Source organism: Opisthorchis viverrini (assembly GCF_000715545.1).
Source record: "Opisthorchis viverrini unplaced genomic scaffold opera_v5_288, whole genome shotgun sequence".
NCBI classification, from domain to species: domain Eukaryota; kingdom Metazoa; phylum Platyhelminthes; class Trematoda; order Opisthorchiida; family Opisthorchiidae; genus Opisthorchis; species Opisthorchis viverrini.
In genome coordinates, this window is record NW_008751946.1 from 1 (window position 1) to 66,674 (window position 66,674).

Consider the following 66,674-nt stretch of genomic DNA (forward strand, 5'->3'; position numbering starts at 1 on the left):
AACAAGAGCGATCACGTCATCCACCTCTGGGATCTGTGCTACCGGCACTTCCCTCCTGTACCCATTACCCGGCGCTTGGCATACCACCGTCAGGAAGAGACTGGTAGCATTGTGTTACGCTTCTGTTACATGGGACAGTACTAGTATACCCTCAGACTTTTCCATAATACAAACACTCGTGATACAGTGGCTCGTTGTTCCAGCATCGACTACTGGTTTATTGTTGTCCACGACAATGACGGTGATGATGTAGTACGTTACTTGCTGTGCGTATCTGATTCGGAGGATTTTTCACATGTATGCAATTGTACTCGGTCATATATATGCGATCATGACGTCTGTAGTGTCGTGACTGTTGTGCAGTAACGAAGGCCATACCAACTTGGTACACGGATGTTTGCACCTAAACGTATGTGCATTTCTCAAGGAAGCTAAATGCCTCGGTGGTTTTCACATCTCGTGTTTTCTTTCACTATTCCGTGTCATTTCTGAGGCAGTGTGCTGCGATGGTAGCGGAAATCCATACAACACGCCATCTCACAACCGCTCATTTGAGTGTTCAGTGTTACTCGACCCTCGATTCAGGTTGACAAAAGGTAGACCCCTTAACAATCAAAGCGCGGTTTGGCCTTATGTTCTACTTGAACCCATTCAGTTGAAGAACGTCATAAATGAGAGATTCACTTGAGTCTTCCGTGAAAACCAAATTGATTCGCAAATGAGTGTATCTGTCGAGAATGGCAACGTTTTTGAAAAGAATTCTACGTTCTAGAACGAGCGACTCAGAGCAAGATGCCTAGACCCCTTAGGAACATTGGAACATATAGATCGGTTGACCGTGTTAGGGCGAGTTTCCGACGTCGCGACGGGTCAGGCATTTACGGACCACAACCCAATGCCAACACAACAAACAAGGGGTGGTTAGGCGGTCTGGTTTGGAAGTAACATCAAGCTCGTCACTTGGCTCGATTGTCTGCCATGTCCTGTGGGGCTTCCGACCGCTTGCAAAACGTATCATATTTACCCCATCTAGGAGGACACGAAGGTCCCAAACCACTTAACTTGGTGGCAACAGCTTTTATTTCGTCCTGCGACATGGCTCATTCGCCGCAAACCTTGCGCCAACAATAAACGGTGTATTCAGATTTTATCAACTTCCTATGAAATGCCCTTCAGTTTCCGATGGAAACCCCAGCTGAAGCACATTGAATGACTGTATAACTCGTAAAACAATACTTGAAGATCTTTCACCCATCACATTCAGGTACGTTGAATCGTGTCCTGAAGTGGCCTCTGATCAAAATTTGGGAGCACTTATACGCAAGAACATCTGTAAATGAAAGATCTGTGGACTCGCTTGCTAGCCTCAGTCATCTCCCAGAACCGAACTTGTAGAATGTACATGACTAGAACGTACATGACCTGTTCTCCATCGTGAAGCATCGCTGTCCCTTCAATTCACTACTGTTTTGTCATGTTTTCTTTATGTTTTCAGTCTTCGGATACATATCGTTTACACGTATGTACGACTCTGTATCCTGATAGCACGGTCTTTTCTGATGACTCATCAGGAGTACATTTTTTTCCTTGTCTACAAAGGTTTAGGGTGGAAAGCACGGCCCTGATATATGGCTAATAACCGCAGATATATTTTGAGATTTTGCGGTAACTGACACTCTCCCTGCTGGCACAGGATCGGCGTCAGAAATGAGGTCGAAAAGCGGACGAGAGAGGTGTAGCGACATCGGCTGAGAACAGGTCATGAGGCAATAGAAAGAAAACTTTCGTAGGCGAATAAATTGATGGAGCTCGAGATTTTCGGTGCTGAAGCTGCCAGCGTACCGACAAGAGGGTCCGTTGTTCGAACGCAACGTGAGAATGACGATTGCTCCCTCTAGGTTTGGACAACCTGATAGTATCCCAAGCTTGGCGCCTCCATCCGTTGGCGTGGCAGCTGGGCACCGATTGAATGCTACAACTGAACCGTTATTTTGATTAAATGAAGAGGTTAAATGTGGGAACGGTGTGCTGCATGGAAATAATCCAGGATTTGTGAAATGCCACTATCACAGACGGAAGTGCTTCTGAGGAAGAACATTTTGATATAAGCTGTTGATTGTAGAAAAGGGCGTTTGTTTATGATCCACCACTCTGTTTCGGAGAAAAAGCTGAGCTATTTGAAATTGCGGGTATTAAAATCGGGTAGAAATTGGATCTAGTTCTCTTGCGACGGTTGGCGTTCCCCAGCAACCTACTGAGCTAGGCCGAGGGATGCTCAGCAGCTTCCTCGAGCGGCAACATTCTTTCATTGAACAGGTGCCATGTCGCCTGAAGAAACCACGATGACTGAGACCATGCCAGGTTGCCCCAGCCTTGACGGAGGCAACCGAGATATCTACGCTGGGTTTGACCCACACACCTTTCGGCTGAGTTTTGGCATTAATCAACGAGCTTGAGGATGCTCATGCAACATCCGAAGAGTCACGTAAAGCTGGTTAATAGATAGAGATCTGTTAAACAGTTTCCTGGCCCATGTAATCAGGACACGTGATAGCCCACTCTGAGGTAGAATTTCGTGGCACCCTTATTGCTAGTCTTGTTGGCATTCTTTTTAAAGTAATATGTATGTGCGTATAATGTGCCTGGGTGTAGAATGTCGTCTTTCTACATGTATGACGTTTACTGTGTATCGTCATCCTGTTCAATTAATTTTCACTTTCAGGAATATGCCTGGCATTGTTAACGCCTCCGTTGATCTGCGGAATTTGAATCCACAAGAATGGATGTCGCCATCAGTCACACCGTCTGATGAACTCGTTGTAATTTTATATGACAGTGCAACTTAATGTCTCCCACAGAACAGACTAGACTCTTCTTTTCGGGCGAAAATAGAAACATTGTGTATGCAACTTCAGGTGGGTTACACTGCATGTTTTGGTACATTTTCACTGGGGGCGAGATGGTCCAGTTGGTTAGGGCGCGATTTCACTGACCCGAAGGTCCGTGGTTCGAACCCGATCTCCGCCTCTCGACTTCCCCTGTCTTGGCTTGGGCAACCTGGCAGTATCCCAGATCTCGTGCTTCCTTCGGGTTGCATGGAAGTTAGGCACCGAAAGGATGCTACAGCTGAACGTTTTTCCTACATTTTCACTGGCTTTCATCTTTGACCTGTCTTAGAAACGCAGCTGCTGACAGCTTATTGCATTCGTGATGGGCTGTGATATTGCGCAGTCGCACTGGCCTGGTTAGTCTAGTGTGTATCAGATGGCTTCTTTTGACCATGCCCTAATCCTTGGGAGTTCTAAGTTGCGCTTTTGTGTCCATGCTCAGTACCTCGTTTGGAATGTTCATGGGACGCCCATGTGAGCCGTTTCTTCAATGTCGACCTCTCATTGATGGATTATTAGTTACTGTTATTGGATTGCATGTAGGATAATGTAAGGTTCGTATAAAACCTGGAAGGGAGAGTGGTTACCCTTAAGGTTAGCAGAAAGGTTGATGCTGCTCCATGTTTCGCGCCTTCATCCATCTTCAAACGGACAGGTCCTGTGTTAGGGATGTGCTTCGCTCGAGGTGCCTCTGAATTCAAATTAAGATTGGAAGTTGAGCGAAAGCCACTTAACCTCATGGTTATACCGGTGTATCGGGCACTTATTTCAGCCCCAGTGCCCTTCCGGTGCAATGTTGCTTGGAAACCCGAAGGATTTGTCATGGCTGATATACAGCCACGTTTTTCAGGCCTAAATAGGGGAGACGAAAAAGCACGGGTAGCTTGGAATCATGACCGTTCTGGCCGGTATGTCGCATATTATTTCGTGAATCATGAATCTTTTGATCACCTTACCTACTTGGTGAACATTGTGGAGGGTGAAGTGGTATCGAACATACGAGTTTTCAGCAACTTTATGTGCTGTGTGTTCCATCAAGAAAAGATCATTATTATTACTTCGATATTCACCCGAACTTGGGAACGCAGCTCACCCGGGTATTGCTACTGAGGTGGAGTTATCTCATGTACCTATTTGTAGGCAAGATGTATGTAATTGAAGAAATGCTGGGGAACAGCGTGACTCAAAAGCCCAACAGTCCCTCCCCTGGATGATCTAGTGAAGAGCGAAGAGTTCTCGTGGAATATGGAACCACGACAAACATTTACGGGGCTATATTAAGCCTTGTTTGCGGAAGTACTCTTGAACGTTCTTGAGAATTTCACAACGACCTGTCTGTTTATTCTTGGGTCTGATGCAAAAATAACACGGTCCGCTGCATTCTCGACCTGACGTGACACGTACAATGTTGAACACGGCACAGCGTAGGAAATAACGGCCACTGTCACGTGCTAGCTGTTGTCCCTAATGTCCATAAACAATGTTATGTTTTATTATGTTATGGTTGTTATTTGAACTGTAAACATCTCGTCACTAATCTAGGAAGCACCGTCCGTACGCATTTGGGCTAACTAGCAATCACTAAGCGCACCAAAGCTACCGATATCTCGGGATATTTCCAATAATGTTGTTGTCTTAGAGAAGTGTCAAATAGGCCTATACATGCGTGAGAAGGCCGTAGTGTTGTGAGTCTGTTTGTATTTGGGCAAGTTCTACAGACCAATCTAACCGAACGTTTTCACATCAGTATGAAGATGCTTTTCTTTGATGAAAAAATTATGCTTGCCAATGAGGTGTTCTTTATGGGGTAGCTAAGAAATAAAGGTGAAACCATCATTTTCCCTTTCCATTGTCTGCTAAACAATCTGGGCTGTCCCCTCTGAGTGGTTTCGTTCTGCGAAAATGGTGCACGTATTAAACCAGCCGCAGGTGAGGATGCATTGACACCCTCTATCTTATCCACGGCCAGACATTCGATGCCGCCTTGACCCACTGCATCCTTTCACAGCGGCTCTTCACGGGAGGTATCGCGGCTTCCCCAGATAGTAGCACGTTAGCTTAGTTCGTTTGTGAATTCAGGGTGAAGTTTACCGTCTGCGGTATCGACGTAACCTTTGTCGTTCACTGCTTTTACATCTCACTATCCCCGTATTTTTGTTCAGGGTAAACTTTGTCGCGAAATGGAGAAAATTGATGGTCAGGCGAGATTTCGCGTAGATAAATGGGATAGGAAAGCGGTAAGTTACGACACAAATATCTGCTATTCGCTTTCCTTTTGCTACGTTAGCTGAGCGGTAAATTCTAACCTTACTTGCCTTTTTATCCTGGCTCCAGTAGATAGAAGTTTATCTTGGCCTGTCATGCCAGCAAGCAACGACCAACGCGGTGCATGCTGATATCTTAAACGATGTTTGATGAGCAACATGAGAGTGCTGGTGAACGGCGAATGTTAAGGAGACAGAAGGGCGTCGCCGAACAACAGATTATCTTCATGCCTTCCGTCTGATGACCTGGAGAAGCACGGCTTGAGTGAAACGACTAGTGGCTCGAGACAGATGTGTTGAAAGCTATTTGCTCACACAAATACTCTCCAGAGTGATGGCCTGAACGTGAATTTGAACGGAATGTGGGTACCAGTTCCCCATCTGCAACAGATATGTAACGAGATTTTCTGAACGCATGATACTGTAAGCTTGTTTCCACTTTAAGGGTGCTGTGACACTAGTAACCACCTTGACACCTTGGGCACATGGGACGAGGAGAGGATGTCACCGTATCGGTTTTTGATCTTCTTGTTCATCCCCTCTTGAATGCACTTCGTCCTTTTGAAGACCTAACTAGAAAGGAACAGGCTTTGCTGGGCACGATCCCGAATGCTAGTGAGGATGGAAATACAGTCTCAACGGGTAAGCTAGTGAGTTAGTACGCTTAACTGGGTAATGGTCTTTTCGTTGGGGTGTGTACCAATTCACCGGAGCGGTGTAGAGTGTATGACCAATGCCCAAGGACTCTTGATAAGATGTGCAGAATTGGTGACTCATTACATCAACAACGAATGCCCGTCCAACTGCATCACCCACCAGTGCTATTCGGTGTCAGTGTTCCTCTCCTCCAAATTATCACGTGGTTTTGAGCATCTATGCATCCAGTGTTAAAATATGAGGTATGAGGCGATCAATATGACGGAATACGATCGGCGAGCGAACGTGCAGAGATCTGTTGTAAGCCATCAGCCAACCTAAACACAATGGCGTAACAATGGGCACCGGTTTCACTTATCATCGAGATACCAGAATGACCTGTCGATTCCTTTAAGTCTCAGCGTAATGCCATAGCTCATACGGTACAATCCCATGCGAATGTTACCGTGAGCCATTATTTGACACACAGTCAAGGTGTTAATGAATAAGCTGGTGGTATTCTGTTATCTCTGGAGTCAAGAATGTTGCCATCTTCAGGCTGACAGTCAACAGAAACAAGCCTACCTCGGTTCCATATGATTGCGTTTAGCAGCTGGATCAGTGATTATCCTGGTGGCCCACTAGGACGATCCTACTAAGACTCATGTGTTGCGCAAGTCCATATGGCTGCAGCTGTATTTGGCAAATTCAGCTCCCCCCGAATGGCTTGCTTGCTTCCTATTATTGCAATACATCTTGTCCAAAAGCCTGTCACACCTGCTTGAATAGCCGTTATCCGTGTTGTTCTGTCGAGTGTTAGGTCATTTCATAACAAAGTGAAAGTTACTGTTTTTAGATTTATATACAAGCTGTCCCACTGGTGCTATTTCTGGCGTCTCCGATTTCAAACTCGATTGTGCAGCTGGGCGTAATTAGGTTGTCTTGGAATGCGAGTTTTCGCCGTAACCTAATCAGCAGAACTGTTTTTTAAATCAGGATGCATTTAATTCCAACAATGTCCTTCAAAGGGCCTCGATGTTTGGGATTCGGCCCTTTCGTCTGCTTGGAAGGATATTACGCAGATCGTGATAGTCGAGAACCCGGGGCGTATTGTTTGTCTATGGAGTCCAGGTCTTGGGTCTTTACACCAATGAAGACAACAAAATATCATGGTACGCTGCACTCCTAATGATTATTCGCAAGTGGTGGTTGCTCCAGATGTGTTTCTTAAGATGGCCTAATGCCACACCAGCTTTTGAATTCATGCGTTTTTCTTGTTATCAGGTGTTAGGTCCGTTGACAGTGTGCTGCCAAGATAACAAAAATCAGTGCAGCGCACTATCTCACAATCGTTTATAGGATACTCGGCGCTTTTTGTTGAATTCCCGGTGCAAGCGGGGTGCCGCCGAACCGAACGCCGTAGTTAGCTGCTGTAATTCCGTTTCAGGGTGCAAAAGTGAGACGCCTTTGTCTACAAACGGCATCAAGCAGGAATTGGACTAGTGTACCAGTGTTTTGATGAGGAGACGCCTCCACTTGAATAAATGACGTTGAATCGTTGTTTTTCCGTGACAATGCTGGAACGCGTCTGCACAGATAATTGTTAACCAGGGGCGGAATAGCCCATTGCTAAGAAAATGGCCTTGTTTCGAACGCCTTGGTGATAGCTGCGATGGCTGGCACTCAGGCATTCATTCCAGTGTGAAAGGCTTGATTTGGTTGACAAACTTGTTTGGGCAGCTGGGCTTTCGCGGGCAGTCCACAATGCTCCCCTGCTGGCTCAGTGGAGGACTTTTTTATGTCACAAACTCTTTATATGGCAGTTGATTCTATTCACCACATTCTTCTGGGATTTGTATTGCAGCAAGTGTTGCACGGACCACATTCTGACCCTTACAAAATGCACACTGCATTGATGTCTTCCTCCATAGATGAATGGAAAAGAAGTATATGATTGGTTGTTGTTCAGGTGGCTGTTGATCTGTTCGCTGAGCTTGGCAATTGATTTGCAAACGTTTCGTCACCATACGAGGGGACGTCATCAGTTCACAGTTGGGTGATGATGCTGGGCAGATGATATCTCCTCGTATGGTGACGAAACGTCTGCAAGTCAATTACCAAGCTCGGTGAGCAGATCAACAACCGATAAACTCACCCGAGCTACCAATATTTCGACACATTACTAACAAGTACATCATCCCTAATATCAAAAGTCCAGTCTAACTAATTGTGGTTTACCCTTTTACCGAAGCGCCATATAATTGCCAATGAAGTGGTCACTCTCGGATGACTCTGATAAACGTTTAAACCTGGGCTGAGTTGAAATCGTTGATACGTAGCTGTCGTATAAATTGTTCCCACTTGTTTCGACAGGGCGGCGGTGGTATTTCGTGTGTTATGGAGAACGGTGCTGTTTTTGAGAAGGCAGGAGTGAATATTAGTTCTATAACTGGTACGCTCAGTGAGAACGCAGTGAAGGAAATGCGTGTAAGGTAAGCATCAGGATGTATACTATCCACCACTTAATGCATGTTTATGTTTTTTTCACAGCAGACATATTCACTGAATAAACTTGTCACCTGACTCCCAATACGATGGGCACAATCATGCGTTAGTGGCTGTGACCGGTGATCATCGGTCGTAGAACGATGGCCTGAACACCAAAGGCCAGCTCAGATTACATGAAGATAGTTATGAGATCATGCTTGGTAGTTGAAAGGTTTGCTGAAGTTAGCTTAGCATAACCAGTCTGGACGATATCATCAATGCATAGCAAAGTAGCGGTGCGTCGGCGTCGGTGTTCCTCTCGTCTTTAAGTGGGTTTTTTCATCCCTGCTTCTTCCGGGGTTTTATCAGAACCTATGCTAGGTTTCTCCCCCCGAGTATTTTTTCACTTAATTGAAGTTGTCAGTGTGCGATAGATTTAGAGCAGTCCAATCTCTATTTCACACGCTGTCACTTAAGATAAAGTTACGGAATTTACATATCTACGAGTTCTCTCTGTCCAGCGGTCCTTCTTACTGCTCATTCCCGCTTTCTTTTTTACTGTTTTAGACATCAGGAACTGAATGTCGATAATGAATGCAACTTTTTTGCTTGCGGTATAAGTTCCGTTATCCACCCGGTACGTTTTGGCCTTGTGTTAACACCCGTTTTGAATGTCGGAATGCTATTCCATCGTTAACCCATAGCATTAGGCTGTGGGTTATCTGTTCCTGACCACCATTTTGTACACGCCTTTTTTTGAGTTGACTGAGTTTTCTCTCCTGAAACAATTGGTTCTATAGGTATTGGGCTGTCTTTCAGTTTTGCGCTTTTGTTTGATCGCGCTGCTCCAGTTTTTACTCTGCAAAGAGTGCTGGTAGCCGTCGCTGTCTCAGTGAGCGGAGGGAAACGTGTCGAATGACGTAAGAGTGTCATAGAAGCCTGACTGGATTAGTGGATAGTTAGGTGATTCTAAGAAACAGGAATTCAGAGGTGGGCATTTCTAGGAAAAAATAAATGCACTCATTTGTTAACTAAATTTTTCTTACGGGTGACCCATCTGAATCTGAGCTAAATCTCCTGTGTATGATATCCTTCAACTGATTGTGTTTGCACATGACCGTCTAGCGTTTCGGTTGATACTGTATTCGAGACATTGTAGTACATCTCACCGAATACTATTTATAAGGTTGGTGAGAACTTCTTGGCTGCACATGACCGGTTTCGCTCTTCGTGAAGCTCACCAGGTAAGCGCACAGAATTTGAATCCAAGTAGCACATAAGGTTGTCGGAAATCCGAGGATGGTGCCCATGATTAGCCTCAAAAAAAGCGAAACCGATCGTGGGCAAGCGTTTAGTAACCTTATGAGTAGTGTTCTGTCATGAAGACTGGATAGATTCTGGCAGCCGAAGGCTAATACTTAATAATCAGGGCCAAGGGTAAGCAAGCGGATCGGGATACTGAACGTTTGCTGGAGCCAGATGGAAGTGGTTAGTTCCCCTGAGTATTTAGTTTTGTAGTCATCATCATCATTATCATCGACAGCATGACATCAGTGTTCAACACCGATGCTTCGTTGCCGTATAGCACTGTAGTGGTAGCGACAAAATAGCTTGCGAGAGATTGGCGAAGCCCTGACAGCCATAGACTGAGTAATTGGAAGGCAGTCAGTAGAATGCGGAATTTTCCTTGGAATATCCTCAAAACGTGAGCGATGTGTAGAAAAACATCGTCATAAATAAGACCATATTACTCTACAGTAGGTCCAGTCTGGGATTTATACAAAAGCAGGTTCGGGGGAGGAAGAGAGGTGACAAAACTGGGGGTCGCGCGTTTTTCAAAGTGCGAATATAGCTAGAAGAGGTTGTTAGTAGATAGCAGACAATGTGAAGGACAGTACATAGCTTTGGGGGCACCTCCGTCCGTATTCGCGAAAGGAAGAACCACCACCGTCAAGGAGCCCTTAGTTCAATTCGCTCAATCAATTTGAGGTCCACAAATCTTCTGTTTGTCAATAAGGTCGTGTTGACAATCACTTACGATACCCCTCAAGACACTGAAGCACGCCGATTAGGTTACCCCAAGGACCGATTGCAAATATCTAGATATAAAATATACTTCAGCAAGTTACCGGTAGAGCAATGGTGGTCAAGCCCATATTGGTTGTCGGTTGGGAAGATGTGACTCTCCAGGTTACTTACAAGCCTGACTCCAGATCTTCGGATACACTTTGGACGAAAGGCACAGGACAATAGTTATTCTGATTGTGTAGAGAACTACGCATATGGCTAAGGGGTAGGTTAGGATTTTGCGGGGATAAGTTAACCGCACCGTAGGAGGCGACGTGTGGTTTGAACGAATTCTGGGACACAGATGTGAAACAAACCAGACCGGAATTTTCAGGAAGAAGTGAAATGGGCCACAAGGAAGCTGGACAATTGTCTGGCATTTCCTTCAGGCGGCAGGCTCAGGGTCATATTAGATTCGAGATCAGGGAGATAGGTGGAAGGAAAGAACTGATGACTTATCTCTTTTGTAAGATTCCGAATGAGGTTCCTTCCGTCAGGTGTACTGGTCGGGTGATCGGCTTCAGGACTGGTTTGCGTATCCTTAGCCTCGGTGATGAAGGCCTTGAAGGGTTGTGTGAGACGAACTACTCAGGACAGAATGCAAGGAAGGTTTGGGAACTACAACATCCATACGTCCGGCACGACTGGCATCCTGCTTCAGGATTTGAGTTAGTTACCCACTCATAGTTTCCATAGGATGGGTGGTGGTATGTTCCTGGAGGGAAGAGTGAGGCATCTGCCTGTGACATCTTGTAAGCAATGAGACCTAATAAGGGCATAGACACGCTAAACTGAACATAAGTCGGCCCGTTTAGGTATACATGCAGTCGACACCCTTATTCTATCAGTAGTATCATAGCAACCACGCGTCATTCACCTCTTCCTGCTTCTCAGGCTGGGGCCCTCAGACGTTGTACCAAAGCCCGGTGCTGTGATACAAGTGGCATCCCCTAATCAAGGCAGTGGTCAACATTTTCTATAAAGGAGAATGTCGGTAGCTCAGGTAGCGTAGATGGTCGTTGGCTTGTTCGCTGAGCTGGGCAATTTGGTTGCAAACGTTTCATCACCAATCGAGGTGATATCATCAGTGCGTAGTTGTGCGTAGCGGTGGGTTAGTGGTTGTGCACAACCACTAGCCCACCGCTACGCACAACTACGCACTGATGATATCACCTCGATTGGTGATGAAACGTTTGCAACCAAATTGCCCAGCTCAGCGAACAAGCCAACGACCATCTACGCTACCTGAGCTACCGACATTCTCCTTTATAGAAAATGTTGACCACTGCCTTGATTAGGGGATGCCACTTGTATCACAGCACCGGGCTTTGGTACAACGTCTGAGGGCCCCAGCCTGAGAAGCAGGAAGAGGTGAATGACGCGTGGTTGCTATGATACTACTGATAGAATAAGGGTGTCGACTGCATGTATACCTAAACGGGCCGACTTATGTTCAGTTTAGCGTGTCTATGCCCTTATTAGGTCTCATTGCTTACAAGATGTCACAGGCAGATGCCTCACTCTTCCCTCCAGGAACATACCACCACCCATCCTATGGAAACTATGAGTGGGTAACTAACTCAAATCCTGAAGCAGGATGCCAGTCGTGCCGGACGTATGGATGTTGTAGTTCCCAAACCTTCCTTGCATTCTGTCCTGAGTAGTTCGTCTCACACAACCCTTCAAGGCCTTCATCACCGAGGCTAAGGATACGCAAACCAGTCCTGAAGCCGATCACCCGACCAGTACACCTGACGGAAGGAACCTCATTCGGAATCTTACAAAAGAGATAAGTCATCAGTTCTTTCCTTCCACCTATCTCCCTGATCTCGAATCTAATATGACCCTGAGCCTGCCGCCTGAAGGAAATGCCAGACAATTGTCCAGCTTCCTTGTGGCCCATTTCACTTCTTCCTGAAAATTCCGGTCTGGTTTGTTTCACATCTGTGTCCCAGAATTCGTTCAAACCACACGTCGCCTCCTACGGTGCGGTTAACTTATCCCCGCAAAATCCTAACCTACCCCTTAGCCATATGCGTAGTTCTCTACACAATCAGAATAACTATTGTCCTGTGCCTTTCGTCCAAAGTGTATCCGAAGATCTGGAGTCAGGCTTGTAAGTAACCTGGAGAGTCACATCTTCCCAACCGACAACCAATATGGGCTTGACCACCATTGCTCTACCGGTAACTTGCTGAAGTATATTTTATATCTAGATATTTGCAATCGGTCCTTGGGGTAACCTAATCGGCGTGCTTCAGTGTCTTGAGGGGTATCGTAAGTGATTGTCAACACGACCTTATTGACAAACAGAAGATTTGTGGACCTCAAATTGATTGAGCGAATTGAACTAAGGGCTCCTTGACGGTGGTGGTTCTTCCTTTCGCGAATACGGACGGAGGTGCCCCCAAAGCTATGTACTGTCCTTCACATTGTCTGCTATCTACTAACAACCTCTTCTAGCTATATTCGCACTTTGAAAAACGCGCGACCCCCAGTTTTCCCACCGCTACGCACAACTACGCACTGATGATATCACCTCGATTGGTGATGAAACGTTTGCAACCAAATTGCCCAGCTCAGCGAAGAAGCCAACGGCCAGTGGTCAACATGTTTCAGTCACTCACATGGTTAGTAGAAATCCTCGTAGACAAATCGGGTTGCCTCCGTCAACGTTAACGACGGAGGCTATGTGAAGCTGTCACAGCCTCACGAAGCCAACGGCCAGTGGTCAACATGTTTCGAACAGTCACATGGTTAGTAGAAATCCTCGTAGACAAATCGGGTTGCCTCCGTCAACGTTAACGACGGAGGCTATGTGAAGCTGTCTTCAACAGCCTCACCTTAATTATGCAACACAGAAAGGTGTCGCCAGGTCGTGAAGAAAACAAATTGTTTGCTAGCTAATTTTTGTTTGAGGAAACTTGTGTTTACAGTAAATCGTGGTCCAAAGGCCTTTGGCACATGCACAGCAAACAAAGGGATCACTATCTTGTCGCCAACGCATTACAGTGCAGTGGGTCTGTTCCAGTTCTATGTTTCCTATTGGAACTGTAGACGGAAGGTCATATGCACTCAAAAACTAGATGCTAGAGCCAACAAATTTCATCCGGCGTTTTTTGGTACAACGAAGTGATTGCTACATGCATGGTGATATTGGGTTCCTCTTCGTCGTCTGTTTGTGGAGAAACAAGACAATACAGCCCATGTTGTATTGGCTTTGGAGCAATAAAATACAAGTTCAAATCTTCTCTCACTGAATATATATGATGCCTAACAGGTGTTCCACGTCAGCCGGACACTAGTCTGTGGCTGAGCTTCAAGGAAGCATTTAATTTTGCCACGGTCACTTTTGTCTGGAGAAGCTACATTTCCCCTTGCAGATGTTTTTTTCATTGTTTAGCTATCGGAAATATTCCAGTGTCCTAGGATTAAGCCTGTGGACGCCGTACTTTTAAACAGGAGCTTCGCAAGTTTCGTCAAAGAACTTTTGGTCGCTTGTGGGGGAGCGAGATGGCCCGATTGGTTAGAGCGAGAATTTACTGACCGGAAGGTCCGTGGTTCGAACCCGACCTCTGCTCCTCAACTTTCCCTGTCTAGGCTTGGGCGACCAGGCAGTATCCCAGCCCTCGTGCTTCCTTCGGGTGGCATGGCAGCTGGGCACCGAAAGGGTGTTACAGCTGTACGATTATCTTATTATCTTATTTTCGCTGACTTGTCATGAGCTGTATTCAATGTTACGGACAGTCATTGTGATTTTCGCCCTCAAGTAGCTGTGAACATACTGACCATTCGCCCCTTCATGAGGTTTTACGACGCAATGTGTTAATGTGCGCTTTGCGTAGTTTCTTGGCTGATACTTTCAAGGCCTTAGGATTTAGCGGAGGTTCGTTTCATTAGCTTTGATGGATTCCCTGGCCGAAAGATGACATAGAATTAACACAACTTGTAACATAGTTGACGGTCAGTTTTTTGGAGCCTAACAACGACAGTGTCACAGAAACAACCTGACTTTAATTGCAATGACAGATGGGAACACCAATATGACTGGTAGAATGGTACATTCTTCAGACAGGAGTCTCCTGGTTGTTCTTTCTCCTTGTCCCTCTTTAAATCACATATTGTTTGGGCTGCTTCAGAAAGTATTACAGAGTAGGCTCCTAATCCACCTCACTTGTTTACATTTAGCTGAATCCCTTCGTTCCAACAACACACTTCAATTTTCGTTACTTCGAAGTCATCCAGTCTGATGGTCGTAAGAGTTGGTGGTACGGTGGTGGCTCGGATTTGACTCCCTACTATCTGTTCGAGGAGGATGCGCGGCACTTTCACGAGCAATTGAAGCTAGCCTGTGACAAACACGATCCAACATATTACCCACGCTTCAAGAAATGGTGCGACGAGTACTTCTTTTTGAAGCATCGAGGTTAGTTTTATTGTTTTTTCGCCACCTGTTCGCCTTCATCAAACGGGCGTAAGTTATTGGTGTTCATTTTGTGAAGTGATTCTAAAACCATAAGGTGCCAGATTTAAGAGGAGTTGGGGTATGTTTTCCCAGGAACAGTTGCCTCACCCGGAAACTCTCGATTGCTGAACTAGTGCCTCATCAACCGCTCCATGTTTCGCTGAACCAATTGAATTTTGAAGTTTCTTTGCCACACACGTACTTAGTAGACCAAAACATTACCAACTTAGTAGACCATCCGGAAGAAGTTTGGCCTCGTCGTGGGACCAGAGATAGCTTACATTGGCTGTTTATTTGGCTGTATCAGAGAGCACTGATGTAACAAGTCTGTAGTTTTATGTGGATGATGGTGTTGATAGGTCGGTTGGTTGAGTTGGTGGTGGAGGTGTTTGCTGAGCTTGCAATTTTGTTGCCCAAGATTCTTCGCCAATCGAGGTGACCTCAATGCACTTCGATCCGCTTAAGGACAACGCTGAACCGGTGTCGAGGTGACCTCAATGCACTTCGATCCGCTTAAGGACAACGCACTAATGAACCGTTGTAAAAAAAAATAGCCAAGATTAGCGAACAACTCTTCCACCAGAGTTTTTAGTACCATGCAGGCCACTGGACTAAGGTTCAATATACAGTCTTCAGGTTTAGGTTTTTGAGAATGGATGGGCGTTGCCTACCCTTGTAGCCCTGTACTGACGAGCGCTCCCTTGAGACAGGGCTTTCCAGCCAATGGCTTTTCGCGTGGGCCGTTTTCAGATATGGATGCTCTGGCTCGGAAAACAACAACAGCTACTTCACCTAGGGAACCAGGTATCCACGTGTAGCAAACTAGAGTAAAACCATCAGTCTTTGTCTTCAATTTTGTCTGCATCGCACATGCTGGGCTGGCTGAAGCTTCCCGCACTTCGAAAATTTGAGACTATCAAACAGTTACTTTTCAGTTTGTCTAATATTCTCTCTGCTATGCCGTCTAGATAAATTATGCTGAGCGGGGGCAGTTTATGATACCTAGGTTCACATCCCACCCGCACGCTGCCTGCCAAAATCACCCATTATTCACTAAACAGTGACATGCATAACGGGGTAAACAACACTTTTGAACGAGTATCTGATCCGTTTCTAGAGCGACCTAGTCGATCCGAGCAAGATGGTAAGAAAAAGTTAACACCAATTTAACTTGCAAATGGGTGCATTTTGCGAAAATATCTTTCAATTTACAAACCACGTTTCACTCCAAAACTGACCCTGTTTTAACCCAACTGTGCTGTCTGCACGCTTCAGCAACTGAAAACACTTTCAGTTGTAGAACCCGGACAGTGTTTAAAGAATTGGTTCCCTTTTCCGATCCCGAAAGTGTCTCACCCCTACCTAACTTTTCTGCTTTTGAAAACCCGGCTTCGCTCAGTGTTGGTGGTAGTCACAATTTGCAGTTAAACTCGTTCGATCGAGAGACATCTACCGCTCTGACAACCGGTCACTGACTGGCCTGTTGCTCATCTTCTAGATGTGGCCTCTGTTTCGTTTCTACCGCTAGAAGTATGTTAGGTGTTCTTCAGAAGTTTTTTTTAGAACGATGCACTAGTTCTTGCGGAAGCCACCACTGTTTTCAAGCCCACGTTGTTGAACTGAACTCCACTCTTTCTCCCTTTGACAGGATGACCAGATCGTGGAACCTTTCCTCCTTCAATGTTCCCACCTTACTTCAGCTCAGTTGTCGTCAGTTTACTGCGTAACAAACACTTAATATCTTACTACAGAGTTTCTTGATTACTGGGACTACCCTTTGAGTAGAATCGGGACCGCGTGATCCCCACTGCGCCTGGTTGGAGACACTGCAAGACATGACTGCCAATCGATGTCAGTGGCGTTCTTGTTGTCAGTTTCTATCCAGATTGTCTGAGTGAATGTCTGGAGGTGTAGGCACCTCGGAATGATTGTGTTAAGCTAGCACTAAGTCCCTTCCCCGTCCAACTTTATTCTTTTCTTTAGAATAAGGCTTTCAAATAAATCATGGTTGTATGGCAGTGAAGCATTGATGTTGAACACGAATGTTATGCTGTCGATAATGATGACCCTTTAAGTGCACATTTATTACCTGAAACAGTTTATGCTGTAACTTAGTTGGTAGCGCGCTCGTCCGGCAGATATAATTTGATAAGATGGGTCTGGATTGTGAAACGCCGTTCGGCGACCGATATTCTTATCAGTAACTGAGACAGCATCGTGATAAAGTTAATCGTGATTTTGTTACACGCTTTTTTTGTAATCCATCTGCTGTGCCATCGGTACAAATCTTACAGTTTACGACTTATCACAGCAACACGTGACGTTTGAACTGAGCCGCTAGTCCATGAGCTCACATGGTGCTTAAGCTCGTTTATGCCCCAACTAGTTTTAGTTTCCAGTCGTTCTAAGGGAGATTTATTTCTACCTCTCTTGGGATTCCGATAGGTGAAACTCGCGGAGTTGGTGGCATTTTCTTTGATGATCTTGAAGGACAATCGCAGCAGCAAGTTTTCGAGTTCGTTCGTGTGAGTTCTGTTTGGTCTAACATATTGCCTACCAATATTCTACACTGGTAACCTGTTTATCACGCATTGGTGGCTGGACAGCTCAGTAGCTAGAGGGCGAATTTACAGACCGAAAGATCCGTGGTTCGAACCTGACCTCTACTTCTCGACTTCTCCTCTTTAGGCTTGGGTAAACTGGCAGTATTCCGGCCCTCGTGCCACCTTCTGGTGGCATGGCAATTAGGCACCAAAAGGGTGCTACAGCTGAACGATTTATTTATTTTTATCACGCGTTGCTTATCATTGTTATCCTTTCAACTTTCATTTCAGTATAGAAGTAGGGTACACACTGGACTTTACTCCAAAACAAAAACAGAAAGTCCATTTCCTTTTCACTCATGTTAACCATCTATTCAATGACCTTCGGGAAAACTTTCGCTTCTCATAATTATGAGATACTATGCAGTGTTCGATTCAAGTCACTTCTCAGCAGAAGTCGCGCGACTAGCTAATGATATGTGGGGACGCTGATTTTTAGAAAGTGTTTAGAGGAAGTTCCCACGGGAACTTGATCGTTCCTTCTGGGTCTTTGAAAGGTATTCACACTTCACCATACCAAGTTTCGGTTTTCATGGGAGAACTGTCTGAATTCCAGCTGATTCTCTTGTTTACTGTATGCGGCAACTTTGGAGTAGTTTCCTTCACGAAACTATCCACACTTCACCTTCTGGGGACCTATAATAGGCATGCCGTTTTTTGTTGAATCAACCAGAATTGTAACGGTTCACGTGTTCGTGAGTTTCCTATCATGAGATTGCAGATACCGCTGGTTTCCTGTAGACATTTGTGTAACTGCAATGCGAGCAATCAACTGGGTTTATAATGCATGTGGTGTGTATTCAGCACTAAAGAATACACTGTTCCTCTGCGAGGGAGGGATTCGAGAACTCCGTGTGAATTCCTTCCTTGGTCGTTAAATTTTGGTTGAATGCTTCCTCAACCATACAGGCAATTACCGTTTTAATAAAGGAAATTGAAAAGTCTTTCGAGCTGATTGAGAAGTTATGGGCAACATCTCGCCTTTGACACAAAGTTTTCGCCCGACCAAGTTAGTAGGTTACAAAGTTGGCTGAGTTTTAAGGCAAAAGGATAAAGAATCTGCAAGATCTCTTCTGATTAGCGTGTTAGTTCAGTTTTCAATGTCAGTTGAAAGGTCCTACCAGTAAGTGGGGTGCCTAAATCTCACGTCCGATGGGCGGGGAATTTCAAACCATTTTGATCGTGTTTTGGTCCTGGATTATCCGGTTCAAGAAGTTACAGATGATGATCCCTTTTGGGTGGCACTGGTTAATTTGCTTGTCTGTGTGAGTTTGTAAGTGTTACTTCAAGGCTTTTGTGTCAAACGCGAGACATTGCCCAGTTATTGAACCACCGACCACTTACCAAGCCCTTCCGAAATGAAAAGGGATACTTGTCTCAGCTTTGTAGCCCACATACCCTCGCTGATTTTAATCAGATCTGGTCTGGTCATGTGCTGTTTGGGTCTCGATATAATCTATAAGAGGTTTAGTTTTCGATGGCAGATGAACAACTCACTTTCGACCTTCCTCATCCCGTTGAAATGAGGAGTTTAGCCTTGTAGTAAAAAATTTTGCATACAATGAAAATGCTAGAAAAAACAGTAGTTTAATGGGAAAGTGAGTCAGAATTTTCGCTTAATATGGACAGTCAGTCAAACATCCCCGAACAAATGAAAGTGTTGACGACTACTGCAGGAAAACTGTGGGACCACCAATTCTGGTAGGACTGAATCCTCCTGACAGATAACGTAGGCCACAGTAATTGAGTTCAGTGTCTTTGGCACTCCAAATTCGTTATAGATGCAGAACAAAAAGTGATATTTAGTACTTCTGGAACTAATTTAGGCTCCCGATAAAGTCACAAAAACGTAGAATTCTTCGTGGTTGTCGCAGTCCCTTGAATAAGGAGGGGATGTGAGTTCGGAGGATAATTTGGGCACTTACAATCTATCCATTATCTGTTCATCATTTAAATCCTAGTCATGTGCGGAGGCGATTATACCGGCCTATCTCCCCATTGTGGAGCGACGTAAAGACACGCCGTACGGAGATCTTGAACGGTGAGTATCTTCGGATTTATTTTAAACATGGTCTGACCCATTACCTTTGCCCTTACATCCAATTATGAAGGTTATCACGAATGACAACTGATTGAAAATGCATGCATGTTCACTTTGGGTAGGCGCTTCCTGTAGCCGAATCATTTATCGGGCATTCATAGGAGTTAGGAACTTCATATGGACCACATCAGGCCTGCACATTCGCTCGCGGCCTCTGTGGAAACCGAACGAGGTCCTCGTGACCTTTCGCCCTCTAACGGATCAGTCAACCGCTTATCTCTGGCAAAGTGAGAATGCGCGAAGCGCCCTGCACGTATCTGTCTTTGACTAATGTAGACTGAGGTTTTTCAGTAGCCTTGTAATGCTCTCAGCTCAGGTAATGTCCTAGACTATTGAAGAAATCCAGTCATTCTTGCTATCAATCCGACGCTTACTCGCAAGTGCTGTTCAATTCGAGTCATGATGTGGTTTTATTCTCATTTTCTTCAGTCTGAAACGATCTTCTAAGCCATTGACTGCAAGGCCTCTATAGTGGCTTTCTCTTGGCCACTTATTTGCTTTCCATTCAGTCAGCCGGCTGGTATGCTTTGTCGGGAACAGCCTTGTGACTTACTAGGATATACACTTGATTCCATTTGCATGTAACGTTGCGTCCGAACTGCCGCTAGTAACGCCAAATTGAGATAGTTTCTCCTACACAGACTTCACTAATGGGCTTGAAACCATACTGCTATGTAGTGTGGCTGTGTGAACACTACATGAGGAGTCATGATATACTCCTAAATGTATTGTTGTTCGAAATCAGCCTTCATCGAATGCCGTGAAGTCTAACCGGTGAAGAAGTAACTGGGGTAGCTTGTGAGTTCCAGGTAGAATGCCAAGTAGTTTATTGGTGATTTATTATTTTGCCTGTAAAGTATTGGTCGGCTTTACTTATCTGAAAGTAAATTGTTCGAAAATTCCCGGGAACTATATCTTGTTCACCTGGTTACCGCTGAAGCTTAGTCGACTGGACACGATACAAAAGGAGTAGATAGAAAACCGACATGTAGCACTTGAGTTCAGTAGGTCTGAACGCTTTCCTTTGGTCCAAGCCAGTCAACTTCGCTTTTGGGTCGGAGATGCAGTGATCTCCATCCCCTGGATGATCCTCCAATCTTTCCTTCTTGAAGGTCTTTCTTTGTGGAACGATGATCAGCCAGAACGGTTGCATGCTTTCTATACCAGAGTACTGCATTTCAAAATGCATTTTCAAAATATTATAAGATAATGGAATGGAGTGTTTCATTTCCTCCAGAAAGAATACTTCCGATATTCGATCTTCGAGTTTCACGCTCACCAGTTCAGTATGGTGAACGTGGATGAAAGAGTATCAATCTCTGTCCTCTAGGTAAACAGGAACTAGGGGTTTTTCCAGTGGGAAAAACAGCGAAGACACGAGAGCAAGGCTTACCATGGGAAGTTCGAGTTTTATCCAGTTTTAATGTACGGCTTCATCCCGTCTTCCAGCTATATTAATTTCACTGACATCGCAGTTATGAACTGGTCGAACGATTGGCGCTGCAGCGCATTCAGTGCTTAATTATCGGCTAACCTCGTACAAAATGATCACAACATAGCGGATTAGTGTATAAACCGTGCTTATAGCGAAAGCTCTGGAGTGATAGGACATTTCTGTAGTAGTGGCTCTTTCTGGAGAACCCGAAAATCATCTATATTGTGGGGAATTTGTTATTTAGACGGAGGAAGGTTGCAACGTAACGTAGCGTGTCTCCAAATTTGTCTCGTTAAAACTTCTCTCTGGATGAGCACCTGCGTCTTGTGAGTAAGTGCTTTTTAACTACAGACCCCCCCACCAAAAGAAACCAGCAAATGACTTCGTATGTGTCATTTATGTTTTTGATCCCCGTCACCTTCATTGCAGTGAATGGCAATTGGTACGGCGAGGTCGCTACGTCGAGTTCAACCTAATCTACGATCGTGGTACAAAATTCGGTTTGGCAACTCCAGAAGCTCGGGTCGAAAGCATCCTGATGTCATTACCTTTACACGCAGTACGTTTTCCTGTTCGTTTACGGGAGACATAATTCTAACCTTTAAACGTTGATTTCTTCCGTCGCACTACTCTCAGAGCTAATGCAACTCCCAAGATTTGTATAGTGTTCCACAAATTCAAGCTTCTCCTTATTGTTTGGTGGCATATTCTTTAATATGCACTTTCTTTAATATGACTTCACACTTTGTGAGCGCAAAGCACACGCTGAAGGACTGGATGACCCTGGTAAGCTCTTCTAGTGATGCCCGCACTCTCTACTGCTTTGAAAAATGAGAAGAGTGTCGTCTACATATTTCAGCGATGAATTAAGCAAAAATGCAGGAAGCAGACACACCTATTAAACAACCCTACTTGTAGAAAGCTTTTGGAGAGCTTTCATGCTCTTACGAGCAACGGTCCCCAGGGCTCTCTTGATGGGACTATTTACCAACTTCGGTAATTGATTCTCAGTTGTCAAACCACTTTTCTAAAGATGTTGTTGGTTGTACTAAGGAGTCCTCATACACCCAGGATACGGTTCTTAAAAGCTATTCTGAAGTTGTAGAACTTGACGATGACACACCTGCGTCGACGCATTTATTGGATCTATGTAAAAGGTTCCAGATACTTTCCTTCAAATATCTCCAAACCTTGACATATCTTCATTCTTAGCTGGTATAAGTCAAGACAGTTGAGTTAGACCCAAAATTTACAGACTTCGTCAAACTACACGTCTGGCGGCACCATCAACATTTTTGATTTGTGTTCCGAAGGTTTGATTTCCTAATGAGCAAGTTCTGGTAAGTTTCATCATGATAACGGGGTCTGTGAACTGTAAAAGTGGTCTCTGTAGGAAATATCTATGGGGGTAATGAAGGGGATCCATAATATTAGTGCATGGCTTGAAGGTATCATCGGATTTACGCACAGTATAACTCGCTTTTAGAAAGTTCTTGGGGATGTTCTCCCAAGAAAGATCGACCCCCTGACTAAGGACGATTGAGTTGTTACCATGGGCTATTGAATTCACCAGCTTACACGACAATTTTCATTGCTATTAGACGATCGATATTTGAGTGGAATAACATACTCATGTAGTTAGCTTTCGTTCCACTTTCCATTTTTTTCTCGATCAGCAATGGGTTTACTGCTATGAAGACTCTAAGGATCCTCGGAATCAAAGTCTGATTGAAGTGCTGAAGAATCCCCGTGAATGGTTATGACCATGAGTATACTGTGCTCTTCGTTGCAGCCTCACTATCTCTCTTTGCTAGTGTTGTTTTTTGACCCGCTTCTAGATAGTGCTTTCTCTAGCCATGCCGCTTCGAAAAACGTAGTCTTCTACTTCTGTTTGATGCCAAATCAGTTCCTGCACTGTACAATATTTCATCAGATCTTGTTCACAAATGATCTACTCGGCTTACGGTTCTCTAAGTTGCTGAAAGCGGTCCTCCGGATGTCTCTCTGCGGGTACTCAACGCGGTTCCATAGGTGGATAAATTGATGGAAAACCAGTACTATTTTGAATACTGCTATTCAGGTGTCCTAACTTATCGCGCCCAATGATCCAACCTAGTTGTCCACATCAATGTAGATAAGTATTCTTCAGGGAGGTTCTTTACTCGCGAACGTCTCCTCTCAATAATTCAAGTAGCTTGGAGCCATGTTCGATGACTTTCTATTGTTCCGAACTTAGAATTTGTGACAGGTCAGTAAACCGAACTCAAATAACAGGCCCTCACAGTCAGGACTTCTAAGTCTAGAAGGGCTGCGTCTAGTCCTATGTATGTTTAACAGACCCACTTGGAAAGTGCTCCTTTACACACTTATTAGCCTGTGAATTCTGGAGTTTATCCGCAGCAGCCGCTCTTCTTATTCGGAGTGGGTACTGTGTTAACATCCACGGATACAACGTACATATTCCTACTAAGAAAACTGCACTCTGCGTTCGGTCTAGACCCTAATTTTGAGTTTGAGTGGTTCGCCGTCATTGAACAAGTGAATGCGCTTAACGGTGATGAACGGAACTAATCCAAAGATGATCAGTTTTCCAGTAACTGCTTTTGTATTAGTACGTACAAGTCTTATGCTATTTCATTGTCCCCATTTATCGTTTCAACAAATGCAGATGTGCAAATAAAACTAGTTGGTCCCGTTGCCACAACTGTTTGAACCGAGTAGTTTACTAGCCTATTGCATGTGACCCCATGAACTGATACGGTGACCAATATACAGGATGATTAGCTGCCATACTGAATCCAGTATACTAAAACATTTGTTCCTCAGTCACACACTGTGGTGGTAGACGAGGTGGACCCACCGGGGTGTTTTCACCTGGGAACTGCAGGGGTTGCCTAGGCCATCCTCCCATATTCGGCAGTCCATTCTTGGGACAGACATTTTGTTTCCTGTTCATCAGGGGGATCCCCTACCAAACTGGCAATAACGGCGGTCAGTGTTCTGAGCGACTAAGTGGTCTGCCGAACACTGGTAGACCATTGTAATGCATCGACTGAGCGTCACGATATGTTGAATAGTTTCCAATCCTAAGGTAGGTGTAAACAACAGACCCCGAGATTGGAATGTTCGATATACATATATGATGGAGACGTCTGGGATTGATATGACCTCAATCATTTAACTACTGTCCACCCCGCAAGCTCTGATTTGTACAGTTTTTTTTTTTCAAGGCAAATAGAGCCACCTAATTCCATTTGTACACACTCAACCCAGTTACCGAAGGAAGTGATCTAAAAGAGTGGATGTTGTGAGGTCGACCCCCCTGGATGCGGCTGCTTTCGAGCACCACATTCTGTTTTACAGTGGACTCCCGTAGTTGTGTATCTAAGTTTTTTCGTCAAATCAGGTCAAGATCTTCACAGAATATCTTTGTAATCTAATGAGAACACCACTAAAGAGAGATTCAGCTGGGTTCCAGGTGGGTCTCTCGAAAAAACCAAATCAGTTTGCAACTAGTTCGCCTATCTTCACGGAATGTTTTTGAATCGTACGGACATGTGGTGTCATTACACGCTACTGTTGAACCTTCTCGATAGTTGGCGCTCGCTGCAGTCCTTAAGATATGCCAGTAGTCATCTGTGTTCATCTTCGATACAAGGCTATCTGCCATTCTTGAAGCTTATCAGCAACCGTTTATGCATGACCTTACTTGCACATGCGCTGTATTCGATAGACCACAACCTATCTGAATATATCTAATGAGAAATGTATCAACTAACCAATCATGTGGAGTAAAAATGAGCAACCGTTTTCATTGCTCAACTGCTCCCTCGGGTCCGGAGTTGTTCAGTTTGTTGGATGTTCCAATTATTTTGCGTCCCTCATCCACGTCGCGCTTTGTTGGAAACGAAGATAATTTAGATAGTTGTCATGGAGATTTTAACTTCAACAGAAAAACACTTCGCAGCCGGAAAGGCCTCCGTAGCATGGCGTTACTTTTTACGAAGGATTGATAATACGGCGGCCGCATTGTGCTTACTTGGTTTCAGTTTGATACGGTGTGGTAGCTCATTTCGATCGGGTTTATAGCGGTTGACTCAAGTATATGGTGGGCCCGCTTTGCTAGGCCTCAAGGCTCGGATCTCCTGGCCCAACGAGGCAACAAAAGGAAAAGATAAGTTAACGTTCATACATATGTTCCCATCCCCGTACTATCTTGAAGCCCACTTCCATGTGCACCCAATGACTAACATCCGGTGTGCATTTTTCGACGAATGTTTTGGGGATTCGCATCCTTTGGATGATGTTCTCTTCGTTTGACCCAAAATCCATTTCCCATCAACAAATAGCGTTTAACACTTAGATGAACCGGAGTTGCCTATTTCTATGGCTATCTGGTTGCAGTCGTTTCCTCATTATCCACGGGATCGTAAAGTCGCACGGGTATGGAGAAAAAGACCGAACAACTCAGGTAATTTGCTGTGGTTGCAAGTGATAATTGGAGAGGAGGTCTGTAAATGACTTTGAGAGTCGTCATAATGAATGGCAGTCTTCACGATCAGGCTGCACAGAGAGAACAATTTGTTGAGGGCTACTAGATTCGTGCAATGTAATATCGCATATGTTACAATCAACCATAGCAAGTTTACTGGATAGCAGTGTAGTAGGTAGGGTTAGAGTGCTGCACAGTATAGAAGGAGTGTAGGGGATCAATGCAAGAATTAAGTTGGGACCGTGCATCAGATGGTGGCACCACGTGGTGTTATTGTGTTTTCTGATTGTGGTCACCTCGGAAGCAGATAATACAGACACCCCTTGGCTAAATCGGCCGGCCAGCTGATTTACTATCCTGGGAGAGCAGAAGAAACATCGGGAATAGGTAGTGTACGCTGTTGCAGTCGTACTAATAGAGAATGGCTGGGCTGCTGCACACGAGCCTCGTAAAGAATGGAAATTGGGTAAGAGTGAGCAGACAACTATAAGGGCATCATTAAAGGCAATGAAGTAAGGAAGAGAATGAGGTCGTTTGGGATGAAGTTCTGAGCTAGGGAAAGTAATTGTGGAAAAAGAGGGGGTGGTGAAAACAGCGGAACAGAATGGGGGCTAACTCCCTATGATCCGAACAACAATGTGGGCTGAAAAAAAGAACAGTAGAATCAATGGAGGGAACGTCATATAATCCTAAGATGAGCATTGAAAGCAGTGGAAGGGAGGAGTCAGTGAACTGGCCATACCCACTGAGGGGATAAAAGGATTTGCAAAAGGGTAATCAGGGACCTGAAGTGGTGGACGCGTTGGGATAAGCAGCTGACCATCTGATGGCACCGATTAGCAACTAGTGGGTAGCGAGTTATGTGTTGGCGGAAAAGAATCAAGAATAGCGCCATGGAAAAAGGGTTTCGGAAACCGTGGACGTGCCAGTGACTGGTGATTGGATGACTAATTCACGGACTGGGCACGGAACTAGGACCAAGTGGCGGTAGTTTTAGTGGAATCTTGACAAGCTGACGCGCTTCATTGTGCGCTCACGACGTGAGGGGAGGCTGCAAGTTCTCAGAGTCCTCGGATTCCGGAAAGGGGATAGAAGTTAATTATTGATGTCTGAAGACTACCGTGGGCTAATTCCATTTCCAATGGTGAGGGTGACCTAGCCTGTTATTTATGCGTAGAGATAACCAAAGAAGTGGGCGTATAAGAAACTAAGCCAGATAGCAGATTCTGATCCGCGAAAAATCTAATCCAGTGACCACTCGACGCTGGCCGGCTTCCTGGAATTGGTCAACGCACGCACCCAAACTGACCAACGCCAAATGAGATTATAGAGGCCGTCAACACATTGTTCTTTGTTAAGTTATTCCATGTCCTTCTAATAGGGCACTCTACAGAGCACTGGTGATCGGTTATCAATCAAACGACTCCGCCCATTGTTTTTTGTTCTACCAACTGGGTCGTTATACCAAAAGTATAAAATCTATTTTCGAGTTCCAGCCTCGATTCCCGGAGGAAAATATTCTAGTGGAAGTTCCGGAAACTTTAACGGTACTTGAGCTTTGTTTTTTCTGTGATATATATCTCTGTGTTATATTCTACGTGATTTACTACCACCCAGGTAGTCATTTATTGCAGAACAAAGTGGAGAGTGGGAGGATGACAAACCCGGGGTTAAAAATGCGGCAGATGCATGCTCACTAAACCATCAGGCACCAAGGGCAGTTGGCTGATTCTTCACCTGACCCGCTGAGCCTCTTGCAATTCTGTTGCTGATAGTCAAGTAGCGCCGTTTGTTTGGTTGTGTCACCGGATACTCGAAGAGCGCAACCTTATTAGCAGGTTGTGAAGATGCCGATTATGTGGAGGATAACACCAAAGGAGGTCCTCGAGGACTGGCTTGTGCGTTTTCTGCAGCCAGGAAAGTTAACTGAGAGGGTTCTATGGTCTACAACTCAGTCCGCGTCTGCACAGCTGCTTCATCTCTATCAAAAAGGTTGGTCATAAACTTTGTAGCCCTGTGGTCTTAACCATCACACTAGTTTTGTACTCATCTACCTGGTGCACAAACCGTCCCCACCACGGAACACACTAGAACATTCTGAACATTCTGGATTTTCCCGTGCCACATTACTGCCATGGTAAAGACGCAGTGCAAACACGTTCTCCAACCGGCAATATCCTTTTGTCCTTGTTGCTCGACCCTTGGGACAGGAGGTTCGTCCCAGGGAATCACTAAATGCACTGCCCCCATATCCTGCTCATCCTGTCCCGAAATTTTTCTTGAACAGCTGAAAAATCTGTTAGCTGTACGTTACTAAACGTTGGGGTAGATCACAAATATGCTGACTGGATGTTTTACCGCTCACAGGATGCGATGCCATGGGCATGAATATTAAAAAAGTGTTGGGTTTGGGCACGCCTCAAATAGGACCTGCCCAATGCGTTGTAATTAGGTGGTCACGTAATCCCCGTAATATATAATGCCGCAGGTGTTCCCACTCCGTGCTAGAGACTGTGAAACATACCTCTGATATAGAAGAAGCGTCTCGGTTCTTACACGTCTCCAAGTGTTATCCGTTCTTGTCATTATTTTGTTATTATGTGGTCAACAAATCCCCCGGTTCTTCGAAAACAGGTAAGGTGGTTGGAATGATTACACTTAAACCCAAGAACACCTAGGCTTAATTTAGATTGACGTTCTCGCGCCTTGTATTCAACCTTTCCGCTGATCCTTCCTCCCTCGGATCAATTACATTGACCATCACATCCGCTCAACCTTGTCTTGAAATATTCTGACTCTTCAGTCCACAGTACTCCGCAACTCTGTCACCTCTGGTTTCCTTGGTCCTTTAAGATGACCTCCACTTTTTTAGCATGCATTCTTATCCTAGACTGGTCATCATTTTCCACCAACAAAAAAGCCCGTTTCCAAATCTACACGAAATACCTCGTGAAATACGCGGGAGCAGAGCTAGCACGAGGCTATGTTGCCCCATATTTTTTGGCATCTTGTGAACCTCATCCCTCTGGCCTTATTCGCCCTTGACTTAATAGATTTTGGCATTCAGATCAATTTCTTTTCCTGTTGAAACTACTTCCTCATCCTAGCTTGAGCGCAACATGCTCATAATTTGGTAACTTAATATGTACCGACCACCCAATCCTTGGCGTCCGCTGTCCAGTTTTTACTTCTATCTGGTTCCATAATGCCCATTACTATTTCGGCAATCAGAACAGCTTAACTTCCTCTTCTGTTTGACTGACCACATCGTCGTCAGCGTAGGCCCACTTGACTTTGTATACCCGTATCCATCTTGCGGACCATCAGACAAAGAAATTGTCACCAATTACTAACTGACCTAACCTGCTGTTGCGTCCCCGTCTGGCACCACAATCCTCAAACTTCTTTGCTCATCTAATCTTCTACATTAATAAACCACTCTATGTTTTTTCACCAGGGCTTTCTGAAAGGGATTGATGATTCCCTGAAACTTTCTGTAGTTCCAATGCAGCCATCCAAAATTATTGCTGTGGTGCGCTATTGTTCAGTTTGAGAAGACCGGATACCACATTGTTCACTTAACACGAAGCAGAGATATTCAAGAATACTTATAATGCACTTCACAACGTACTTGTGAAATTCGTAGTCTTAAAATAGTGGGGTCTTCCAGTGCGTAACACACCCTGATGATCCATATGTACAGGATATAGCTTCCCTCCCGCGCTGACCACTTTGGTCCATTCATCTTTGTCAAGAATCATACTGGTGGTGGAGGGCTTTATTGGCAACAAAGCATTGATAAATCTTTCGCTAATTAATATATGTTCTTTCCAGACATATGGAGTAATCTCAGGTGGGGCAGTTGGTTTGGGGTCGCTTAGCTCGTCACGGGCAGAAAGTTGCAGTTGCTACCTAATTCTATGTCTGGGGCTCCTCCGTACTAATAACTGGACTGAACTAGGCACGATAAACGCTGGGGCGGCCTAATGAAGTACTAGAGAATTATTTTGCGCAGCCGCTTAAGCAGAAATAATATTTTCAGTGCAGCTCACGTGATATGACCTAGCGTTTGCGTTTTTATCTAAATCTTTTCTTCCAGTTTTCTCAACGTCTTCTTTTTCGTTGTGAACTCCCGCTACAAATTTTCCGTTGGGCATCTGTTCAGGTGGTTTACCGGATTGCCAGTGCCTCTGAATGATCTAAGGTTTTGTTCCGCGCCGTTATGTAGCCGGTATGTATCTCTGGCCTTTCCCGTGATGGAGTGCGTGTCTAGTTGCCGCACACTTGCGAATTTGGCGACGAAGCTCGCAGTTCATTCATGGCGTACCTCCGCTGCAGGGACTTTTCTTAGTATATGGAGTACACCCAGGGAATATGGTCAGTCTGTTTGGCCTGGTGGTCTCTTACGGCACTTCTACCGCAGGAGACGTCAGACCCCACTCCTAATGCTTCGCTTTATGCAACCGTTTCTAGAAATGCGCCAGCTATGCAGTCGGTGCGTAGGTGTCAGTTTCACCTAACCCCCGCCACAGCAAGCCTATGTCTACGGTTGTATGTGGTCACTGTTATTTGGCGGCTTTTTCAGGTAAGCATACGCTGCTTCCTGTTTTGATTGTGTGAGCATCAAATTTATGTTAATTCGGCGACGGAATCAAATTCGGGAGGCTCGAGCATATACTGTGTGGGCATTTGCCGCCTCATGGAGGACCATGGCAGTCATGAGAGGCGAGATATACGGAGGGGGGACGCACGCATCTTTCAGATGACATCGAGTGTACCCAAATTAAACTTAACGACGCTACCTGAAATTAAATCACCCAGCTCGTCTAAAGTCATTTGGCCTCTTGTGGTAGCCGCAAAGCGTGATAGTAGTTTCTTCTCCACTTAAATCCGGGATGTTCAAAGTCCATTCAGTATGCCAGCAACCCTCATTGATAAAGCGACCGTACAATGACACTGATGTGATCGAAAAGACGAAAACTTTCCTTTACTAGTCAGCTGCATCTGAAAATTGTGCACCCATCCAAAACAAACTCCGGGTAATCAATATCGTTTTGTGGCCATCCCCGGGTCAATGCGGCATCGTCCGGCTTCCGACGCTTATTCATCATTCGCCTATCAGACCGCTAGACTTGATTGGCAAAGCAAGTAGCGTTCATCGGACTTCCCCGGGACCAGCATGATGGGCTGCTAGGCTGGCCCCTTTGTCGGTATCCAAAATATCTCACACGCGGGTCAGAACCACCGTTTATTCTTCCCACTTCCAGCGTAACACTAATTTTTGTACGTTTGCCGCACGACTTTTGCCGTACGTTGGTCCGCACCATCATGATCTAAGGTAATATTCGGCCTGAGAGCAAGTTTTGCATGTCATAAGCGTTTCCGTGTGTAATTTTTAGTAGTCTAGATCGGTTAAATTTTCCTCTCTTAAGATGTAAATTGAAGGTGCGAATGAGTGCGAATGTGCGATCCCATCCGGTAACCATTGTTATACTTTCTGTGGCTTCCACAGAATCGCTGTAGTTTTTCCTCACCCTGTTTTAAAACCATTGCGCGCTGCTCTACCGGGACCTTGCGAAGAAAATCCGCCGTCTTGAACCCTTCCTCGTTCACCCTTGTCGCATTTATTGTTTTGTCGCCTTCTCAAAGTGTATTCTTCTTTTGAGCAATCCTCCTGCTGGCCTCCATAGAATGATATCGACAATATTTCATTCGGCTTTCCAGTTTAATTTCCTCTGCTTGTTCGAGACCTGGCATGTCTCTTTGGTCATCGAATACTTGGTCATCCTGCTAGCATGTCGATGTACCACCATTATTAGCAGATTTCTCAGCAAGGATTCATGCATTCGAAGACTACAATTCAGGGAGTCATAACCTTGCGTAGTTTAGACTTGAAGGGTGGTATCAGAATCCACTATATCTTAGAATTACCAAGTGTTATCGAATGCGGAGAAAGATGTAATACTAAGTCATACAGCACATAGAGCCTTATATATCTTCTAACGCATTTCAGCAGCTTGGTCTCAGCTTGTGGAACCGGAACGTAATATCATACAGACTGATAGGGTGCAACAATATACAGGAGGGACATGTTGCTCATCAAGAATGCAGTAAGCGTGCAGATGGGTGACAATAGCAACCCATGATGTGGGAATGTTTGGGGCAGTTAAGTTGGAAGTGTGATCTGGAATATGGGAATGAGACTGGGAGTGAGAAAGGATGGGTGGCAGATGGTTGGCAACGAAAGAAGCTGGGCGGTGGGGTCGGCAAACGGGATGATGTGATAATGATGGGATGATGATGGGCTTAGTAGTATGGGACAGGCTTCGATCAACATAAGTGTTGTTCAGTTGACGACAGTTCCACCAAAAATATCCCTTCGGTTAATAGCTGATTGAACAATCCTGCGAAGCTGAAAATAATTAGAATTGTGTATTAGGATTTGAGACTGCGGGAGTCATCACCGGGAGTGCAGGGGTCTTGGGTGGTTTCCAACTTTGCCCTGTTGGACAATGGGAGGTGTAGGTGGATATATGCTCTACTGTAAAGCTCTTTTGAATGATCCAAGCGCGGATATTGGCATTTCTCTTAGTATCTGGAGGGATGTATGCACGATGACCGAGAAACAAGCACGCTTGATCCATCGTGAAGAAGAAGAAACAGGTTTTGACTGAACGGATGCTAATGGAGAAGTGAAATTTATCGCATTCCTTTTGGGGTCATTCGAGGACGACGGGCGTCACGTCTGACAAGTCGGTGGTGTCTGCCTTTGGTAACTGGATTGCAAGAAACGCACTGGATTTGCAACGCACCGTTACCACTTTATAGGCTAATTTCGTGGGCAAAGGATGTGGTGGGACTGAGGCAGGATTTGAATGTGGGATGTCAGGGGCAGATGGGTGTGGGGCAGATGCGCATACTGATAACCAAGTGAACAACCACGCAGACGTAGACTGAGGCCGGTTCCGACAGGACGGCCATTCGATCGAAGGAGAGGCCAAAGCGGTTCCGCGGTATTACCACTAACAACCGTCGCCCTATGAGATTTTAGCTACATAAATTGCGCATCCGCCTTGGCTAAAATAATGTGACACCATATCGGCGATCCCAAGTTTTTTGGATGCTGCAACGGGGAGTAAATTAGCACCCTGGCAACAAGACTAAGAGAAGAATTCAGCAGGCCAAATCCAGGCTCAGGGATTTTAAAAATTGTTAGGATGTCCCTAGCCGGAATGAGCGCTCTTCAGTTTTCATTTTGAGGAATTGGCGGCGGTTCAATGAAACTGACGGTGTACCAAGTAGAAGTCGACCACATGGTTCTGGCACCCACAATGATCTTAGTCAGCGACCACACGGGTAAGCTTTTTAGATCGTGTTTTGTTGGGAGCTCCACTTTATCACCACCGACATGCATTCGTACATTTTCTTAGCAAATGTGAAACAGTCCATGCGTTTAAACGCCACAGAGCGCCACAGTTGAAGGCGTTTTATTGCATACGCCAACTTTAGAAACAGACCTTCTTGTTTGCCAGCAATAATCCCAGAAATCTCTTTGGAATCACTATCAGAATACTTCCATTCTCTATGACGAACGTATGTGGAAAAGCATTTAGATACAGCAGTCAGAGATTCAGAAGTGCACGAATTCATGTAATGAAATATGGAACGTCCTAAGCTTGCCGCCTGTTGGGATTCCCAGCGCTGTTCTTTGCAAAAAGACATGGTGATCCGCCTCCGCGGTGTCTACAGAACAGAACTTGATTTGTTTGTGCACGGTAAGCCTCGTAGTTTGTACTCAACTTGAAAGGCGCGAGCGTTAAAAACGTTTGATAATATCGTGGCGCTATCCACCGAATGTCACTAATACCACAACTTTTAGATTTTTCATTTTTGTGGCTTATGAGGAGTTCATAAAAGGCTCGGTAGGATTACAACAACAAGTAGAACCTTGATTTAGTTCATGTGCACTGCGACAGCGCTTTTAATTGTTTGTTCCAGTCGCACTCCCTCTTTGCCTAAGGTGCAACTTTTTGAAAAATTATAATCCACGATGAATTATACGGTCTCTACATGCATGTGATGAGAGTCTTTTTTGGCACAAATCGGTGATACCTAAAGCGCCATTCAGCGATACTGGAAAATAAGGTATTTATCGTGCAGGTCCTATTTGTATGGGACGAACTAACGAGAAATTGCTGACAAGCTTTTAGTAATAGCAGCAGCCCTATCAGTCACCCGAGCTGATCAACCTTTGACTGGCGTTTTGGGTCAAGCTTTTGAACTGATGTATATGTTAACTTGTCGGAGACTCAACTAGATCCCGTTGGTTTTTAGAGGGTTCCAAACAACCAGCTGGAAGTGCTGAGGATCTCAAAAGGCTGGTCAAAAATTTGAACCCCCAGTTAATTATGAGGCATCGCAGCCAATTCTGGTGTGCTGTAGGTGCTCATGATAAGGATAAAGGTTGTGTATTTCGCGTTACGGAAGCCTAGGATTTTGTTTGGTACACGGAAGTTCGATCTATACAGCTAGATGAACTCGATGTTCACCTCGACGCATTCGAAACAGACATATCTACCAGCGCACATCCGTTTTCCTTCCGTCGGTCCTTCCTAAACATAGGTGAGTGTATCGTTCGACCCCGGCACATCTGCAGTGTAGATGTTTAGCGTAATTCGAGAGAAATAGGAGGGCTCTCTGGAGCGAAGGCAGGCGACGTCGGATGAGCGGCGTTTGTGTCCATACCAAGTACTTCATTGTTCTCACCTTCGTCATTTGCGCGCTGAGATATCGCAGTCATCAAAGCCTCTGTGGATGCACCTTTATTTCGGGACATTTTTGCCAAACTTTTTGCCTGTGCTCGTTTTGGAGCTATCTCTTATGCTTCACGCACTGCTTTCCAAACTTACAGTGCTTCAGGCTCTAACTTTTTCCAACAAGAGTATTAAACTGCACTCTTTTCTATGACAGTCGGTGTAGAAAATTATCTTTTTTGAACGGCACTGCTTACAACTGGCAGAACGGCACTCTAAACACTTCTTGGGTTAATTATAAAGTTATCTACGTGTTTCCAACATACAAGGCCATCACAGTAGCTTATACCTATACATGTGCCCTATAGTCCATCAAAAATAATGTACGCTGTCTTTGGAACACTCACGCTCACCCAACTGTAGGAGTCAGAAACAAGCTCAGCCCTTTTACACTACAGTCTTGGTATGTACAACTGTCGATAAACGAGGATGTTTTGATTATACAAGGTGTGAATCACACCTTTCCCCAGAGCTGAATTTGCTTTATTGGGTTGGACTTTGGTATACAGTTGTCTCTGCGCCGTTCGTTTGTCCAGCTCAATGAAACACAATATTAGTCAACACACAGACTGTTGCTTGTTCATAATGTCGGAATATGTCCCAGCTGGCCGCACTTCTAAAGCCGGAAGTGATACTCCGTGTGGAGATTATATGGCTTATTCGCCACGCAAGTAGTATTGACATCTCTAATTTTGCGGGCGATATAAATGTCCGATTCGTTTGTTTGAGATCATTGGAACCACATATGTGCGGTTGACTCAGATTTGATGCTTGCCAGACAAATAGGAAAGAATGCTGAATGTCTTTGACCAGCACCAGCCCTCAATATAAGTATCCATACCACGTATCCTGGCAACCGAAAAATGTAAGAGTCATGGATCAACTGTAATCATGTGGTCATAAGCCGTCCTTAGCAAACTAGTATTTAAGAGTGTAGTTCCTTCTGTGTCAGATGGCCTGGTCCATGTCATACCATTAGGTGAACGAGCCTGAGAGATTGCCTTCCTTCAGTCCCTCTCACGTTAACCAAAAGCATACTGATTTATTATCTTTGCAAAATTGCCACATCCCAGTAGTAATGACCTGGGCTAGTTGAACTACTGTCCGCACTAAATCAATACTACTGGTAGTGTAAATTCGGGAGAAACATGGCTAAGTATGAAAAGAACTATGCTAGCGGCGTCCAAAAGTATCTGTGCGAATTTTTCAGTGCAGCCAATTGACCACTGGATAGCGTTGAGGTCGCTAACGAGGACTGATTTAATGAACCCTATGTTAGCATGCAGCAATTACGACGGTGGACACAAATCACTCAAACGCCAAATAGTGAAAAGTCCAAGGAAAGCCCAAGGGGTTTGGAGGACAGCAAAGGCTAGAGAGATCTGAGATACTTGGACTACTTAATACAGTTGAATGCTCAATGGTTGAGGTGCTGGCTTAATGGCCAAAAGGTTAGTGGTTTGAATCTTACCTCAGCATCCCGACTGCCCCTATGTATACTTAAGCAACCTGGCAGTATCCAAACCCGTATTTCTCCTCCCGCTGGCATGGCGTCTAGGCACCGAAAGTGTTAAATCTGAACATTCATTATTATTATTATTATTACTGACCGAGAGATAGAAAAAAGGTTGACCGGAATGTTGGACCAAACACCTGGAAAAACAATTTAGCTGACCTCGTGCAACAGAGTACCTAGGGATAGCACATATGGGTAAATGGAATAAAAATCCTAATTTGAAGTCAGAAGGCGGAATGAAATCCAGAATGATCCTGATGAAAACAATGAGATGTCAAAGAGCCGTAGTGGGTATCCAAATGCCTTTAAAGAAGGTGGGGAATTGCTGCTTGCATGCCTATGTAAACGTAGGGTTGCTAAAGTTTGTGAATGGTAATTGTCTGCAGAATTGGGGACGTGTACGGCTATTGTACCTCTAAAATGATTACGCAAATACTATGGTAGCCGTGGCATTTGACGTGCTCTCTGGTCTCACCCTCGAAGGTTGTATAGACAAAGAGAGAGGCAGATCCACAGAAAAGAACCCGGTTTCCGTCTTGCAGCAAGACGTATCTGTGACACTTCTATCTTTCAACGGGTTTTAGATGATAACCAACAATGACGTACTGGCCTTGAAATTTGCCTAAACTCTATGGATCGTCAAAAACTATGACAATGTCAATTGGTCATAGTTGCCTCTCGTGATTTTTTTGATTCTCCTTAAATCACTCTAAAACAACTCCAATAAACAAGTACAGGTTTATAGACGGCTTTTGCTTGAGTTTGTTAAGTAAAGCATAGCCAGAAAAAGCTGTCCTCCTTCCCCTTTTCTTTTCAGCATCATTACTGATAGATCTTTGAAAGGTCAGCTATCAAGCCTTTATGTTCCTGGAGTAGAAACTATCCTGGAATGTTAGCCCACAGTTATTTCTACTCCAATGACACAGCTCTTCTTGGAGCAAAAAACACGTTGATGAAGGCATGCACCTTTCACCCAAAGAATGTGGAGTACTATCGCAAGACTGGGTGGACTCGAAAAATAAATTTGTGGTTGTGTACAAGCCGGTCCACTTGGGGAGCTCTTGCAGTTCAGGTGTCAAAAACAAAGGCGATATTTCCATCCAAGTGGGAAAGATCAGAATGGGATTTTTCCAACCTGCATTTAATGCATAAGCTTAACCTAGGCTTATATGTCAAAATCGAGTTCAGATTGCTGTGCAGTGCAGTGCAGTGCAGTAAAATTTCTTCGAGTGCTACTTTTTACAACCACAAATGGAAGTAATGATACTGGAGGTCAAACAGCAATTACCAGGGGTAGTGTGAGAGCCATTACCAGCAAACCTAATTGCACCTGTCATCACCGTTCCTTTGATTAGGAAGTGGGACGCATTAGTCTTTAGAAACATTGGTAGACACGACCAAGTCATGTCCACGCCTGCATTTGTCCAAGCTTCCGATTCCACTCCCAATCTCTTCAGTGAAAAGCCCGTTGAGTCGTGCGTCATCTCGTCGTCTGCCTTCAGTGCGAAGCCATCCACCTCCGTATTCTTAGATCATCAGCAAACAGAAATCCGGAGGCTGTAACCACGGTACAATATTTACAAGGTTATTGTTGCAACAGATATGGAAGAACATTTATGCGATTTCTAAAGCCAAAGAAAACTATGTCAGTTGCAACAACAGATGAGGGTATTGGTCGAAGTTATCTGAAAAATAAATGGAAACCCATTGGAAAAGCGACGTTTTTCTAGAATAAAACTGTTTAAGTCAGGGTGCTTTCTTCATTCAGAATCGCAAAAACACATGTAGGCACATACACTAACCCAGAGTTTTGGATGTTTTCCCCGGGTTATTACAGACTCGACTTACCCCACTCCTCGCACGTTTTTTGGGACGCATTTTGTATATCAACAGTAGGGTCCCCACGAAAGAAAGACCAATTCGAGTCCACAGTGCTCCTGTTTAAACTGTCATCCTTCTGTCATAGTGTAATTAGTTTGGTAAGTCAGCGCCAAAGAGGGAAAGCAGTGGAATTAAATTACGTCCTTACTGGAGCTTATCAGAGATAAATATTCCCGGCTGTGCCGGGGTTTAAACTTCGGGAATCTGACATGCGGGCTGAGCGTGTTATCACCACTAAATTAAGAGAGAGTAAATCTTCATTTTGAACAGGCATACTCGTTTGCGCTTTTGCGATGTGACTGTTTTTTTCATCCTCGCGAACGACGATCCAGCCACGTCTTGGTTCTGTTGGCAGACTGACTCGCCTGTTGAGAGTTCCCAGTTAGATTGCGTAATGGGCGCTTAAAAATTGATAAGCAATTGTCAGTTCCAGGTTTTCGTGGGACTGTCAAGCTTTACCGTTCTCGTTTGAACGGTAATTTTTCGGTCCCAGCGTACGTATTCTATATATACACTGCTGATTAGATCTAATGAGAGAAAAACTCGATTTCAGTGCGTAGGCCCTTTCGTGTGGACTTATTTAAATAATTAAACCAGAACACGAGGATGGCTTTTCAAATAAGAGTGATGTGAACTCGAGCTCTACGAATCCTGCAAACACCTACAAATAATGAAAAAATGTTACTCTTAGGATTACAATGCCATTGTTGGGAATGACTTATCACTCTCTGTGAAAATTGCTCAAAGAAGTTCAGCCCACAGTAACGGAAAGTTTAGTTAGGCAGTCCAACCGCGAAGTGATATTAACCTAGCCACTAAGTTTGGCTGCATTGTAACCTGTTGCTAAAAAATCTTTCCCTAGCCATCTCTCGGAGTAAAACACCACTCTCTGACAGGCCATGTTAGGGTATATGCAATGTATGCCTTATCAACCTTTACTTCACGAGTTTATTTTGGTGCTTGAGTGGTTTCAACCTGGTACTTGATGGTTGCTTAAGAACATACTAGGACAACAAAGACATTGTTTGTACACGTAAAGACCTCTGAAAATGTCGGATCAAATAAGTAAGGTCACAAAGTCACAAAGAATTTTGCAGTCTGTTACTCCAAAAATGACACAGCTTTATGAACATTTCTTGTGCAAGGGTGATCCATGCGTTGAGTTTATCTGCCAAAGCTAAGGCACGGTCTAGCGGCTGCCAATATACATATATATATATATAAACATTTTTGAAGGGCGCTAACTTTGTGAGCGATTCGGAAGCCGCATACCAGGCTTTCTGTTGTATGCATACTGGTACATACCTTATCTTGTTTAGGATTGTCGTCTTTCAAAGGTGTGGAATTAGTGCCCCACAAAGATTGCCATAATAAAATCACTTAACTGATAGGCCAAAAAGTATTTCAATGGATTAAAGAATAGGTTCTACGGAGAAAGTGTGGTTCATCTGGTGCCAGCGTATGGGGAACTTAAGGTAGCGCGACCAAGTCTATCGTGACTAGACAAAGCCCCACTATAGAATAATTAGAAGTCAGTGCAGTTTACAGGAGAAAACCAGCATTTTTCTTAGTCTTTATACTGAGTGAAACAAGCCACCAAATTGTAATCTGAGTCATCCTGTTATCTTACTTAGGCCTAGGACATCCAACATTTTCCTGCTTGATAGAATAGTGCTCAGTTCTTAACAAGATGTGTCATCTACCGAATCAAAGCCAGCGCCCTTTGGTATGTAAGCAGAAACTACAGATGAGGCGTTTTCTTTTTCTGGCTAGTGCACATTACTACAAAAGTTAACAGCCTGCCTGCAAACTGGCGATTGTTTACATGTATTTAATCGAGTGAAGAGGCATTAATTCAAACGCCAAAGGCTCTATTAACAAAGGCGCAACACCTTGCGGAAGCTTTAGTCTGTAAATGTCTTCGTGGAGACAACAGATATGTGGACGTGCAGAAAAGAATCAAATGTGAAGTGACAGGAATGCGCGCAAAAGCCGCTTGCCAACCGATTGTCTTAACTGAGAGACATTAGCCATCACAAGAAAGACGACGGTACAGCACAATCTGTCAACGAAGATCAAGAAATTAGGATTACAAGGCAACGTAAATTGAGAACGGGCTTATAAAAAAACGGAAACGAACTACTAATACGGAAGGCATCCGGATATTTTCTGATGAGTCTGGTGACGAAACGCTTGCAGGCCGATTTCCAAGCTTGGCTCACCAATTAACAACTGTCGGATCGACAACATCACAATACTGTTTTCTACATGCTAAAACTTGGCTAATTCTTTATCCTATACTCATGTTATTCACGCGGTAGGGATTTGAATAATTCAGCATGCTTCAGGGAATTGTGCCCTGATGTTTCAGCGAGCAATTACTTTGGATAATTCAAGCTCAGAAATGGTGGCTCTGTTCTCGTCTATTTCAGGTGGCGTTGGAAGCCCGTGATGTGAAAACTTATAAACAAACCTACTATGGAAAGGATAAGAAGAACATGTCAGTGTTTCTATGAATGGTAAATCAGGTTTACCTGGCCTCCCGGTTTTTACGACTTGATTGAAAATCGAAGGATTCATAGTGACAATTTTTAATGGGACTCAACTTTCCTTAATTCAACTTCTTTTGGACCCCTGAGCGAACTGTAGCACAAAGGTGACTTTTATGTACTTGTTTGCTGTTGATATCATCAGTCGTGCTGTTTATGACTGATCGCTGCCCCTTATTGGTTCACTTATTTTATTATGCGAATTACAATGCTCCTGATATCGCCTTCGATTATCTTTTGTTTTCGTTATGTTTACTCTGTTGCGTTGGCAAATGACAACTTCATAAAACTGTACTTGATTCTAGTGTGGGTTGTGGTTAGCTTCACTTCAAAGGGAGTGTTTAGTTTAGTATATTGCGTGATGTTTAATTGTTTTCATGAGTGCTTTACACTTGTCCACCAGCTATACCAATGTGGGATGGTTTTACTGGATTAATCAATCTACAGGTTTAGCCATTGTCTTGTCAAGTCGCAACAAAATTTTGTACCATCTCTCTCTTAGTCACAAAAAGGATTATCGTACATTGGGATCCAATTAAACCACACCAGCGCTTGGTCTGTTCAGGGATTCAAATTCGATAAAGATATTTGGCAGTTTGTTAGTTACGGTAGACAACGAAAAAAGTGTGTTGTTATTTGGTCCACCAGCTGAATAAAGCATGCTGTGTCTAAATTCGTGTAAGTACTAGACCAGAAAACCGAAAACTGGCGTTCAACCATATTGGAAAGGATTAGTAATAAAACCAAAAACTGGCGTTCAACCATATTGGAAAGGAGTAGTAATAAAACCGCGTTCCACAAATAAAAATAATAAACGCAGACTGATGTAACTTCCCTTTAGTCCAAGGATCACTTCGGTGCATGAGAAGTGAAATAGGGTGATTGTCTATTTTAATCTTCTGTAAGAAGATCAAACCTGTACCTTGATTGAATTAGAAGTTATCTTCGGTGGATGCACTACTGGCCCGAATAATCAATCAAGATTCATCCATTTTGGTGACGAACACCTTCCATCGAATAGTCCAAAAGTCTGGAATGAACACTGTCCTGATCCTTTGAAGAAGAGTTTTGTTGAATAAACAATCTTAGGGATACGTAGACTTGTCTAGTAAAATGCTTGAAAAATACTTTTAACAGTGCCTGTAAAATACTTGTACTTTAGTAAAATACTATTCCATGGAGAAGACTTTCGCACGGAGCATAATACGCTTGAAGGCGATGACAGAATATTGGACTTTACTGTTATTTTCTATCCGTCATCTACTTTGATGGTATAGACAGTAACAGTGGGCTTTTAATCCCTTGTCACACAGGAGATTTTTTCACTGACCGTTACGTTAGGCGGTCCAGTAAACACGGATACAGCATAACCTCACATATGCTAATCGTATCTGGAAGCCTCTGGAGAGTTTTTGATTTCTAGATTATCACTTCACAAGGTGCTGCTATGAACGATGAGATAATGTAACGGAACCTCAGTTAAGGTCCAAGAAATGCACAGAATACAATTGACCGTGTGAGAATGGGTGATCAGACACAATGTTGTGAACTACTGTCCCTTTAATTAATGTGATTCGGAGGACTGTAGTACTGTGTAACACTGAAAACACCTGTTACGTCGTCTGCTACAGTGATAGCAACAGGAAGGATGAAGGCGATCACTTTGTAACCAAAGGAAAATAGATTCTTTATGGGTAGAACAGACATCACCAGCTTATCGCCGTTGTGCTTACAATGAGTTTATTGGGTGAACAAGGACAGTAAAGTAGGCTGTCAAACTTTTGCAATTTCCAGAAAATCAGGCAAACAGTCAGTTTTAAAACAGCCTTCGTGCCATTATGGGACGAACATTCCTATCACCATGGCGATCGGAAATGGTAGAATGAAGAGTCACTGCACGTAGTATTGTACTTTCACAAACTATTTTCAAGGGTAAGATTACCACGATGTGGGGATAACATTGATTACGTACAACCGGTAGTGTTCAATGCTCATAAATCAGATACGTCACAGAACGGTACAACGCATAGAACATTGGGACTTAATAGCTGGTCTGACTCTTATCCTTCTGATAGTTGTCACTCTGTGCATCAGAACATTGGAAAATATTAGGAGCCATCGTGAATTCTGTGAAAAAGGCTCAGCAGCTTATGGATTTATTAGAAGAGTGATAACTCCAGTTATACTGTAAAAAGAGCTTCGCCCGTCGTTTTCCCTAAGAGATTAGACGTGAATCGCTCAGATGGTTTTACAGTTAAATAAATGGGTGATTTAATCAACACACTTGGAGGGATTCGAAATTTTCGGCGTCTGGGAACCTAAGCATAAGTATCATTTCGGTGTTTCACTGCTTCAGCTTGACACCCGCATCTGCGTTTGCAATTTCAGTATGCATGAATATGCACTTAACAGTTTCAGCAATGGATGCATACTCTTACTCTCAGGGAAATTCGTCGGATTTCACAATGATAAGAAATTTAAATAATAACATCCAGCTCTAACATAGCTTTTATGTCATCCGAAGGAATTACATAGGCTTAGGTACTGTCAGGTCATCTAATTCTTGAGAGAAGCTGTCGGGATGCTAATGTTGGGTACGAACCACCGACCACCCGATCAGAACGTTGTACCATAATAACTGAGCTACCCCGAACCCGTTTTAAGGCTAGTCTAGTAAAAGTGGCTTTCGGAGAAACTGGAGGCTGGCTTTCAGGAACTAATTTTCCAATAGGGATTCCTTCCTACATGGAAAGCTTATTTGCGCGCAAAAGCCGACAGGTACTTCACGTTCGTTTTAATTTCATTGGGAATGGCCAACAATAGGGAATTAATATATTTTTCGGAAGATTCAAGTTCGCAACCTTTTCTTCGTCGTTTTAGTACTACGTCGTCTGGTTGATCATCATCGATTGTTGCATGTTGTCTACTCACTTTACGAACCATACACTTAAAGCACAAAATGTTTGGCACGAGGAGATCATTCACAGATTAAGTCTGTCTCAAAAGGAGATCCGGTTGAGCCTCAGCTGAATCTCTCACAGTATTCGTCAGCTAAGCGTGCCACGCAAATGCTGCTTCATGTTTCTACTGCAACGACATTCAAGATAGCGCTGCTGTAGACGTTTACAACGGCTTAGGTTTCAAAGTGGTGATCATCGTCACGTCACTTAATGCACAATTTTGATGTTCATGTGGGCGAACCTGATGAGCCCCGGGAAGAGTGACGTCAACACTCAGCTGTTCAGGTATCTTAATTAGCCTTGCGCGTAGCGCCGTGTTTTTCTGTACGTAGCACTCGACCAAATGACATGTTTTTTTTATCTATAATTCAGGTAGGCAACATTGGCTTGGTCGTAGAAACACCAAAGTAGTCCACCAATTTACCGTAATCTGAAAGGCCGTTTGTTATGGTGATTTGTTGGCCGCCGTTTTGCAATGATTCCACTGGAGTTTGCTCACTTTAACTCGACGATGTTAATCGGATGATCCGGTAGACCTCATTGAAAATGGTTTGACCTGATATAACCCATCTTGGTGAACATTTAGAAGTCGTTCGGTTTATCCTTGAATGGCCTAAAAACTTATTAGAAATATCTTGAACGGCAACAAGGCCTAGTCAAATAACTGATCATCGAAACCGTCAGGGCGACCAGGTGCAATGAAAACGCTCCGATAATCACTCCTAAATTTCATGTGGAAAAGTGCTTCGGATTTGACTAATTCGTTTACTTTCAGGAGGTATTCACTCCTGAGGGACATAAAGACGATCAGTGGGCCATCAGAGGGTTTCATTACGTTCCTGTTATTTTCAGAATTTTTTAGAGGTCGACCGGTCGACATTTCGGCCAGTACATTTCAGCAGATCTCTGAACGTCAAAATGTCCAGTGTTTTTGCACCGCAATCCTGCACAGGGATTGTACTCTCAAAATCAAAATGCGATTGCAAATAATGGAAAGGTGAAGAGCACTAACTTTGCCCATAATAATACGGGAAAAATGGTCTTTCACTCACGCAGCTGTGTTTCAGTGCTTCCTCTGTGTCGTTTGACATCATTTTGTAGCAACAGCTGTATGTTCGTCAACATAGGCCTACCGTATCCAGAGAGTTCTATGTTCCTTTTGATATGATGCTCGGAAAATGGTTTTGGTTCTTGCATTCTATTGGTCACACAGCTCTTGTTCTATAGTGGTATATATCTGGTTTCGTATGGATTCACGCTGTGTTAGAATGAACTGGTTTACAATAAGCCTCATGTGTTCTAGGATAATGATCCCTCTACTCAGTAGAGTAATCGTATCGAATTCACACACTAAAACAACGTAGTTTGCTATTAGCTAAGTCCATGATAGTTTAGGTGATGAATACAATATCTAGGTTTTGTTTGCGTGTCTGGTTTGTATTACACCACAATCTTAGTTTAGAAAAGCAGCCATGCGCGCACCAATATGGGTGACAAAAGGATGCTGGGCTTTTGCCAGCATTCGAGTGCGTCGGTATCTGAAGAACATTAACGTATCTTCTGTTATGCGGTTCGCGTATGCGCCAAGTAGGCTATAGTTACAGAGAATACGGAATTGCCGACTTCCTCCGCCACAGATCCACTTCCTCTGCAACCGCCACCGCCACTGTTGCACTACCTAAATTCCTTACTCGATCCTATTCAAACTTTAGTTACGATTGTACCTTACAAGTTATAACTAGTTTCTCCAAAGACTAGATGAATAGCGCAACAGGTGACTTTACCTTGCAACCTACCGCTTGTTCAGCTTGTTTTCCAGCCTTTTTCAAACCACCCCATACGGTCTGAAATAATTTGAAAACATTCCTCCTTTTGTACTTCATTTGAATATTAGAGGTTTCTATTCTTTTCGACGTCTATTTCAGTGTGTGGTACCATCAACAATCTATCGAATACAGATCAATCTGATACCCTCTACCAGTCTCACAAATTGCCGCCATGAGCAGACGACATTTGGAATCAGCTTTGGTAGCCGGAGGTTTCATCGAATCCGGTCTGACACCATGTTTCCGTTTTACTCGCATCCGATTTGTTCGCTACTGCTTCCCACCGGGTTATGAGATTTCGAAAAATTCATATGAAACAGCAGGCGATAACGACGATGAAGCAAACAGAGAATCGGGAGAAGCATTATTTAACGCCTCTTCGTCCATAACGGCCACATGTACCTGCTGTACGGAAGCAAAGAATGTCCAAGAGGACCAGAGAACTTCACAAGCGGGCAGCGAATCCGTGATATCCATGCTTGGACACGGTGACTGTGAAATGCCTGAACCGAAAAGTACAACCGCGTGTAAATTGCACAGGGAGGAATATTTGCGGAAAAACCCTTGGAGACGTCTTCAAGACGATTACGGAGTACACTCAGTCCAATTCAATCCTGATGGGACTCAGTTGTTAGCAGGCTCCGCTAACACCAGTGTGCGGGTGAGTTCGTATTTTCTTACGACTGCCGTACAATTGTTACAGCTATATATTTGGTATATGTACATGAGAATAAGTAAAGACTGAGACTTTAGAAAGTCATTTCAAATTTATCGTAATAAAGAATACAGCTGCTTTGGAACGGCTAGCTAATTTTGGTCCAGTACGCAACAAGTGGCTGGGATGGTGGGCCCTTTAGAGCAGACCAAGTCGGACATGCTTCGTCATTCCTGATTGGTCAGCATCCATATACAGTATTTCGTTCGCGTAACGCTGAGTACAAATGTCTCCCTTACTTTCTAGGAGAGCAGATCGAGAGAAAATTGAGGAGTAATGGCAGATAGGAACATGTCGCACAAGTCATTTCGACCTTCATTGCGAGATACCACCTATTGAGCTAGTGGAAATCAAGTCGTGAAGTGGACTGAGGAAGAAATGTGGCATAGTACATGTCACCACAACCATATCGGCAGATTACAGGTCGGAACTCAAGATTGGTTGGACGTGCACAACATCTTTCAATTTGGAGGACTAAGTTCAAATAGGTGCAGTAGAGGGAGTGCAGGTGAGGGACTTGAAGAATCTATGAAACACAGGACTGTGAATGTTGTCAAAGCAATTATCCAACGTAGCTTGCTTTCATGTTTCTCGGTTTTTATCGTTTTCAATTTCGTCCGTGGCATACCAATACTATGTGACAATTTATGTCCCAGGAATATTGCGACTCAGGTGACTGTCGAATTCGTGACATACTCGTGCTCATCACATTCATATTGGATCCGTATTCGTTATTGGATATTGCCTTAGTTCACTTGAGAGTAACCCATTTATAAGTGTGAGAGCAGTGTGTCCAATAATTGTTATTGTTCATTGGGATTCGGGACAAAAGCTATAACACGTAGCCACATTTAGAGGAACATTGTTAGCAATGTGGATCTTAATATGTCCTTGACAGTCAGCAGCGTTATGCTCTGGGAATTCATAACCCACTTCTGCATAGTGAGGAAGACAGTAAAAGGTTTGCGATTTGCAGCATTTTCAAGCCCCTTTCTGTTTAGTTGTTTTAGGGTTCATCATGGCGCGCAGAATGCTTGGACGCAAAGCCCTTGGAGTGCTACACAGCGGCTCAATGACCCGTTTTCAAAATTTCGCTGTGAGATCCCTCAGACTAGGTAGGAACAAGCCAAAGTGACGCCGATAGGTTACTACGGCACTCCATCTGCTCAGCATACACAGAGAGTGGCGAACAGTGTTTATACGTGGAACACCGAATGGCGATGCAGAAAATTTTCGGTCGTCGATAGACACGTAAGAGATTTTAATGGCTCATGAGCGTAGAAATTCATGCTGTCGCTTACCCCTTTAGAAGCCTTTTAAAATGAGGACACTGTGAGAGCATAGAAATGCCGTTAGGAGGGTTTTGCTCTGCACAATGCGTCCTGAGAAAATTCATCTATCAAAAATCGGCTAGAATGTGAAGCAACCATTGATTCGGAGTGATACGGATCAATCATGGTCGTTACGATTCATCCTTATTGCTCGCACGGTGTGGCAACAGGAAAAAATGGCCATCCCAAACAACTTATGTTCTTGCACCCTCAGGTTCACACCAAGCTTCACTAGGTGCCTCGAGGGTATGATTTACCAATATCCATAGTTTATTCAGCCCCAAGTTCCTTACTGTCAAATGTAGTATTGATAGACTGTTACTATTCATTTATAAGCTAAATTGTTTGCAATCGTCAGGTAATTCAAACTTCTGACGGTGCTCAACGGATACTTGCGCGACCGTCCAAATGGACCTTAGGCATGCCTGTCACTGTGATCCGGTTTATGCCCCCGAAGTTCATCTGGGCTGTTGGGTGTAATTCCCATGGAGAGGTTTTTGGCTTCAAACCCAATTCAGAAGGCTTCGAAACATTGTTCAAAGGTAAATTACACGTTTGCCCGCCGCGTACAATTGAATAATGACTTGCATTGAAAAAAAAAACACTCATTTCTATAGAAACTCTTCCTGAAATAATGACTTGCATTAAAAAAAAAAACACTCATTTCTATAGACACCTCTTCCTGAAGCTCAGTCGTAACTAAAAGACCGAAGTCAACACATGGCTTATACCAGCGAGTTCAGGTGGTGGGCTACATAGGTTGATTTCTTTCTTTGCATCTGGAATTTTGTGTTCGTTCCTCCTGTTAGGAAAACAAATTGGACGTGTCAATTAAGCAGAATACTATCAGAACTTGAGTGCATAGAGATAGTGTGTAAGTTCGCTCGGTCTAAACTTATGAAGAGACCAATCAGTGTTCGTCGCGTCCTTCATCAGGTGACGAAAGAGAACATTTTTGAATTTTTTTCGCACCCTGCACTTTATCAAACTACGCGGGTTTCTCGCTTACATGACAAAGATATCCAATATGATCCGAAGAATTCCGATTGATAAAGAAGTTCTTATAGGGTTGCCTTTTCTTTCAACGTCTTCTTAATAACCAGAGGAAAATCACCCCAGTCATCAGTTGGAGTGTTTCGGAGCTGCTGATCAGGGGCCTTAACAATGAGGCTACTGGGATTTTCTCCACACGGTTTGCATCAACTTAATGAATAAAATGTAATTTGTATATCCCTGGATATAGAGGGGTTGAAGAAGGTCTTATTTTCCGTGTTTTTTAATGGCGTTTTCTTGAGTTTAGTCATTCTGATCGTTACTGGGTTGCACTGGCAAATCACTGATGGAGGTTTAGGTATTGTATCGTGTTTCTGGCGGTTTCGACAGACACTGTTATTCGAGCCTGAAGTATAAGTCTAAAGAAGCGTGCCGACGCGATTTGAAAAGTTGCTGAGATGTTCTAAGAAGAATTTAAGAAGGTGGCGTAGGATTTTGATTGCATCACCAAATGGGTAAAAACGGAATCCTATTTATATACTTAATAAAGACTGTTCTTTCGATGTAACAGTGTTTTGAATCATAATGGATGCTTTTAATACCTATAGATGCGACTCATTCGTTTGAGAAAACTTCTCTCATTCCAAATTCATGTTGTCTGGAAGGCATTGTTCAGGCTAGAGTCCTTCACTGTTGCTTTTCCAAACAGGACAGCATAAAGTACGTGTGTACATATTTGGTGACAGAGTAAACAGCTACTTTCAACTTGGCTCCATACCGATCTAGTTTGCTTGCAGCGTCATCTATCAGCCAAACGTATTGCTTTAGCAACATCAATAAATCTCCAACTTTGCCGATAAAATTTACCTCGGTTTGATATTATATCTTCAAAGCCATTCTCAATACAAGCGGATCAGTGCTAGTAGGTGCTGAAGGAATTTCCATCATTTCAAGTCAGACATCCCCAATATCAAAAGATTATGTTGCCTCAATTCTCCTATTTAAAAAACCACACAGAATGTGTCCGAAAATTGTCTGGATTTGATATAGACTCATATATAGATCATAACCGATGTTGGTCTTTTCATATCGCCGTGGTCAGTGGTGGTGGTAGTGAAAACCATTGAGTGTTCACCGTCTTCAGTCCGAGATGGACTCCATCTTCGTTCGTCTGTTTCCGGGTGTCAGGGCCGCACCAACTATCTCCAGGTTGCACAGCATAATCTGTCGTTTTAGAGCACAATAATTCTCATCAAATTTTCCGTGATGAGGGAGCATGTGGGCCTATTTTGCTCATCGCACAACCACTTTCGATTGGACCGTTTATCTTGTGTAAATGACGCAGCAAGCAGCTACGTAATTTGTAACTACATTAATCATATGACCACGGCCACGGTCAGAGATATTTTCCGAAGAAACCCTGATGAATATCAAGACAACAAGCCAAGGCGTCCGTAGTCGAGTCATGCGTTATTGTTACTGCAATTTCCACCTTCGAGGTGGACAGAAATAACGAAGGAGTCCGAAAGAGCATTTTGTGCGTCTTGACAGCGAGTTTGCGCGATGGCATTTGGATGGCATCTAAGAAGTGGAGGCTATAATTCATGTTTGGAGGAGACTGATGTTTTACTACTAGGAGAGACCATCGATACACAGTATTTGTCAGTAGCTAAACGGCCTACGCGCAGCCCGTTATTTGAAGTTTCCACTAGAGGCTTCTGGATTCTTTCGATTTATATATAGTATTTTTCGAACTTTTAGAACCCCAGCAAACCTACACACTTGACTTCTCTTCTGATGGTCTCGAACTCGCCACTGCTGGTGTGGACAAGAAAATACGCATCTACACGCTACAACAAGGATCTGTGGTGGGTTTACCAACCCTGATCAAGGACGATTGTGCCGACCAGGATGGCCCTGGTAAGTAATTCAGCCTGATCTCTTACTTACACAATAACGGCTTGGATATTGGTACCCTGATGGAGTGTGAACCGCGGTTAGTACACGCTCATATGGACTCTAACCATTATCAGGCCGATTTCCACCAGTTTATCAGAAAAGGTTGACCAAATGGAACAAACCTTCATATACGTAGCAGGAAGGTTGTATAAATGGGNCTAACCATTATCAGGCCGATTTCCACCAGTTTATCAGAAAAGGTTGACCAAATGGAACAAACCTTCATATACGTAGCAGGAATGTTGTATAAATGGGAGATATCTTTGAAGCCGTAGCCACTTGCTCCATATTTCGAAGTTGATGCTTTATTCATCATGACCGATTAGGAATTCGTGGAATACTGGCTTTCGCACCAACCCATTTATGAAACGGCCATCGGTAATAATATCTGTATTGTTATGATTGACAGCAAATGATGAAGGTTGAAAGCGTCTTATTATACTTTGAAATGTTTACTTCTTACAACCTGTGTGGTCACTTGGTTGAAAATCAACAAGGTTATTTGGTATAATCATGATTTTTCTGCTGCACTACTACACTGTTTGATAAGAACGAGGAAAGGTACAAAAGTATTTGTATCAGCTTGACACTTGATTTCATATTCTCGACAAGACAAGGGAAAAAGTTCTCCGAAATATAAGAATCAGAATGTTTTGTTTATCGTCTGGTAGAATCTCGATCTTCAGTTTATTTTGCCATTTAGCTCCAAGACCAAAATGTCCCTGACCTAAATGAGTGTGTAACATGTGGTAGCGATCAAACCCTGGAGCACTACAGTTTTTCTCACTTTCGCATTTTTAGAGGAACGCTGTTGATCTTGTTATTTATTGGACGCACTGTTTCTTCAACTCTCGTGAGGGTACAACAGTGGCAACTGAGGAGCGGCGCGGAGCCCTCGCAAGTGATATCCTGAGGCGAGTCATACTAGTGTCACCGACGGTCCTGCCAACGATTTAATTGCCAGCGTTAGTTGCATCGTTTTTGAACAAACCAGCAAGCTATTCTGCTGGTTCAACCATGTGAAAAGCAGAGTTGAAATATGGGTTACTTTGAACGTTAGAATGGCGAGAAATTGCTCTGGGGATCAACTGCACCTATAAAAGAGAAGATGGCTACCATTTTGGACCCTGGGCAAACGGATTATATATGAGGAGCTAAAACTGTTGACCTGCACGCATTCTTCTTGTTGCAGACGCCATTCCTGAATCAGTTGATCCAGATTTTCAGGGCTTCGATATCCTGGGCCTGTTGAAGGTCATGAGTGGGAATGATGAGAGAGATAAGCAAAAATTCAGCCACGCGACTTACATGGGAGTGCATGATCACCACTCAACTGAAGTCTGCCTAGTGTTAGCACTCTGAACCTCCCACATGTGACATAGATTGTAAGGAATGGGTCATCAGTAATATAATCGAGATTTCAGCGGAAAATATAAAAAACGCCCAACGAGAAGCATTAAAGCTCAACTGTACTCCAGAATATTCATCTTACTAATACAACGTCCTTTTGACCATTTGCGTGTGTGAAGACTGACAAACTTTCCCTTGTTTTCGGGGCTGTGTTCACTTGAAGTGGACTACAAGGTATTTGCTTATTTTCAAGGGTTTTTCGATATTCTGGATTATAGTTACCAGAAACCGAATAATCGCTGAAAGAATACAAGCACTTACCCTCCAGTCTACCAAGGTCGACCTTCCAAAGCAGACGCGATATCACTTTCCCGGTGGGCGTCCCGAACACATAGTGGACATCACGGCTAAACCATTTGTGTTGACGCGCTGTTTCGGCACATCAGACATCTCGTCTCCCGCAGACTTCCCCGGGCCCGCGGGTTACGTGAATGACCCGAAGTCAGTGCCCCCAGTGCGTGAATATGTGCCAACCTCTCCTGGGACAAATATTACTGAAGGTCATTCGATGCGCATCATGGCACTGCGTTATCATCCACAGAAAAACTGTCTGCTTTTTAGCGCTGGCTGGGACAATCTCGTCAAGGTGAGCTGATTTTCCATCCTTCGATGCACAGGTTTTTTCGTTGTCTACAAGAACCATTTTGTTCGGTTTTGGGCTTGTTTGAATTTGTGATATCTCAATTCCAAGTGTTACCAAATACTATAAGTATTTATAGTGAAAACAAAGTCCTTACCTCAGTCACAACAACTCGTAAGATTGTCCCAGATCAACTGATTCCTCCTCGCTATTCCTGTGATTTCAGCTTTGGGACACGCGCTTACAATCCGGTCCAGTTTGGCAAATTTATGGGCCGCACGTGGCCAGCCCAGATGGATTAGATGTGGACGATAACTATTTGCTTACCGCTTCTTGGCGTGCCAAAGACAGTATTGAGGTGAGATACAGTGCAATTTTACCAAAAGCAAAAGTTTAAGTGTAATGTAGCAGATCGATTTCTACTTTACTTTTTTTTGAGAAAGCTTCATGCTCAGTACAGCAGTCTCCTTGGTAAGCACAGATCTGGTTAGTAAATCTTAGCAGGATTAATGCGTCCCAATCAAGCGAGCCCTTTCGCTGAATTGATGAACGTAATAACCCAAAGATCTTCGTCTCGTCCCGAATTTCTGGAAACGTCGGAGCAACAGCTACAGCTGGAGGAGATGACAGTTGATCTGTTCACCGAGCTTGGCAATTGGCTTGCAAACGTTTCGTCCCCAGTCGAGGAGACATGGTCAGTGCGCAGTTGAATGGGTCGAGGAGACATCGTCAATGCGCAGTGCCACCAGTAAACACACCCGAGCTACCTATATTTCGACAAATTGACAGCTAGAGGAGATATTCAGAAGCTAAGTCTGGCCCAGTGTTGGCGAGTTTAAGGAATGTGGAAACGACCATGCAAGTAGCTGTTATGAAGGGCTCAACGAATGGCGTCTCTGAGGATAATGAACGGCCTGTCGAAATTGATATGGGATAACCCGAAATTCGTGTGGTCCACGTAGCTGGTCTATCTAAGCGGCAACTGGTTACGAGTTACGCAGATCTGACAGGCGATGGTGGACAACATCTGTACGAAATGTTTTTGAGGTCAACTCATTCTCTCTTGAGACAGTTTATATCTAGACTGCAGGTAAGAATAGCAAACGGAAAGAGACCCGTGCTAAGTCCAAACTGGGTGAACTCGAATCAACGGGTTTTTTAAGGACAAAAACAGGATTTTGCTGTTGTTCAGCATTCCAGGTTATTCAGCTTATGAGATCACTGCACTACCAACAAAAAGATATAGAGAGAGGATCATTTTAAACAAAGGTACGAGTAACGCATTTGTTTCAGGAATAAACCGCTGAACTCAGTGAGACACTTGGTTATCACGTAAAAATATGGTCTTACTTGATCCTCTCCTCAGCGGAGAAACATTGGAAGAAACCAGTTGACTGGATACCGATTCATCATGTCGCTTTAAAAGAACATCGTATTCCATTCACTAAGCAGCACATATATCTGGTTGCCCCCACCCCCTCCGTCAAAAGATTTGAAAGCTCAATCTTCCAACCTCATAATAGACACACTAATGGACAATCGTTTCGGTTATAGACGGAATGTAAGTAGAGATAGGAAACTAGGCCTGGTCAGTGTTGAAGTGCGACATGACGACCTAAATGCCGCAACAACCCAGTGATCCATACTGGCTGCAACCAGCCCATCAGAATTCAACCAAGGGGAGTAGACGGACAGGCCTCTGTGAGTACCTCACAGAATTGTATTACTTTGCCGTTAAGGGAAAGACCGTACTGTCGTCTGAGGTAGTAGCTTAAAGATTGTAAAGCCATTCCCGGCATCTTTATTTCAATGGAAGCGGTGAAGCTGTTCTCCCCGAGGAACGACGAGGTAAAAGAGTCCAGCGCCAAACTTCGGGGACTCTGTTTGCTGAGCGCTTAACAGTAACCGGTAACATATTATCTAATGCAGTCGAAATGGCTTTAAATGCAAGGATTCTGGTGCATCCCAGAAAGCATCTGCTTTGGACAGCGAGATAAGGAATCAGAACGACATGTTTTGGTCCATACGTGAGGCGAGGCTACATGAATGATAAAGTAATGAATGAATCAGACTGCGTCAACTTGAGGATGAGACTCATCTGAATACGCTTGTCGAGGTTATGGCCTTTGTAAGACAAATAGGTGATTGCTCTAGCTAATGTTGATGATGACGATTAGTGCCTGTGTACAAACTATGACATTCAAACGGAAATAGGAAACGATCGTACGACCAACTGTCTGATATGAGGGGATCCTCAAGTATCAACCTTTTCCTGCTGCATGGTTTCAATGATCCTGTCATCAAGGAAGCGGAAGATACCGTAACTTTGTGAAATCAAAGCAATGAACAACACTGAAAAATGATTACTGGCGGTGAGCAACGAACATTGTGAGGATAATTCTGATTGCTACGTAGGTCCACTCAATGAATGGGCTGTGGTACCTATTAGACTGTATATCCGTGCGGCGTAGGGATAGCAAAATTTGCCGTATGGAATGAATGGCAATACGGAATGCGTCGTTGTACGTGTCAAAGTACATGGAACAGTGTGCTAAAATACCGCAATGCAACTCACTCATGTCGTATAAAATCTCATGGAATGGGAAGGTAGATAATATGCAGTCAGACGATAAGCGCACGTGAATGGGACTGTGGTTGAGTAAAAGCAGCTGGTGTGGATACACTTGGGCTAAAACAACAGAGACGGGACTGGTTTTCCGAAGATGACCTGACAATATGAGCAGTAATTCAGAAGAATGTGGCGTTAGCCAAAACTACTTAATGCAACCTATGAGAGCAGTGGGGAGAGAACAATGGATAAGGGGAAGCGGACAGCTGCAGCTGAACACGCATCGTCGTTATCAAGTGTAAGACATGCAGGCCAGAACTTTGAATAATCGGCTCTGAGGAATATGACCACCAGAAAACCTCAATGCCTACTGCTTGCGAGTGAAAATGTTCAATCAAAGACTCGAGGTGGTACACCTCAAACAAACCCTTTACTTTGGACTGCACCATCAGAAAGCATCCTGTATCTGGTAGCTCTCAACTGGCTAATTTTACTCTACAAGCCCTTCAGCTCTCTCAGCCAGTCGAACCGACTCATTCCAAATGTCATTCTCTTAAGCCAATATTTCGCATTTAGGCTACCGTCCAGAGAAACACCAAAATGATTGGTTTGTTCGCTGAGCTGAAGTACTTGATTGCGAGAGTTTCATCACCAATTGAGATTATATCATCATTGCGTTGTTACTGAGCATATTGGTGCGTAGCAGTGGGTTGTTGGTTGGACAAACGATCATCTACTACCTGAGATCTACTACCTGAGATACCAACACTTTCCTCTATAGAAAGCCAAAATAATTCTTCGATAAAATTAAGGTTCACATTGCAGCTTTTAGGGCCAGTGATTCTCATTAAACAGGATACTATGCACCCACTGAAAAAGCTTTTCTTCCCCTTTTGTGGGTGTATGGCGCATCTGGAAAGTACACGTGTGGAATCTCAGCTTGCTCGTGTACATCAAACCGCTTAGGAAGAGCCCAAATTATTCTAATGGCCCCTGTCAAGCATCTCAACTCGTTAGAGCTATCCGGTTTGATTAGAAGTGCTCTACTGACACACTGTATTTCTTAAACTGAGACAAATTATCCGCTTAGACTTTCTGCTTCAGAGGAAGTGAATGGTTTACATATAGACTGTGCTATGGTGGTTAGTTTGTTCGCTAAGCTGGACTGTTGATTGCAAACGTTTGGAGACAGCTGACCGCATTTACATACGCGAAAGCTTATGAGGAACGCCCTGTTCCTGTTAGTTTTTTGCTAAGACGTCTTTGGTATGGGATTAATTATTGTTTGTTTTTCTATCAGATATGGGATTTACGCAAAATGAATTCTTCCACGGGCAAGCTGCTCGCCAGTCAACTTTGTAACGAGCAGGTTTCCCGTCAGCCTGTACCTCTGGAGGAAGCTGATGATGATCTATGCAGTGCACGAAACAGCATTGTGACCGATGAACCCACGGAAAACAAACCACTCTCAGGCCACGCAGGCGCAGCAGTCGAGGCACCACAGCCTCGACCTGGTGGCCCTGCAGAAGTCATTCCTATTTCTGGCAGCGTTTGGGTTTCCCACCCTTCCAAAGAGAATGGAGAATACCCGTATGCAGCTCGATTACTACCAAGTCGCGCTGTGGTTGCCGGTGGGTCTGGATTCCACGGGGTCCGAGTGGTTGGAAGGGACACGCTTCTGGTGAGTAGGGGTACCACTGGATGCTGATTTGTGAACTCAAGCATAGTCTTCGTCACAAATCCAGTTTCCTAAGTGAAATTGATATGGGTTACCAGCCAGCCAGTTACTGAAAAATTGCAATGATTCTAGTGACTGAGCAAAACAAAAAACCATAAACACAGTGTGACGCTTTGCCTATAAGGTGCCTGCTATTATGATACTTCCCTTATGAGGGATGTTATGCTAGTAACATTATTCGGGGTAGTGATATATTAGGCTACAAAGTTACACCTTCGGATATGAGAATCCTTACTTTAAAATACTCATATCTGTCTCCTTGAAGTACAGCCTTGGTACAGTGAAATCGAATGCATCAACAGTATTTTGATTATCACGGCAACGTCAAAAGTTAGCGAGGATGTTTCTGTTTTAGTCTCATAGGCCAAGCTTTACCACATTTTGATAACAGGACGAGGATGGACGAGCTGGATGGCGCGAAATTTGGAAACGTGTTTTTTGAGATCTTTTTGTCAGTGATTTGAATACGTTTTTTCACTGTTTTGTAGATAAGTATCTAGAACGTCTTCAAGTAGGACGTACAACAATCAAGTAATTTGACTTTTACTCCATATCAGATAACTATGCAGTTTTGTGTCGTTGTGAAATACGCTTGAATGCCATCATTGAAAGTCTCTTATTCGTGTTTATTTGTTTCTACACCCTACACTCTACACGTATGTATAGAGATTCCTAGTCCAAAATTAAAATCAATCGGACGGTGTTTTCAGACTGCTTACAAACTGTATTATCACTTCAATACAATGGCAATGATAGATGTGAACACGCAGATTCTGGTACAATTATGGATTGACAGGGCGACATACGTTGCTCAAAACAGAGTTGCTTGATTTGCCCTGCATTTTTCCACGTCAACCTTTAACCAATCCTTCATAACAAATTATCGTCATAACTGTGAAGAAAGTTAGCGTCTTCTAAAGTGTAGTTTCGTTAAATGCACAAACCAGCAGCGGAGACACTGCGTTGCATACAGGCTACTACCAGTCTTAGAAGGACTAAGTTTGTTAGCTTGCAAAATAATAAGGTACTTGTGCGCTTTTGGACGAACCCGACTGTGGTATATTGGCAATACACTGGTCTTTCGAGTAATAGTGCAATTTACAGTCGCATGCAACCATGGAGAATGGCTCATAAATCATGCCACTTGTCATTCACTAACTCTGAATAATCCGAAAGTTTAAACCTAATGGTCTGTATAGTGGCCCAGTTGCCTCTTAGCTTCTCACCGTCTTCAAAACGTGGAGCCTACACGTCTATGGTTCTGGTTTTGCGGACTATCTACCCGTTTGTGAGTTTTTCTCCGGAGTCACCACAAGAAAGTCACTAACCGGTTTATTTGTATTATTCCCCAAGTGTACTGTTTTTTCGTGCCTAATTAGACTTTCCCTTATTACGCATCACAGAATCAATTCACCTGTCCCCACTCTAATTGGTACTGGGTGGCAGCGTAAAACTCACTAAATTATTGACTGGAAGGGAGGTCTGCTCCAGAAACATAGTGAGGCTAATAGAGTCTGTTGGTGCCATTGTTGGTTGAACAGCCCAAGCCAGTTCAGGTTGATAGTCTTTCCCTACGCGGAAGCGGAGACACTAAAATATGGGCTTTCAAGGGCTTACAATCGCACGCAGAAATGGTCAGAAAGTTAATTAACTGATTCAATGCGATTGGCGCAGTAATCCAACATGGCATTAGTTCAGAGAAATTCACGGACAGCGTTAAGTTTATGGTCAATCTTACTCAATCATGCAGCAAATTTTAGGTATCTTCAAGCACAATCAAAAGCTGGTAATGAACGAGTTTAGTGGTGGGTCACAGGTAAATAGAGGCCGGATGGTTTCAACATGTCCCGATAAACGTTATTTTCATGCACTGTTTTGTGTCGCCAACCCTTACTGGAAATTCACGTACGGTGTAGTCAACACATCGATGAAAAGCCAAGGGTAAAGTTACGAACCCAGCAAAGTCCATTTTGTGCGTTAGGGATGAGCTTCTTTGGCAGTTAAGCAGGGTTCAATCACTCACAATTAAAAACGGTGACTAGCATTAACTTTGATATTACTGCCAACCAAATAAATTTGGATATCACAAATCTTTCTGGATGTTGAAAATTGAACTTGGTTTCTATGCGCTCCCTTAATTTCTCTTCGATCTTCTCAATAGCCAATCGCTCGGATACCAATGGATTCAGTGGTTCAGTGTATGGACACTATTCTAGAAGGTCGTTATATTGGGGTCGGATGTTCCAGTGGCACCGTTTCAATAATTGGTTTGGCCTGAGCATCCATCATTAACTACCAAGAATAACATTACTTCAGCGTCCTTCCATGATCTTTCATTTCTCAAACCCAGGTGAACGTGCGTCCAGCTTCTTCATTGTGACTATTTTTGAAGTGTGAAAGTGCTTACTTCACCAGGAAGTTTGCAGTTTTTCAGGAGCTACCTGCATTTCTAGGGTACAGCGCAGCCGTCTTCGACGCATTCGAAGTTGGCTGTCGAACCTTCTGTTTAAAAAACCGTAGTGACTGTGTGAAATTTGTGCAGGAAATATCAACCGTATATGGGAAATTCAACGGTTTGCTGCCAGTATTTGTGTTCTGTTTCATTTCGGGTCATGGGTCTGTTTCATATGTGCGGAATATATATTTCTCCTGATCCGTGCGGCCAACACAATTTGGAAACGATTCCAAAGGTCTGATGTTACTGTCCCACCACAAGTGTGCTCTCACTTGCCATACTCTACTGTTGAACGGTAGAGCACGTAACTAAGGGCTACACCACTGTCCACGTGAATAATTCGACCTTCCAATAACTGACCTGCTGCAATGAAAATTCGGCCTTCCAATAACTGACCTGCTGCAAACAATGAAACCAGCCCTTTGGTTTATCATAGGTATCCATGACTCGTTCGACCACGTGCATAGGATGAATTCAGTGAGTATTGTCTCTGAATCCCTAAATTAACACAGTGAGAAAGAGTCGCTCACGCGACCAGCGGTAACCATAGGAAACGTCAAATTTCAATTTTTTAGGGGAAAATGTGTAATCGGACTGCGACTGACCTGAATCTTTGGAGGGTGCTTATGACATTACAAAACCAGCTCGACAGTTCATTATTACACCACTGTTTTATTCATTGATATGGGAAATAACCAGAGCGACAGGTACCACACAGAGGAAATTGGAACTCTAAGGGGGCACAATGTGTCATATTATTGTAACTTGGAAATTCCAATCAGAGTCTGGTGCGTATATCAGCTGAAATTTTGAATCCAACTAGCAACTGTGTATAACTCCACATAAATATCTGATTAGCAAGAAGTCCAGCTTAACCGAATTAACCGGGTATTTTTCACACTGATGAGTGTTTGTGAGTAGTTTGATTTCGTTATTTCTGCATGTAAGTTAAAAATGCTTTGTTGCTCTTTGAATCACTTGGCACATGCTGGAATTCATGAAATAGAGACGTGTAAGCCAGGGTGTAAATGGAAACAGATACTAGCGGACACTCCACATGTCAACTCTATCGGTTGCGCCCAACCGCACGGTTGCTATGACGACACTTGCGTGCAGTATTCTCCATATCCCGGTAACAAATTGTAGAATAACTTTTTGTTGGCGTTGTTGTACATCACTATAACCTGAATGACGCGGTTAGATGAATGTGTCTGAGCCTGAGCAGATGTTACAAAAAACTTTTTCCGACTCTTTTGTTGTATTATGTATCTATATTGGGTCAAGCCCTAGTACCAATGTTAGGGACGGTTTTTTCAGAATACTGTCACTTCGATTACTATCAACCACTTACTTGTCACGTGAAATACAGTCGAAATGTATGCTGTTGCAGATTCGAATGGCGGAAAGCTAGAAAGTTTTAATCTCAGTTATTCAAAATTAGTCAGATTTTCCTGAGTGCATAGACTTGGCTTTCAGCATTTCATACTTCTTATCCCAAGTTGGGAAGCCAATTGGGGCTAGTCACGTCCATGGGAAAACTATATATTGGCGTCCGTTAGCTGAGTGAATTGGCATCTTCGTTACTGTCTGGCNAGGGAAAGAGCGATCAGCTTACATCAAACAAACCTGATCGAGAGTAGACGCTGCCAACAGCCGAGTGTGTTGCTGGAATTCACTATAACGGACTCAGTCTGTCTATTTTCCTTGGGTAATAATTTTATCGTATACTGCCAAACCCCACCCTCGCAGTTACTGTAACACCCAAGTTACATCTGTGCCCTATCCTGTACTTAAAGGTGCATCACAGATAAAGAAAGTGACATACAAGAGGCTGCATTTGAGCTGTCCAATTCTGGGGGGGGGGACCAAATGTCACTCCATTGCGCTTCCGGTTTCCTTCTGTTTTGCAAACTAAACTGTTAAAGTCCGCTTTGCCAAACCAATTTTGGCCTTTGTCTGTCCTGATATGTCTGATGGTCCTCACACTTCACCAGTCAGGCATAGCGTTGGTTGGCAGAACATACACATTCATTTGCATTCAAGTGGAATTTGCTAAATCCAGCCAGATTTAGACGATTTGATACCAACCAATCCCCGACCACATGTTTGTGTTGGTACGCGACTGTTTGGAAAGGCACGTTGACGAACGCCGGCCAGTTATGCGACGTCGTTCTAGGGCGCGTTTGGATGGCCAAATAATGTGGGAATTTCCGCCTAGCAGTAACAGGAATTTGTGACACCAGTTTGTTAACGGTGGAAATGATGCAGTTTATAACGTTACTTCCTTGCTTCAAAGTTCACAAGAGATTGATGTGCATTCGAGTCCAGTTCTGCTTAACGAAGATGATAGGTTATGGAGAAACAGTACTCTCCATAGTCAATGACCCTCTTCGTCAAATCTTTTCTTCTAATGTGATTTTGCATGTGATGGTACAGGATTTTCGAAAGATTCAGGCTCTTCGTTTCGTCTGTGTTTAGATCAGTCCCCCAAAATAATTAATTTGCTTGGCTTTTTGAAGGCGCATTAAAGAAAAAACAGGTATTATTTGGTCAAAAGTACATCGCACGTATCCTGTGAGACGCCTTACTTTAACAAACGTTCTAGGATCCGGTATGATATGAGTTCCTTAGAAAAACACGAAAAATAAGATTACTGGAGGAATTTCGAACACCAACAGAATTTCGAGGAATGTGTATCAAGTCTATAAATATTCGGAAGTTTCAGTTTCAGCGGGCTGTCGATGGATTCTCAGCAACCTTATGAGTAGTAGATTACAAAGATTCTGAAGTTTCGCCAAGTTTATGTATTAATTGTCTTATCTCCGTATTATTCTCGTAAAAATTTATCTCTGTAATGCAAGTGGGCTACCTGGTACACATTTTTGTGCTCTATCAAGTCGACAGATTTTCGAATAGGTCCAAAATTTAAGTGTATGATGCCTAATTTACGAAAAGTGAGTGACAATACAAAAAATTAAGACAACGGGTAGTTCCTTTTTATGGTCAAATTCAGCTGCAACGGTTGATGCACGGCGGAACTTTGTCGGTTGTAAGTTTGTGCTGCTGGATATTTTGGTACTTTCATAAGGTAATTCGAGAAAATAATTCAGGGGGCTCTATGTGAAAATAAGATTTCTAGGCTTTTGTCCAACCGGTTGCCTATAAACACAAGCGTTGCTTGAGTATTGCCAAAACATCTGAAGTGACCTGTCACTTTCACTGAAACATTGTGTAAAAAAATCTTAGGACATCTTCTCTATGCATGCATTATATGGTCTACAATGGTTGATGATTTTGCATTGATGACTACTGTACGGTAGAATACTACACACAGACTCTCAGTCATTGGTATGCATATGCCAATTGTCTCGTATTGTAAAATATTTGGTGGTGTACTTCACCCGCTCTACTCTTTGATATTCTAATATGAACTCGTTACGGCAGATTGCGTGCAGTCTTAAAATACCCTCCTTGGGGCATAAAAATTCGGGTCATACGTGTGATGCAAACATTCCAACCCAGATTGCTAGGCCTTTTCCCAACCCCCAGCCTGGCTGCACTTCTCCATTTATCGACATGAAGCGGTCATGGTTTACAGCCTCTGTACGTTTTTCATAAGCAGCTTGGCAAAACGATGCTTATCACTTCAAGGAGTAGTGACCACTCAGCAACGCTATTCGATGGCGAACATTGACGTCTACTGAAGATCATTGTTTCTTTCTGATTGTCTGTCATCTATTTGTTGCTCCAAAATCGATATCGATACCAACAAGTCTAGGTCTATGGCAGGTCAGATGAGCGTCTTGACCTGGTCGAGTTGTTCAAATGGCGAAAAAATACTTCTGGGGACTAGCTAGATTTAATTTACACACCACCACGTTCAGAGGACCAAAAGCTCGACAAAAGTGCTCGAAGATAGATGAATGTCGCATTAACAAAACAAAAAGAGCAAATTCATGGAGTTCTCTCAACGAGGATCACAAACTTGAACCCAGAGAGGTCATGAACACAGATCACTCCAGCACCAACCAGAGTACCAGGGTGGAGGAAGCCAAACTCATAAGTCACGTGGTCAGTGACAAAGTAGGGCATAGTACGGCAGACCAACCAATGGAACCGCTCTACCAAACAACCAGTCGTGATCGAAAGTCAGATCATGCCAGCAGCATGTATACTAACGCACTTGTAGCACCATTCAAAGCATGGTCACCAATCCACCGCGACTCTCCACTACACACCCTATCAATGCGCTGATGATGACACCTCGGTTAGTAGTGAAACGTTTGCAATCAAATTGCCCAGCTCAGTGAACAAACCAACAGCCATCTACGTTACCTGAGCTACCAAAATTCTCCTCACTAACACAGCAAACATGTTATTTACACTAAAGACAACGTCACTTCACGTGTTAAGACCTGTTTTGGGAATGGCATTGTCGTCTAGATAGGACAGACGAGCTGGCAATTGAAACATGCACTACACGATGGAAAATGCATCCATAGTTTCCGAGCGAAACCCTACTGAACAACAAATGCTCAGAAAGCAGCCGTTGTTATGCACGCTCGAAAACAGAAATAGAGTGTCCACCTACACATGAAGAATGCTGCTATGTAGAACAACTTCAGTCCACATTCGCTTTGTGTTTAAGAAGAATGAGCATCATCAGCCAGTAGCCTGACTGGCTGACATAGATCCAATTCACACATGCGTAGTTCTGTTTTTCCATATTAAAAGAAATTAGCTAATGTTGATCTCACAACAAACTAGGGTAGCCGGCCCCGGTGTGTTTGTTCCTCTTTAAACTTTCGTCTGTTTCTATCCTGAAGTAGACCACTTACGGTGACCACAGGAGTGGGTGATTAACCTTCACTCCTGCTGTCGCAACAGTCCACTGATAACCAACCAGAGAAGGTGCAGTGAGTGATGATCCATCAGTTTCATTTTGGTCGCACTAAATTTAATGCTTATATTCTCGACCCAGTTTGCTTCCGTTGTCCGTTTTTCTAGTCTGTTCTGAAAGAATATTCTTGGTACGATACTACTTGCCAGTCTGATTAAATCAATTTGATAGTCGACTTTCATTCCTCTGGCTCAGTATGGGAGCTTTGACAGACACTTCTTTGAGAAGAGGGGCTGAGTGGCTAAACAGTCGACGTCTTTTTAAAAAGATCCTTCAGATTTTGTCACCTGAATAAACCTCAGTAAGCTAATCGTTTTGATAGTTAATGAGACTAGTTCATCATGATTTTCAGCCTCTTGTGGATGTTGGGGTAGAATGCGTTTTTCTACACTATCACCAACAGATCGTTCAATTAGTGAGCTCACTTTCCGAGAACCAGTTTGCTTTGGGTCTTGAGTTATTCTGCAGTGTATTCCCCACGAGCTAGTATTGATGTAATGTTTATTCCCCGCCACTGTCTTGAATTATCCTATTATTTTGTCACATCCTGTCAACTGGTGGGATGACTATTGAGAACATATTCAGATCCCGGTCGGGAGTAATGATGCGGTTATGTGAAATGGGTATTCAAGATAACTGAAGTTGTTGCCTCTGACTGTCATTTTTCGGATGACAGCTTGTTTTTGTCTAGTTGGGGCATCTAGATACCATTTTAAACGCTACATTGACATATTATCACAGGTTTGAAGCATACACGCTCCTTTAATGTGAATGGCTAGCCCCTTTCGTTCCAAAGCATGTGCTGCAAACACAGAGAAATGGGATCAAATGGCAAAGTTCGATGTAAATTTATCTCTTCAAGGGAATGTGCCCTTAAAACTAGAGAGATTCCGCACAGCAGTGTAACTATCGCACTTGAGCTTGATTGAATTACAGCCCTTAGAACTAATAGCTCCATCCACAGTTATCTGCGCCTAAAGACAATCTTTGTAGATTAGTATTCTTATACATCGGAAACGGTTTCATTATTTAAGGTTGTTTTGTAACAGCATCTTCTGGAAATCGAGGCCCCTGGTTTGGTGTACGATTCATTTAGGCTTTACGGATGCCTGTCAGGAGGGTTAATCCCGTGAGAACATCTGAACCTCAAACACTTGAGCATTTCGTCTCCAGGTCGTTCTATCAGGGAGGCTTCCAGGGTAAGGCTGAAAGTTTACTGTCTGCTGAAAACATGATTGTCGTTATGAGCTACCATTTCCAACTCACTAATTAGGTTAAAAAAACGAGAAATGGGGAACTTATGTGCCAGAATAAGGAAAACGAGAAGAATATCTGTTAAAGAAAGCTTATCACTGAGGACGCCACATACAGCCATAAATTTTAGATTAGGTGATCAGTTTATTTCAGAAAAGCTCGTTCTAGTTAAAGGACGGGAATAACTAATACCATTTAAACTAATTCCGCTATAGGAGAAAACCCTGGTAATACAAGCTGGTAAGAAAGGAGCGGTGCTTTCAGGTCTAGGACCCCTGTTCCGGTAATCAGATGCCATTGTAACTGTGAGTTACATCTTTGACACAGTTAGTCCGTCGCGCTGTCTAGTCACCATGGCATCAAACACAATGTCAATGGAATTTCTATAGAACACGCGAGCAACTTGTTTCAGCTGTACTAGAAACTTGGGTAACATACTACTACAGAAGAGTTTGCGTATCTCTGGAAACCAGCTGTGATGGACTCGAACTTTCACATCACATCAGCAAAACATAGTTGACAAAACAATAACGAAGGTTGTTCAATGAAAAACTGAACTGCAGGCAGATTGGCGAATAGGGAAAATCAGTTCGGTTAAAATTTAGTTCAGAAAAGGTGAATTTCGTAGTTATCAAAAATCGGTCGGCGTGTAGAAACATCTACAAAACAGCCAGCAGATTAGGAAGTTAATGCAGACTCAAAAAGAGCATAAGCTCCAGTCAGCGCCATGATCGAATGTTGACAAATATATCGATTTCAGGAAATTGCCAAAGGAGTGAGATGTGGAACTAAGTCAGAGACAAACAGTTTAGTTATGATGTTGAAAGCTCGCTATCCTTACAGTTTCGAACCCTTTTCGACTGTCAGTATTCTCAGTACAATTGGGTTTTTCCAGAATATGATAATAGGCTTAATCTGGATGCTGTTTTTCCAACCCGTCTTGCCTAAGCTAGTCATACATGTCCTAACTTAGTAAAATGATATATTTCTGCTCCTTGTCAGGAGGCTCTGGGGAGAAACATTGTGGGACTTTCGTCCCGCGATTGAAATATCGGAATCCACTCATACAACCGACAGACTATAAGTATCTCAGAAGGAGGATTGATTCATAAGTTGTTGGAAGATTCGATCTGAGAAGTCGTCACTCGGAGAACACTTAGTCAGGTTCCGTGAATTCTCCTGCTGAGATATGAATGATGCTATACACCGTTTAATTGCAAATATATCGCATTTTCGATCAGTTGTTCTTAAGTGGACGCTTTAGTGATGGTCCACTAGGCAGGAACTTGTGGGTTTGAGACTTCCCAATGTTTGGTGAAATGGGGACTACTGATGAGGATGAAACAACTTTTCACTTCAAATTTTAGGGATGGGTTGACTTTAGCTGCAGAACAAAACTGCGCTTAGTTTTGGGGTGTCCGCCAAAGCTTCAGCATTCTTCAAAACACACAGTACGTTCTAACCATGGTGATGGGAATAGTGTGATCAGTTTGCGAAACGTTGACCTCTCATCATCTATACCCTACTGGCTTGTCAGGTCAAAGGGCACATTATTCCGCAACTTGGAGTCTTTGAAACATTAACTCTTGCCTAACTGGATGATGTTTGCAAAAGTACCGTTTCTTTCAAGTGCAACTGAATTAGTATGTTAATTTGTTGCAAAACGTATCCGTCGACTGGGGTACACCGTCTTCGAGGAGTTGACAGCCCCTACTTCTACGTCGTTCATCAAACCTGATCTAATCGCTGTTCGAGATCGCCGTGCAACTGTAATAGACGTCAGCATA

General features: G+C 43.6%; 2 protein-coding genes across 2 annotated transcripts; both read left to right on the forward strand.

Annotated features, from left to right (window-relative positions):
• Positions 1-2,722: 2,722 nt before the first annotated feature.
• Positions 2,723-22,906, forward strand: T265_14894 (hypothetical protein; the record flags this gene model as incomplete). The annotated part of the gene is made up of 10 exons (XM_009175723.1): positions 2,723-2,819; positions 2,859-2,915; positions 5,051-5,125; positions 8,162-8,280; positions 8,843-8,912; positions 14,531-14,768; positions 17,253-17,332; positions 19,372-19,451; positions 21,376-21,505; positions 22,623-22,906. 10 exons carry the CDS (start codon positions 2,727-2,729, stop codon positions 22,707-22,709), a joined length of 1,029 nt encoding a protein of 342 aa, XP_009173987.1.
• A 22,175-nt stretch (positions 22,907-45,081) lies between these two features.
• On the forward strand, positions 45,082-58,556 carry T265_09592 (hypothetical protein; the record flags this gene model as incomplete). The annotated part of the gene is made up of 7 exons (XM_009175707.1): positions 45,082-45,644; positions 47,388-47,571; positions 49,784-49,942; positions 51,610-51,977; positions 52,198-52,329; positions 55,841-56,221; positions 58,440-58,556. The coding sequence occupies 7 exons, from the start codon at positions 45,156-45,158 to the stop codon at positions 58,554-58,556; spliced, it is 1,830 nt and encodes a 609-aa protein (XP_009173971.1).
• Positions 58,557-66,674: the final 8,118 nt, after the last annotated feature.